General features: G+C 59.6%; 3 protein-coding genes across 6 annotated transcripts; 1 reads left to right on the top strand and 2 right to left on the bottom strand.

The window, feature by feature from the left end:
* Nucleotides 1-1,957: 1,957 nt before the first annotated feature.
* THPO (thrombopoietin) lies at nucleotides 1,958-5,266 on the top strand. The gene is made up of 6 exons (XM_057367120.1): nucleotides 1,958-2,113; nucleotides 2,943-3,397; nucleotides 4,145-4,272; nucleotides 4,358-4,444; nucleotides 4,613-4,777; nucleotides 4,869-5,266. The coding sequence occupies exons 2-6, from the start codon at nucleotides 3,358-3,360 to the stop codon at nucleotides 5,049-5,051; spliced, it is 603 nt and encodes a 200-aa protein (XP_057223103.1). The 5' UTR covers nucleotides 1,958-2,113; nucleotides 2,943-3,357; the 3' UTR covers nucleotides 5,052-5,266.
* Nucleotides 5,267-5,622: 356 nt separating this feature from the next.
* POLR2H (RNA polymerase II, I and III subunit H) lies at nucleotides 5,623-8,019 on the bottom strand. 2 transcript variants are annotated; one of them, XM_057367122.1, is made up of 5 exons: nucleotides 7,866-8,016; nucleotides 7,447-7,530; nucleotides 6,694-6,787; nucleotides 6,249-6,332; nucleotides 5,623-6,131 (listed from the first exon to the last, which is right to left on the bottom strand). In XM_057367122.1, the coding sequence occupies exons 1-5, from the start codon at nucleotides 7,936-7,938 to the stop codon at nucleotides 6,014-6,016; spliced, it is 453 nt and encodes a 150-aa protein (XP_057223105.1). In that variant the 5' UTR covers nucleotides 7,939-8,016; the 3' UTR covers nucleotides 5,623-6,013. The 2 variants fall into 2 exon arrangements, with proteins under 2 accessions (XP_057223105.1, XP_057223106.1); XM_057367123.1 differs by lacking the exons at nucleotides 6,249-6,332; nucleotides 6,694-6,787 and having other exon boundaries at nucleotides 6,034-6,131; nucleotides 7,866-8,019.
* Nucleotides 8,020-28,018: 19,999 nt separating this feature from the next.
* EPHB3 (EPH receptor B3) lies at nucleotides 28,019-59,984 on the bottom strand. 3 transcript variants are annotated; one of them, XM_057367104.1, is made up of 16 exons: nucleotides 59,918-59,984; nucleotides 43,021-43,085; nucleotides 41,978-42,650; nucleotides 34,771-34,926; nucleotides 34,284-34,619; nucleotides 33,379-33,503; nucleotides 33,062-33,230; nucleotides 32,867-32,972; nucleotides 32,399-32,496; nucleotides 32,112-32,234; nucleotides 31,766-32,013; nucleotides 31,320-31,535; nucleotides 31,080-31,229; nucleotides 30,792-30,985; nucleotides 30,467-30,622; nucleotides 28,019-30,165 (listed from the first exon to the last, which is right to left on the bottom strand). In XM_057367104.1, exons 1-16 carry the CDS (start codon nucleotides 59,967-59,969, stop codon nucleotides 30,057-30,059), a joined length of 2,976 nt encoding a protein of 991 aa, XP_057223087.1. In that variant the 5' UTR covers nucleotides 59,970-59,984; the 3' UTR covers nucleotides 28,019-30,056. The 3 variants fall into 3 exon arrangements, with proteins under 3 accessions (XP_057223087.1, XP_057223086.1, XP_057223088.1); XM_057367103.1 differs by lacking the exon at nucleotides 59,918-59,984 and adding an exon at nucleotides 56,264-56,382; XM_057367105.1 differs by lacking the exon at nucleotides 59,918-59,984 and adding an exon at nucleotides 56,264-56,382 and having other exon boundaries at nucleotides 32,399-32,451.
* Nucleotides 59,985-68,189: the final 8,205 nt, after the last annotated feature.

Raw genomic sequence — 68,189 nt, 5'->3', positions numbered from 1 at the left:
AACTGTCTCACCTGCCATGCCAAGCAGATGCCAGCAGTGTCTCTGAACAAGATGCCTGCTCCTAGTGCATTGTCAACACCAAAGAGCTCCCTGCTCATMGGAGCACCCAAAGGTGCTGGTGTTGCCCTGACCCCAAATGTCCCCTCCTCAAAGGCTTTGCGGGGTGACCCCAGCAGGAGGAAGGTGGAGGCCATGTGGGGCATGTGGGGGCCTTGTTTGGCATGGGATTAGCAAGCTCCCAGAAGCGATGGTGGTCTCCCCCCTCCCCACCGGACATGCAGGCAAATATTTGTGCCCAGACTTCGCAGGACAGCGAGAAGGAATTTCATTCTTGCGCCCACCTGCGGCTCGGCTGCCTGGCATTAACCCCTTCGCCTCTCCATGGGATGGAGGCAGAGGGACGAGGTGCCCTCCCAGCACACTCCGGAGTGGGGAGCTTGGCTGAGAAGCGGGATGGGAGAGAAGGCACGGTGGAATCGCCCCAGATGCCAGCAGAACCATTGGCACACGGTGCCCTTGCCCAAAGCAAGGAGGGTTTGCCCGCGGGCATCCTCTGGGCAGCAYGGAGGGCTTTGTGCTGGGGTGCTGGGCAGCATGTGGCTTGCTGGGAAGTGGGAAAGGTAAAACCCTGCCATCCTTCACSCCCAGACTGCGGCACCCTGAACAAGGTGCCCCTTGCAGGTCCCTTTACCCGGCAGCGTGGGTGTTCTCCCGGGACGGCTGTCTGGGAACAGTGCAAGGACCAGGTCACGCGGGGAGTAGGATTTGCCCACGGATGTTTATTGGCAATTTGCATATGTAGAAAAAAAGCCCGGAGGATCTGCCCGTGCCCCGGCTCTGCTCCYGGGGACTGTCCGTGCTCGGGGAGGGGTATCCCGGGTAGAGGGTCCCCCGCTGCCTGGCACCCGTAGAGCCCCGCTGTGCTCCTTTCCCTGGCCCCGGAGCCAGCTGTGCCCTGAGCAAACGGGGCTGTTTGCTCACGCCGGGATTAGCCGCTCTCTTTGTTCCTTTGACTTTCTCTTTCCTTTATGCCGGACCCTTTTATGGGGGCTTCAAAGGGGGCTGGGACCCCCCTCCCTGTCCCTGGAAGGCCAGGTTTGCTTCCCATGCTTGCGCTGACATCCTGGGGGTGCCCACCGAGCACATCTGGGTGGCCTGCGGGGACAGCAGCTGTGTCACCGGTCCACAATATCCCCCCCACCCAGGCGTCTTCCTCCTCGGCCCCCCCCTTCCCTGACTCCTGGCACCTCCCGCTGTCTTCAGCACCTTGGCAAAGTGGGTGCGAACGGCTGTCCCTGCAGCGGGATTCCCAGCACTTTGCACCCCGTAAGAAGAGGTGGGAAACTTGGCACCGGGATCCGGCCAGCTGYGCAGCCCCGTGGCCCCCACCTGGCTTCCTGTCCCCTGCCAGCGCCGTGGTTGCCTGGTCCGAGCCCCCGTGTCCCTCTGGGGTCCCTGTGCCTCACTCACTGCCCCCACGCTCTCCCTCTACAGCACACAACATCCGTGGGATCTGGCTGGGGCCAGCAGCAGGGGCTCTCCCCCGCATCCTCCTGGCATTGCCCTTTCCAGSAGAGGAATACCAGGCTGCCCACGGGCACAGGCTCATGCTGCCTATCAGCTTCTGGCATTGTTGAAAAGGAATATTTGGAGTAAAGGGACTATTGTGGGTACCTTAGGATGCCCATGGGGGTCCATTAGACCTGCAGTTTCCAGTCGCTGTCCCGTTTTCCCTGACGGGTTTGTTTGCCTAATCAAGAAGGAATGCAGGGCACCGCAGCTCTCCAGCCTGGCATTGCCAATGACTTTGCACCCAGGGAAGGACAGAGAATGGACATGGTGAGGGCACGGCAGGGACTGACATGGGGCCGGTGGCGGGCCCGAGGCCAGCGCTGGCAGAGGGGCTGAGGGTGCTGATGGGCGTGATCACGGGCGTGATTGCAGCTTGTCACGTCCGCAGACGGGCCGCGGCCGTGCTGGGGAAGCCTGGAGGTGTTTGACCCCGGTGCTCACGGGTCCCGTTGCTGCCAGCTGTGCCCAGGCGAGCCGGGCTGCCAGTCTCGCCCCTGGAGCCGCGGCACCCGCTGGAACCCCCAGCCAGGCACCCCGCAAGGTGGGCTATTGTGGGCTGAGCAGGGCACGGGGCAGGTGCAGCGGGGCCGGGGTGTTTACTTTAGCTGCTGTCACCCGGCCAGGCGCTGCCGGGAACTGCTGTCCACAGGGACGGGGGTGGGAACGTGCGAGAGTGTGCGAGAGCCGGGGTGTGAGAAGGAAATGCACGGAGTGCAGGGAGACCGGGAACAAGAGGATGTGGGCTGGGAGCGGGGTGTCCCCCAAAGGGAAGCGCGTGGGGACTGCTGGGGTGGGGCGTTATCTGAGCCAGGGAAGCGCACACGTAGGCTTTAGGGTGCACGTGGGGGGCGTGTACACGTGTGCAGTGTGGGGACACACACATGAACACATGGGGCACCCCCCGTCACGGTGCCCAGCAAGGGCTGACTTCGCTGGAGAATGTCACAGCCATGCCATGGTGCTGAACAGGCCCCTGGTGCTTCTCCTGCCCAGAGAGGCGGCAGCTGTGGGTGCCTCACCCACCCCATTCCCAACCAACACCCTGGTGAAATAGCCCTGGGACCATGCACCAGCCAGGCCCTGTCATCCATCACCTTCCCAGCTCAGAAGGATCCTGTGCATCTCAGGGATCTCCAGCTCCCCGAGTCACCTGTGGGTGATGGATGCAGGGGTCAGAGCACACCTGGGTGAGGGTCCCAGCGATGGGATCGGATCTAACCGATAAGGGTGACCAGGGATGAAGTCCACCTCTGGGAGAGGATTTTTGGTCACTTCATACCTGGCTGCCACAGCTGGGAGCTGGACCCCATTAGGGCTGTTGCTCCCTGGGGCTGTCCAGTGTAGGGTCACTGACACCACCCCTTCTGCAGGTTTCAGGGCCACCCTCTCCCCCGGCACAGCATAGCTGAGACGCTGACCACTGAGGCACTGGCTGCTGAGCACTCAGGCCAGGAGGCAGGTGAGCAGCCACGGAGGGCGCCCAGGGACGCCCTTCCCGCGCCCCGAGCCAAGGGAGGAAGCGGCCGGAGGCAGGAAGCCGTCCCCCGGGCCCGGGGCCCCTGCTGCGATTTTACTTGAAGGTCAGCGGCGACACAACAGGAAATCGTGCTGCCTCGGCTGGGCGGCCAGGCCGGAGGCSCAGAGCCGTGCCGTGCTGTCCTGGGGCCGTTCCCGGCCTCCGGCACTCCGTCCCGGCTGGGCGGCTCGCGGGGAGCCCSCGCCACCACTGCCCTCCATGGAAGGGGGACGGGAGCCACGCAGCAGCCGCTGGCCCCAGGGCGGAAGATGCAGGGCCGAAGCCCCCAGCTGAGCATGGAGCTGAACAGTGAGTGTGTGGCTAAAAGGGGGGACTGGGGTGCGCAGGAAGGGACAGTGGATAYGGTGGCCCCACAGCCAGAGTGTCCYCMRCATGATGAATCCCCAGATGGGCATCAAACCCCAAGGGTGGCTCTGGATTGGTTAGACCTGGCCGCTGTCAGCACACGAAGCCAATTGAGCATCTTTCCATGCCCACCCTAGGGAAATAGGCTGTGCTGAGGGCTTTTGGGGACAGGTGTAGTGCCAGGGCAGGCAGCGAGGCAGGAGGATGCRGAGGTGCCTTTGGAGAAGTTGGCAGGATGGGCAGCTGCTGGGCACAGCGGTGTGCCAGTGGCACTCGGGAAGGCGGCGCCRGCAGGGGAGCAGCCAGGAGCAGATGTTCCCTGAGGGACACTGCAGGCTGGGATTCCCCGAAGTGCACATGACGCCTGGAGCTGCTCTTGGCAGGGATCCGGAGGGCTGGCCCTGGTCTGCACAGGGAGTACAGTCCTGCTTCCTTGCCTGGAGCGGGGCTGAAAAACCTGGCAGAGACACGGCCGTGTGGCCCCTTGGCATGGAAACACTGAATCCTCCCCCTGAGCACTGGGCACCCCTCGCTGGCTGACTGGAGAGCAGCACCAGCCCTTGTCAGCCCCTCAGACCTCCCCCCCACCATCAAGGGTTAGGGAGAGGACTTGCCCTTGCAGGTGTGGTTCTGGGCTGGCACTGCCCATGGGAGGTGGCACAGTGCACAAGGCAACCCCGTCTCCTCCAGGACTGCTCCTCCTCACATCCTTCCTCCTGCACGTGAAGGAGAATCGTGCCAGCCCAACACGGCTCGTCTGTGACAACAGGCTCATCCACAAGTACATCATGGAGGCCAAGGACATGGAAAAGAGAGTGGTGAGGGTACAGTCCCCCACAAAACCCAAGGCCAGGGAGACATGCACGGCTCCTGGCACCTCACCTTGACTTCTCTCCTCACCAGAGCCAGTGCCAGGCCCTGCCGGCACTCAGCTGCCCTGCAGTGCTGCCCTTGGTGGACTTCACTTTCCAGCAGTGGAAATCTAAATCGGTGAGAGGGGCCGGGAGGAGAAACCTGGGATTGGTGTAAGCACCAGAAATGCTGAACAAGATGCTTGTCAGCATAGCTGGTAGCACAGGGAGGGTAGAGGGCCCCCTTCAGACCTCAGGKGGGCACAGGAAAGAACGAGGCCCTGGGGGTGACTGTCTGCTCCCCCAGAACGAGACCAAGCGGCGGGAGATCCTGTGTGACCTGGCCCTACTGGTGGGTGCTGCGGCGGGGGCCCGGGGCCAGGTGAGCCAGGAGTGCGGGGCCAGGCAGCTGAGCCAGCTTTACCGAAAAGCCAACTCCTTCTTCCTGCTGCTGCAGACCTTCAGCTGGGAGGTGAGACCAGCCAGACCACCCTGGCACAAGTKCCTACTGGGCTGGCTTGGGTGCAACTGTGTGACCCTTCTGTCCCACTCTCACCCCTCAGGCAGGACATTGGGAGCCCAGCTGCTCTCCACACTCCGTGGAGCAGACCCACGTTACCAGCATCTTCCTCACCTACCGGCAGCTGGTACAGGGCAAGCTGCGCTTCTTCTTCCACGACCTGGCCAAGGTCTTGTGTGAGCAAGGACAGGGGGACAGCAGAGACCCTCCATGTGGGGCCCGCTGAGGATGCACACAGGGTTCACCCCCAAGGTGACATCGCAGCAATCCTGCTGGACACTCTGGGTGCCCAAGATGTGCACAGGGAAAGGGTTGGCACCTGTTCCTCAAGTCTGTGTCGACAGTACAGCCCATGGAGGCAAACACTGACACTCATGTGCCAGCAGGCACAGGCCCTGCTCCCACCCAAGCAGGAACCTCTACTGTGAATGCTTTTCGATTAAAGAGCTATTTTTCTAAAGGGTTGTGCATGTCCTTGTGCCCAGGCCCGGGGCAGGAGCCGGCTCCTCAGGGAGATGCTCCCAGCTCTGCCCTGAGCCTGCTCCCTCCGGCGGCAGCCGCCAGTGCTGCAGGATCCCCTGGCATGGMCCCACGCAGGGGGGAGCTGCCTCTCCTCTCTGCACCCACCTGCCTCTCCCAGCCCCAGCATGCTCCGTGCCCGGAGCGAGAGCAGGTGGAGAAGAGCCCGGGGCAGATTTGGACTCCCCATCCTTTGGGAAGTGGCAGGGGCTCCCTTTTCCCCCTGGGCAGGCATATCCACTCCCTGCCAGCCTCGTCTCTCAGCAAGCAGAGCCAGGTGTAGAAAACATACCAGTTTAATGAAAACCAAGGCAGCCTGCCTCAGGATGGCTCCTGAGGGAATGGTCCCCAGTCCCGAGGCAGGCAGGCAGCTGTCCCAGTCCGGCTGCTCCTGGCCAGAGCCAAGGCTGTTGAGCACAGGCAGGTGGAGGTGAGGAGATGCCATCAGGCAAGACTAGAGCTCCCAGCATGGTGTCCACTCACATGTCAGGCACCTCTCTCCTTGCAAACRGAGCTGCGGATCCCAGCAGGAGTCAGAAGACACTGGGATGAGGAGGGGGACTGCTTCCTCCTCCCCAGCTCTGAAAAGGCCAGGCAGGATGGACGCTGGGGCAGAATGTGGGGTCTCAGGGCTCCAGCAGGATGCCTGTGGTGCAGCCCAGAGGTGTGTTAGAAGGCCAGCTTCTTCATCAGCAGGTAAACGCGAGAGTCCACCTCAAAGCCGTGCAGGTTGTTTGCATCTCCCTGCAGCCGCATGAGAAGCCCCCCGTAGGACACATAGGCAGAGCTGGGGTCAGAGGAGAAGAGCAGTGAGAGCAGGGAATCCATGGGAGACCTGATCTGAGATCCCAGAGCCCCCCAGACCACCCTGGGRCACTGTCCCACCCCCGCCAAAGGCACTCACAGGCGCGTGGCCGCCTCCGTGGAGGTCTCRTCGCCCTCGATCCGGTACACCTTGCCGTACATTACGTACTCAAACTGGTCTGCCCTGCAACAGCACAGAGTGACATCAGTGAGGAATCAAACCTGGCTGTTCCCTCAGCTCAGTGTCCTCTAGAAGGTACCTCACAGTCACAGAGTCAGATTAGAAAAGAYCTCTGAGATCATCRAGCCCAACTCGTGACTGAACATCACCTTGTCTAGTTGACAWAGCACAAGTGCCACATCCAGTCTTTSCTTAAACACTTCCAGGGATAGTGACTCCACCACCTCCCTGGGCAGCCCATTCCAAAGTTTAATCACCCCTTCTCAGAAGAAATYCCTCTTAAAGTCTAACCTGAAACATTTAACCTCAGCAGTTTGCCTTTTCTCTTGTCCACACCCATGTGGGTCCCAGCAGGACCCCATACCTGGATGGCCGATCGTCTGTGGGGTTGTACTCGCCATCGTCCAGGGTGCCATCCTCATACAAGGTGCTGGCGATGACCAGGCGGAATTTGTCCCCTACAAGGAGGCCAGAGGAGCAGTGAGAAGGTGAGGGCACAACCAGAGCAGCAGCAGACACAGCCAGAACTCAGGGTGGTAAAGAGCCACCCTGGCAGGGGGTGCTAAACAAGCCCTGTCCCTGCTGTGAGTCCTCCAACAGGATTGTGGGGAACATGTGAAAGGTCCCACTGGTTCCTGTGTATCCTTGTTGCTCGCATCACAGAGGAAACCAGAGCTGCAAGGACACCACTGCTGATGTTTTTATAGGACATAACAAGGTATTGACTGGGTGAGCTCCAGAGGGCAAGTACATGAGCCCCTGCAGCATCAGTTCCAGCCCTTCTGTGCTTCACCGAGGGTAATATTCTGTTTTCCACACATTTGGCATATTTAACTGCAGAAGTTAATTTCAATTTTAAAGCTTGATTACCACAAGCTGAGGCAGCTTCCCCAGACAGCATGTGTGGGGAAAGGGACAGAGCTGAGCCCAAACTCACACAGGAAGGTGAGCCAGAACCCAGCTCAGCCCCAGCACACTGAGAGCRCCCAGAACCTCCTGTGACCTGGGACAGCACAGGGGCCAAGGAAGCCTGAGGCAGCTTATTCCTTGATCAGAGGAATTCCTGGCTCCATCCTCTGTAACCCTGCCCACCCCAGCTGACAGCACCCTGTCTTACCGAGGTCCACCGGGTAGATCTGGATGTTCACGTCCAGGATGAGATCCATCTTGAAGGACTCGCTCTCGCAGTGCAGGCGCGACACTGGGGAGAGCAGCAGAGTCAGAGAGCAGGACAGAGCAAATCCCCGACGGCTGGGTGGGAACAGGGCCCCCGGGATGGCACCCGAGCCGTGTCCGGATGGGTTTGGGGATGGATGGCAGAGCCCGGGCGCTGACGGGTGTGCAGAGGCACGGAGAGGAATACAGGGGAATGCGAGGCACCGGGCCCGCGGGGGTGTGGCGGGCACAGCGGCCGGGCTGGGGAAGCCCTGAGGCGGCAACACGCGGAGGGACCGGGAAAGGGATGAAGCACAGGGGCCAGCGCCGGCGGGACGGGCGGACTGGGGACCGGGAGAGGCAAACCGGGGCCCAGCTCACCGCGGTCGAACTTCTTGCCCTCTGGGTCGATGTCCTTCACGTCGAAGATGTCCTCGAAAAGGATCCCGGCCATGGCGGCGGCTCCGGGCCCCGCTCCCGCTGCCGGCGCCGCTCCCGCTCAGCGCACACCGATGACGCAACCGCGGCGCCGCGACGGGGCGGAAACGGCTTCAGGGTGGGCGCGGCCATTCCCGTACCGGGAGCGGCGGGAGCGGCGGGAGCGCGCGCCGTGCCCGTGCCCCGCCCCCTCCGCTCCCGCGCGCGGCCGCGAGGGGGCGCCGCGAGGCTGCGGATGGAGCGCGCGACATGGCCCCGCCCCCAGCACCGAGCGCGCGACATGGCCCCGCCCCCCCGGTACCGAGCGGGCACGGCAGCGCCCCCGCGCGGCGGACATGGCGTGTACCGGGAGGGCTCCGGGATGTTCCGAGAGCGCTCCGAGTCTCGGGAGGGCTCCGGGGTGTCCTCCGGGGTGTCCCCGGGGTCCGGGATGTTCCGCGGGGCTTTCGCAGTCCGCGTCCCACCCCCGCCGCATGGGACAGAAGGGCTTCACCCGCGCCCCGCGATCGCGGCTGGACATCGGTGCGATGAGCTGCGCGGACTCAGCGAGCGATGGTCTCGGGGCTGCAGCCCCAGCCGGTTTCTCCCTCCTCCCCCGCCAGCCATGGCGGGAAGGGATGTGTGACTCCGTCCCCCGTGTCCTGCCGATGAACCGTGAGGGGAGCAGGGGGGCCTGGCACGGAGGCGGGCGGCTCGCACGTTGGGCTCCACGGGGTGCTCCATGCCTGGCATCTGGTCGGGAGCTGCCGCTGCGGGTTGAAGAGTTCAGCCCTGTTCCTCCAGTTCCCCGAAAGCCACCACCAGCCTGCCTGAACCAATTTTTCCCTGGCTCAGGAGAGACGTGGCCGTGGGGACCGTGCACCTCGTTTGGGCGGTGTGTGCCCTGCCAGATGTGGCACAGGAGCGGGCAGGTGTCCCAGTGTCATGGGGACTGGGGAGGGCGGGTGGCACGGTGCCCTGTGTGCGTCGCTTGCCACCATCTCCCTAGGGACCACGAGATCTTGAGCGGGGACATCTATGTGATGTGGCACCCCGTGCGTGGTCCTTATGTCTGCAATGAGGTGGCTTCATGGGGACATATTCCATGCTGTCCCCGGGAGCCAGAGATCTCCGGGTCGTGGTCGGGGGTGCTCCCCAGAGCCGAGGTGCCCCAGCATCYGCATCGGGCGGCCTGTCACAAGATGCCCGTGGTACCCAGACCCACACAGGTGTGACCTCTCCATGGCATGTCCTCTCGGTGACACGGTGCCAGCGCATCCTCACGCATGCCTGAGGCGCAGGCAGCGGAACGGGSCAGTGTGGTGACACGCAGCGGGGACACTGGCGTGAAGGGGGGTGCTGGTGCGAGGGGCTGGTGGCCCGTCGGGGGGGCCCGCGCGGTTCACGGCGGGGTCACCCCGCGGCGGTGGCACTCAGCGGGGACAGTCTTAATGCGCTGGGACGGAACCTCGGCTCCCTCTCATCATCTCCCGGGCGGGCGACGCCCCCAAACCCCGCAGCCCCCTCCCCACTCTGCCCATCCTGGCTCCTCCCTGTCAGTCTCTGGGRCCCATGGACAGCGTGATGCGGGGTGGGGACCCTTTCCCAGAGTCCCTGTGTCCTCCTGCCATCCTGCATTGTGGGTGCTCCTGCCCGCCTGTCTGGGGTGCGGGACTGGGCTGTTGGGGACCTGGACCGGCGTGAGGGGCTGTGGGGGACATCCCGGGCTGTGCAGGGTGCCAGCGGGTGGCAGCAACACACCGAGCATGGCAGGACAGCCCCAGGGTGTGCCGGAACGGAGGGAGTCCTACCACAGCCGGGCTCACCAGCATCGCCAGCGGCCCTTTCCAGAATGCKCAGGGTGCCGTCCTGGAGGGATGTGACCCGCCTGGCGGGGATCAGCCGGCCGGGCCAGGGTGTTCTGAGTGCCAGGACTGTTTTTCGAGGAAGGGTCCATGTGCCAGCCCCTTCTGTGTTCAGGGGTACTCCCTGCGATCCTGATGTGATTCAGGCTGGAGGGCCACGGCACAGCTGTGCCCCCTGCTTGTATGCTTTCGGGGCCACTGCAGGGTGACACAAAGGGCTAATCCCACCTGGCTGKCCCTGTGTGCCCCTGCTGGGACCTGGCACACTCGGTGCAGGCCAGCAGGCAGCTGGGACTGTGCTCACCAGCCGGCGAGGCGGCCCCCGGGGGTGCTGCTTGCCCACCGACCCTGCCAGCCGGCACTGCCGTCTGTCTCCCTGCCCTGGTGGGACAGGGCACACCCGAACCCCGACCCTGGCCAGGGTCATGGGCACGCAGCCACCTGCAGGGACAGATGGGGAAGGGGGGGACAGATTTCCAGATGCCCCCCAGATGTCACAGGAACAGGGTGGCAGCAGGAGACTGGCACAGCCCTGAGCCTCCAGGGCACTGGCTGTGTAGCAGAACCACGGTGCCAAGACCTGTCCTTGTCCCCAAGCCCTCTGCTTGGCCCCATGCCCATGCAGCCCTTGGGGCAGGATTGGCCGGGGGGGTTGCTGGCCCTGGTGTAAATCTGGCCAGGGCTGGCAGAGGATGGGGCACCCCGCTTTTCCCGTCACTCYATGCCCATCTGCCCTGGCTGTGCCGTGTGCCGGCTGCTACGCTGCCCCCGTTCCATGTGCCATGCCATGCCGTGCTGTGCCACGGGAGCGTGGGTGGCCAGAGAGACTCCTGTGCCCGGCTAACGCCAGCACAGTGCAGCCGGGCTGAACAGACGGTCGTGGCGTGGGTGCTGCTGGGGGCTGGGGGGTCGGCTCTGCCTTCGCTGCCGTTGCCCAGGGAGCGCCCGTTTGCACCAGGTGCCTGGCGTCGCCTCCTTATCTGGGATTAAACAAACTCTGCTYAGATCCGGCGCCAGGTGCTGCCCCTGTGCCCGTGGGATCAGCCATTCCCTACCCCGTGCCCCTCTGTGCCTGCTGTCCTTCCCCCGTGCTGGGAAGTCCACGTGTCCCTGGGGTGAAGGGCCCCTCAAATACGGCACCCAGGCTCCCCGGGCTCGGGTCACACAGGAGCCCTCGGGGTCTTTGTGCCAAGGCAGGCAGCAGTTTCAAAGCAGGGCACAGAGTGGGAGCATCGCTGCCCCTGCCTCGGGGTGTCCACAAAACAAAACGGGACCTCCACCTCGACCAGGGAGGCGTCTGTGCCCCCAGTGTGATGGATCCTGGCAGCCCCAGTGCCCGCCGTGCCAGGCTCCCCAGAGCAGGGGTACAGCCCCCCTCCTTCGTTAGCCGCTTGTCTGTTATCTCCTGCCGATAAATTATACAACACAAGCGCCTTTGAAAGGCGGCCAGGGCTCCATCCGGTGGGGCGGCCTTTGGGGGCCCCACATCAGCCATCATGGGCTGCTGCCAGCTGCTTTGGCTGGGGAGGGGGACAGGGACAGGCTTTGGGGCACTGCCCTGGTGATGGGGTGGTAGGGGCTGCAATGTGTACCCGAAGCAAAGCAGAGGAGAAGTGGGGGTGGAAAACCTGCCTTCACCCCGTGCCCGTATCTGCTGCTTGCAAGCCTGCCTGCACCCCTTGCTCRTATCCCACATCCTGCTGCCCAGTTTGGGCTGTGGGGCTGCTGGTGGCCGGTACTTCAGAGGCAGCGGCGATCCCTGTCATCCACCGGCACAAAGGAGCCGMAAGTCCGCCACCGTTATGGGAGTAAACAAGGGCAGGGTGAGGCCGGCAAGGTGAGCAACAGCCAGCACCTGCTGGTACCTGCCATGGTGGCATCCCTGCCCATCCCAGTGGGGCAAGGAGCAGGGTGGCACTGTCCCCATGCCAGGGCTGTGCTGCCAGCCCCTTTTGTGCACTCCTGTCCTTTCCCACCGGGTGCCCCCAAGGCTGCAGCAATGTTGTCCCCGGCTGCCCATCCCTGCACCCTGCTGGGTCGGTCCCCACCTGGGCTGGGGGTCGGGCAGGAAGAGATGAAGCCGAAATTAAGCTGTTAATGAGCCCGTCTGTCACCAGGCCACCAATTACCCGGGCTGGGAACGAGGAGATGATGGAGCGTGACTGGGGGAGGGGAGCAGGATGTCGGGGTCTCCAGCATGGAGGCAACTGGGGGGTGTCACCATCTCTYGGCAGCTTCCTCATCACCACCAGGCACATCCTGTGGGGTGGGGGACAGGACCACAGCCGTACCAGAAACCCAAGGGGTCTGAGAAGGGACTAGAACCTTCTTTCCCCTCACTGAGGTCCTGAGTGAGAAAAAAGGCTTCTGAAGGAATTCAACCCCAGCCACTGTCCCTGAGTGGCACAGGGGATGTCACCRGTGTTATGAGCTGGCTGTTGTCTGCAGTCAGAGCAGGAAGGGGGATATTCCTGTGGGGAGCAGGGTCAGTGATTACATCGGGGATGCTCACAGATCCTCTGGCTGCTCCTGGGCCYCGGGAAGGGGTACAGCAACGAGGTRGSCTTACAGCACACCCCCTCCTACTYCACCCTGCTCAAGTCCGCTGTGGTGCATGGCAGAGGCCCCTGTCTCCGTCCCTGTCCCCAGCTGGGATGGGCCAGGGAGGCCGAATTCCTCAGGGCTGATGCTGATGTCAGTTTTTCCGCAGCACCTCTCGGAGAGGGGCCGGGTGTCTGTCCGGGCTGGCAGAGGGACAGGCCATCTCCCCAGCTGTCATCACACCAGCCTGTCCCCATGATGGCCCTTAGCGGCACCCGGCCCCGGGAGGGACCTGGGGGCTGCTGGAGCCTGGGCTGGGAGCCTGCAGGAGCGATTCCTGCTCCTTCACGATGGAAGGAACTCTGTGCCGGGCACTGGCAACGTCTGGCAGCTGCCTGCCGTGCCCCTGCCAGGCCCACCGAGCTGGAGGGTGGGCTGGGATGAAAGCTGTGGGATTTTGCTGGGYTTGGAATTAACTTAACGGCTTTGGAAGACAAACAGATTAGGGAGCTGCAGGGATCGGGGCGAGGATCAGCTAAATTGGAAACAGAAGCGGGCGGCAGCGTCCTGCCCAAGCCCCACCGCCCCTGCCCAAACCCCCACCCCATCCCCACCCCTGCAGCACCCCAGCCCAGGCTGCCTCCACGGGCACAGCCCCCTCCCGTGACCAAGCTGATGGCAGGAATGGTCGGGGCTGGCTCTTTCTTCCAGTCTGAGTCCTGGCCACATGTCAGCAGCCTCTGGGCTGCCTTCCCCTTCCCACTCTCTGTGCCCCCTCTCCCTTTCATCAGCACCCCACATCCTCACTGCATCCCAGCCATGTCCCCTCACACCTCTCCTCGCATGCCATGAAGCCACAGTTCCGAAATAAGTGGTCCCAAAATAAGCTTCCTGCTCGGACTCCATAAATCTCAGCGAAGCACTGAGTCCTGGGGTCATTCCTGCAGCCCTCTTTGCTGGCAGGGTGCCCTGCCCCATCCCCACGTGTCCCCTCGGCACCCCAGGAGGGTGTGGGGTTGTGTTGCTACCCCGATAGTATCGGGTCCTGCGGGCAGCCCCACTCACTGGAGATCAGATCGCCAGTAATGAACAACATCTGGGCATGGGGGCTGGGGACAGAGGGAACAGAGGGGACAGCCCTGTCCCCCTCCAGCAGCCAGGCACCTCTCTGGTGACACTGGGCACCTCAGACCAAAAGGCTTCACCGCCCATGTTAGAGTGATGACCCCATGGCAGGACCCCCAGCGCGATTCATGCCCCAAACCTGGCAGCTCTCAGCCAGATTTTGGTGGCGCAGTGGGGWGGGAGTGCCTGGCCTGGGGGTGCCCGAGGAGGAGGGGGCCGTGCTGAGGAAGGCTGGGTGCAGGGACAGCCTCCTGCTGCCGTGGCCCCCCCGGCGCCCCCGTCCCCCTCCCGCCCCCGCTTCCTGCGCAGGCGGCCCGGGGACGCGATGAAAGCAGCCCCAGCAGATGTTCCTGGCTTGTTTTCATCTCATTAACTGTTTCCTCTTTTATTATGGGATAAATTATTAATTGTTCAGTGCGAGGAAGAAAGGAAAGAGAAATCCTGACGGAGAACCCGCAGGCTCTGGGGAGGGTAGCGGGCAGGAGTTGGCACAGCCTGGAGCAAGGGGAAGGCAGGGGGGATTTGGGATCTCTGGGGTGGAGGCAGCCCCTTGCAGTGCCACCAACCCCCAGTGTCCTCCCGAAAAAGGGGGGGGCAGTGTGGGATGCAGGAGGTGCTCCGGGAGTGGGGCAGGGGTTGGCTGCTGGCACCTGGCCTCTGTCAGCAGCAGGGGACGTAACCCAGACAGGCAGGGCAGCGGGACAGACTGCCCATGTGGCACCCAGACATCTGGGCACCAGACTGCAAGCCCCCTGCCCAGAGACCCCCCACCCCTACTGCCCGCCCTCTCTGTCCCCTGTGAGCTGAGAACGGACACACTCACTGCACTCCTGGCCAAGACACGGGGCYCAGGCTCAGCCCTGACACCCCAACCCCAACCCCGACCCCTCCGGCTCCCCAGCCCCTGCCCCCCTGAAATATTCATGGCCTGCAATGACGAGCTAATTTAATTGCCCTGATGAGAAGCTGAATAATTTACATTCGTTTCAAGCAGGGTCAGGAGACATCATTAGCAGCTGATCTGGGAGCAGGGAGGGGAAGCTCCGGAGCCCCGACCCTGCTGCTTGGGGACACCAGGTGGGYAATGGGGACCCAAAAGATTTCCTAYCCTRGAACCCCCATGGCTGGGCAATATGTGTAGAGAGATCTGAAGTACCAAACGTCCCTGATCATTCTATAAACCCCCAGCCATGTGTAGTGGGAAGGTGACCCCAGCCCGGAGTGTTTTATGGCTTCCATGGTTCTGGGGTCCTGGTGGGCCCTGAGACACAGCCTCCCTCCATTCTGTGGCCTTGGCCATGTTGAAGGCACTGGTGATCTTTAAGTCTCTTRCACATCCCCATCATTGCTGCTTTGGTTTGCAGCCAGCAGCGATGGCTGGGATGAAATATGGCTGGGAGAAGGGCCTGGCGCGCTCCGGATTCCTGAGATAAGGGGGACAGGCGGGACAGAGACCTTTATTTACATTTTTTCCTGGAAATTTCAGCCTCTCTCTGGTGAGACCCCATCCGGCTGCCATGAAGATAAGAGGGGCTTGCAGAGGGGCTGGTGGGGGCCTTTCAGGGGGTTTATTCCCCCCCCCAGGCCTGATTCTCACCCCAGTCCGTGTACTCTGTGTGAGTGGGCAGCACAGCTGAGCACCAAGGTGGGGCTCAGGACTGGCTCCTTCCCTGCCAAAATCCGTTTTTCTTCCTCTCCAGTGAAATGACAGRGATCTGGGGGGCCTGATCCACCATATCCCCTCACCCCCAGGTGTCAAGGGGAAACTTGGCTGGGCCCCACCTTGGAGGGGAAGGCACAGCCCGGGATAACACTGTTGTGATGGCCAYGCCAGGAAATTTGAGGCCAGAGGCYACGGCAAGGGCTRSAGCCGGCTGCCCGATAACGCCTGGATTTCCTCCCGGCGCTGCCCAGCGTCCGGCTGGTGAGGAGGGATGTGGTGTGGGGGCTGCCCAGCAGCACCTTGTATTTGGCAGGAACAGCCCCAGCTGGCCCCGGGGGACACAGCAGAGGGGTCTGGCAGTGCTGGGGGTCCCAGGCTGCACCCCTTGGGAGCACAGGGAGGGGTGGGCGAGGGAGAGGAGCTGCTGTGACCCGCAGGTGCCTCCTGCACCTGAAGCCCCGAGGGCTCTGTCCCTGCTAACCCCACGGGGTCAGCCGGGGAGTGACCCTGGGAGGTGTGGCATGGCTGGGGTGGGCACAGGAGTGTCCCCACAGCGAGGTGTGCAGCCACAGGCGTGTCTTTGCACACACAGACACACACACAGACATGCAGACACACATGTACACACACACACACACACACACAGACACACGTACACACACGTACACACACGTACACACACACTCAGTGCTGATGTCTCACGCAGGGACACACAGAAGCACCTCCCCCTTCCCCACGTCCCCAGACACGCACAGACACTGACAGGCATGCACAGACCCCCGTGTTTGCACACACATGCACGCACACCGATGCACACCAACCCATCCAGATGTGCACATCGGCAGATGCACACACACACCCAAATCTACACATGCACACACACACCCAAATCCACACATGCACACACACCCCCAAATCCACACATGCTCTACACACACACACCCGTGTACACATACAGGCGGTCCCTGTGCACACACACCCCCATAAATGCACACACACACTCACACACTCACACAGCTGCCCCCTTCTGCCCGCACATGTTCTCCCTGCCCGGGGTGCCGGCCGGTGCTCCCCACGCAGCCGCTGCCCGCCGGCCGCTCGCCGGAGTTGGAGATCCAGGAGGAATTTTAAATGTATTGACCCCTGACCCGTCCCTGCCTGCGAGGGGAAGCCAGACCCCGAGCTGCCCCCAGCCGGATGGGGATGGGGGGCCGCAGGGATGGTTAGCCCTCAAAGCCAATGGAGGGCAAGGGGAACACCCTGCCTTATTCCCCCTTTTTCTGCACCCCATGTGCCCCCCACTTTGGGGAGCACCAAGAAGGATCACCCCAAAACCTCGCAGCACGTATGGCCCAAAACCTCGCAGCACTTATGGCTTGGGGATGCCAAGTGTGGCAGCTGTGTGCTCCAYACCAGGAGGGCTCTGTGGGAGCGGGATGCCCCTGCCATGCCCTCTGCAAAGGGTCCTGGGCCCCCTACCCTGCTCCTGCCTGGCTTCCGGCATCCCTGCATCCCGCCGAGGGGTTGCGGTGACGGCAGTGTAATTAAAAACGCAATTAAGTGCTGCCACTTAGCAGAAAAGTCATACAGTTTGGGGATAATTATCTGACAATATAACAAGTTGCCCAACATTAATCAGGCGMTGATCTGCTCCGGCAGCTGTGCTCCCAGCTCCGGCCGCTGTCTTAATGGCATCCTTCAGGAGACAGCAATAAATCAGGCCCTTACGGGGGTCTGGGGGCAGCAYGATGTCCCCTGCCTGAATTTGGGGSKTTTGGGGGTGCCAAAGCWGCACCCTTCCCACCCAGCCCMAGGGTATTTCTTTCCTGCCTGAAGGTGCTGAGAGACCACCCAAGGCAGTGGGGCAGGTGCCATGGGATCAGCCCTCACCCTAAGTGGAAGGGATGGTGGGGCACCCCTGGAAGGGCACCTCCCACACTGGGCGTTGCCCATTCTTTCCAGGGGCAGCCAGAACTCCCTGCCCTCTCCAGAGATGGCAAAGGGACCCCGGAGAGCTGAGGGGTCACTGGCTGCCAATCCCATCCGTGATGTGGGGTTTTTATGAGTATTTATGGCTCGTGTTTGTCAGTGTTAATGAAGCCTTTGCGCTGTAACAATATTAACTCTGGAACAGAGGCAGGTCCTCCCACTGCGGGACCCCAGCACGGCCCGGGGGCTGCCTTCATTGCCCCATCCTCGCTGCTCTCCCGCCGCTGTTCCCTGTCCTCGATRCTGAGAGGTCCCACGCCACAGGGACCCCTCGATGCCACATCTCCCTGACCCGGAGATCAGTCCTTTTGTCCCCGTTGCCCGAATTCACCCCCACAGCCAATGTGTGGGCACAACTGGCTCGCAGCGCGTTCCTCCCACGCTCCTTTGCCGCAGCCCCGCGCTCTGCCGGTCCGTGCCCCCATCTCTGTCCTGCCTGTTTCGGAGGGGAAAGCACAGCCCTGTACAGCTCTGACTTCTAAGGACCCGAGATAAAAGCAGAGCTCGTCGCCTTTGTTCGAGCTCTGGCCGGCGTGGGTTGGGGAGGGGGAGCCCGCCAGAAAGAAACCAGCAGCTTAACACATTCACTTCGCCCCTAATTTGCCGGTTCTGCCACAAAATCCCATTACAAAGGGCTTAGCGCTGCGCCCAGGAAGAGGTCACCGCCGGGGGCCCCCGAGGAGATTTTCCAGTCACAAAAAAGCACGAGAAAAGAGCAACCCCATCTCCCTCGGGCACTCCCCGGCACGGTGAGGGATGGGCACCGTGTCCCCGGGTCCCCTGTCCCTGCCCTTCTCTTCCACCCTGCACCTGGCAGCAGGGGACAACAGTTGCAGAGGCGCAGCTGGGTCAATTCACCTTTACGACTCCAAAACCAAATAAAATGCGGATTGGCATTGATCCGCAGGTGTTGAGCAGGGCCATAAAACACCGCTTCCAGCAAACGGGCACTGCCGGAGAGGCAGCGGGCTGGGTCCCTGGGGTCTGCTGGGGGATGTGGCTGTGGTGGTAATGGGGTGAGAACACAACCGTCCAGGGAGGATGCTGGGGGCTGTGGGGAGCCCGGAGCTGCTCGCGATTTGCCTGTGCTGGGCTGGACGGAGCCGCCTGCCAGCCCCGGGCACCCTGCTCAGCTGGGGTGGGGCGATTTGGGGACACTGAAGGCAGGGGAAGTGAAAAGGGCACAGTGGGTACACGTAGCTGGAGCTGGCCACAGGAGGATGGGCAGGTGCGCACCAGCGGGTGCAGATGTGCGTGTGGGAAGCACACACCTCTCCCTCYGATCGTGGCAGCCCTTGCACGAGTGGACACACCCCCGTGTAAGGGTGCACAGACCCTCGTGGAACAAGGACGGAACGGCTCAACATCTACCCCATGGGGTAGTGGCACACACAGCAGCTCACTCAGCGCACCGGGAYGGGGCACGGACCCCCGGCATGGGGGCACGGACCCCCGGCATGGGGACAGGGCCGGGGCCGGGGCACAGCTGTGTGCTTGGCACTGCCGCTGTAGGCTTGGGCACGCTGGCGGAGCGGGGAGCGAGCCCCGTCGGCATTGAAAGGAGCGAGGCGAGCGCCCGGGCGGGATGGAAATGAGCCCCCGGGGGTCCGCACCGCACAAAAGCGCCCGCTGGGGTGGGCCGAGACCTTCCCAGCCCCTCGCCACAATGTTTGCAAATACCAAAGGCCACTTATGGCGGGGCCGCCAGCGGGGAGAGCGAGGGGGGCTCCCGGCATTCCGCTCTGGCTGGGGGCTCCTCAGGCTCCGCAGAGCCCCACGGATACCCCATGGCACCCCAGATGGTGGGGCGAGGTGGGCAKGGGCTGCCCATTGCCTTTGTCGGTGTCTCGGTGCTGGAGCCAGGGGAGCGGGGGGCGCCRGGGAGGAATGTCCCCGCTCAATGCCCACCATGCTGGGGCTGACAGCCCTGAAATCGGGTTGTCACATCCCGTCTGGGCAGCCCTTCACCTCCATTTGTGGGGGCTTGTTCAGCTCCCTCCTCATTCAGCCAACACAAACAGCACTTAACCCTCTGGCTCCCGCCGGCCCCAAGCCGAGCATTGCTGCCCTCCTGCCGCAGCATCTGAGGGGATGATGTGAGATACCCCATGGAGCCAGGCTCTTCGGAAGGCAAATTTAGGGTACTCAGAACCCCTCACCTTTACCTCAGAGCCCCCAACAGACAGCCTGAACCGGGTCTTGCTGCCTTCTCCAGGACCAGGCTCACACCAGCCCCTCTGACACCCTACACCCTTCYGCTGCTGCCTCCCTCCAGCCCCCACGACCACCCTGAGACCCCTTCCCACCCCCCCGCGGGGACACCCACCCCGCAGCAGCCCTGGCTGCCAATGAAAGCGGGAGCAGGAGCCTTTCCTTTGACACAATTAAGCAGCCCGGGGTCCCAGYGCCTCGACTCGCCGCAGTGTGTTAAATTAATGTAGCAGAAAAAATCATTATGCGGGGACACAGATGGAAGTGACCAAGCAGAAAATGCGATGTGCAGCGGCAGAGGACCCCTCTTACCCGTGTAAACACCACGGGAAGAACAGGTTTCCCAGCTCCCGGGCGAGGAGGTGACCGCAGCCTGCCCGAGGGGTTCACCCCGACATTGCCACTGGGGCAAGTCCGGGACAGAGCCAAACACGGGGGTCCCACGGGCAGGTGAGGGGGCAGATGGTGGGACCCCCCGGGCAGCAGCTAGCCCGGGTTTGGGAGGGCTGGCCAGCGAGCTGGGCAGTGCGTGTGGCCGGGGCTYCGCTCACAATTACCATGTCATTATGTGCCGGCACAGCCGTGGCTAACGGAGCAGAAAAGCGGCCCCTGCTCAGCACCCGTGGGGAGCGGGGTGAGGGGAGCACCCAGATACACGTGTACAGTGCCCAGCACACCGCCCCGCGGCTGGGGGCTCCTTCCCTGAGTGCCACCACCTAGGACACCTCTCCCTGGGCGCAGACYCCAGCCTCACCTGCCTCTGTGGCCCCAAGGGATCTGCACTCACCCTGGGAACCCTCTCAGTCCCCAAGGGATCTGCCCTGGAATGGGCTTCTGCTCCCCAGGGTGGAAAACCCAGGGCACACATGGTCCTGGGGCTCACCTCAGCAAACACTGAGGGCTGCAGGGCTACTCCCAGGGTCCCTGCACATCAGTAACCCCAAACACTGGGCAGAGGGTCCCCACACCCTTTGTGGGTGCACCAAGCACGGGGCACAGCAGCACAGCAGGATGCATGGAGGGGTTTTGGGCACATGGGAAGCGTAAGGCCAGATGGCACCAAGGCAAACTGCTGTCCTCCTCTCTCACGGCTCCTACCTGCTGCTTGGGCAGGAGCTGCAGCCTCCCAGTTTGGATCCACAAGTGTTTTAGKGGGCTGGGCCTKTCCCTGTGTGTGTGTGYGAGGSTCCCACCACCCCTGGGRGTTCCCAGACAGCCTAGCTCCCCTCCTGACTGACCCTATACCCCACAACCTCCTCCAGGATCCCCAGCAGGCCAACCCGAGGCAAACAAGGACTAGTTTACACACTTGCCCTTGTTTGCCAGGAACTCTCAGGTGCCAGCGTTTGGCCCTTCCCATGCCACATCCCTCCAGGGTTTGGGATTGTGGGACATGAGGATGAGTGGGGGATCAAGGGGGTGGCTGGACGCTGGCGCGGGGTTATCGTGCTGGCGTGGCATGGGATGATAACCAGAGCTCCTTCCTGTCAGCACTGTGGGGTGTGAAAGTAGCATGGGGACATGGAGAGTCCTCAAGCCTCTGTCCCCCACCTCGGGGATGCCTTGGGATGGCGGGTGCCTGCTCCCCGCTGCCTCCCTGCCTGGCTTTGTTTCCACTGGGCTGTGTTCCCACACGCCCAATATTCATGYGGGCCCCTTCCCTCCCCGGGGGGCTGCTAATCCCCCCCGAAATGGGCCAGGGATTGTTGACCGAGCTGCCATATCCCTTGAACAAGCAAGCCCGGGCCCCGCAGCTGCCGCCGGATTAAGAGTCACTCTTTCGCTTCCACAGCCCCCRCGCCAAAGGCCCTGTCCCCCCAGTGTGCTCAGCCATGAGCGGGGGCAGCCCAGGGGACACCGAGGAGGTGTTTATTTGGGGAGCTCCTGCAGTCAAAGCTGACAGGTTTCGTGTGGCTCTGCCAGCACCCGAAATGCCTGATCTGCTGGGTCTGGCTTGTGTTGGCAGTGCCTGTGGAGTGGGGGCCAGGAGCGTGCCAATGTGCAGGAAGGGGCCCCRGGAGGGTGTCGGCAGCGTGGCACTGGCGCTGGCATCGGTGGCTGCCCGGTGGTCCCTTTCCTGCTGCCACCAGCCTTGGCAGGGGCACAGCTGTGCRCGGCAATGGCTCCGGGTGAGGAGCAGCTCTCACGCTCCAGCATTGTGGGTCATCGGAATTACATTAATTAGCGTGTGCTAATGGTATCTAATTAACACCCGGCTGTGCTGATGCAGAGCTTGCTAAGCCAAGCACCTGACCCCTGCCCTGCTGCCTCAGTTTACCCACCTGCAGCAGGGTGAGCCTGGCACCTGGCGCTCCGTGAAGCCAAGAGACATCAAACCAACAGGGCAATGGTGCAGCTGCTGGTCTGTTATCGGGGCCAGCCCTGCCAAGTGCCCCATCCGGGGCAGCCTCTGCCTCTCTCGCTATCTCAAGAGCTTGCTCTGGGTCGGGGTGGACGTGTCCACACGCCAAGAGGGTGTTGCTGGATGCCCAAGGGTACCCAGGGATGTCTCAGGGGGTGAATAAATAGGGTGGGAAGGGCAGAGTTCCATGGTTCTGTCTGTTCCTGCTGCTGAGAGGACCAGTGGGGGCTGCCCTTTGTAGGGGGACTCAGGCACCCATGGGTGGTGTTCATACCTGGAGAGATTAAARAACACCTCTTGGCCCCACTGACAAGCTCCCAGAGCCCTGCAGCAGCTTTCATCCCGCTTAAGTGCACAGAGCAGATAAAGGCTCCTCAAGRGTCCCCAAGGAGCTGGCTGAGATGCTTGCTGTCCTCAGTGTGCATTTTTGGTGGCAAGCACGCCACYCCTCCCTCACAAGGACCCCCTGAKCCCTGCAGCGGCCTCAGCAGTGGTSCTGGGCACCTCCTGTCATGGGGTGTAAAGAGGAAAAGCCCTTTACTCACACTGTGCCCATCCTCTGCCTCCGGGTGAYGTGTGACACCAGCCCGAGGAGGAGCCCTCCTCACAAAGGTGGGCGTGACCCCCACAGTGCTCTGGGGGTATCTGGGGCACACAGAGTGTTCCCCAACATCAGCATTCAGGGGCCACCCCCATCTGGCAAGGGGTTGGTGCAGGGGGAAAGGCTACTTCAGAAATTGCAAACCCCGGCACAAGCTGTCCTGCCTTCAATGCAAGCAGCGAGTGTGAAGTTAAGAGATAAAGAGGGAATTAGGAGATAAAGTCTGCGTAATCCCAGTTGCTCTATGCAATTAAAATGAGCTTCACCCTGCTGTAATTGGATGGAAGCTGCCTGCCAGCGTCAGTGCGACCGGGAGCGTTGGGCGAGCAGGCGCGGAGGATTCACCGCACCGAGCACGGAGAGTTATCTCCCCGCCAGAAAAACCGAGAGGGCAGCGGCACAGAGAGCGGGAGTTAATGAGATGAAAATGGAAAGCCTGGCACAAAGGATTAGCTCCCGGCCGGCTCTGCTGCTGAAATCCCAAGGTTCCCTGGAAAGGCTTTCCTTGCTTCATGGATGCATCCTGCCTGGGCCTGCTTTGCACAGGAGGCATGTGCATGGGAGCAGCAAAATTTGGCTCCTCTCCACCATTCTGACCCCTCAGTTGGAACTGGGCTGTCCCAGCCACCAGCCCCCCCTGCTCCMTCACATCCGTGCCCCAGCGCCCAGTTTCCCCCTGAGGGTCCCTGCACAAGATGATCCCTAACAGCATTTACAGCTGCTGGTATTAAGCAGAAATAAAAAAAAAAAAACCCCAAGTGCAGATTAAAAGGACACTGATGGAATGCCAGGAGAAGAATTACAGCCCTAATAAACTGCTGCCTTCTGCTTGGGGTGGGTGACAAGGGGGTTTACGAGGCCATTTAAACTTCACTGTCAGAAAGGTGTATTAAAGCTATAAAGGTCTCGTTGCCTCTCCTGTCCCCTGGATGCCGGAGCATGGCTGTGGTCATAAATCCACCTGCTCRCAGCCCGGGGCGAGGGGCCCAAAGCCCCTTGTCCCTGGGAAAAGCCAGGAAGAGCAGTGAGGCCTCCTTGGCTGGGGTCTTGGAGGGTGACGTCAGCCCTGGCGCGAGATAAATGCCGAGCGCGGGCCGGCAGGGACGGGATTATCTCGGCGCAGAGGCCGGGACGTGCCTCGTCCATCACCCGCTGCCCACCCGCCGGGAGCGTGTGAACGGCAGCCCCCATTATGGTGCCAGCACACCCTGTCCCCTGCCTGCCCTGGGCCCAAGGGGCAGCAGGACAATGTTTGGGAYGGCAGCATGGCTGTCAGGGTGGCTCCTGCCTCATGGCAGCCMCCAGATGTGCTGTACCGCGGTGCCTCGTCCCCATCAGCCCCGGTGTCATGGGACAGGCCCTCCCCACCCCTCTGCCCGGCTCTGCCCTGTCCTCACATGGTCCTGCGGGTTTGTTTGCCCAGGTCTGATGACGCTGGCTCGCACACCTCGGTGCTCCTGCCCCAGTGCTCCTGCCCCAGCCTTGGCTTATCCTCCTGCTCTGTTTCCTGCGAGGCTGGGCTGTGGACAGAAACATCCACCACCTCTGTGGAGCCTTTAACCTCCTCCTTCCTGTCATGGGGTTCTTCTGTGCCACTGTGGGATGGGGATGGGGTCAGGCACARGGACAGAAGGAGGGATAGGGAYAGGGACAGGAATGGGGATGGTCTGGAAGGTGCTTTCCAGCAGAAGTCACCTGGCACAGCCTGAGTCACCGCCCTGGGGATGGGTCATGGTTTCAGCTTCATCCTCCCGGGCGCAGTCCTGTTTCCCCGCCTGGGTGACGATGGGGACAGTGGGATGGGGGAAACTACACCAGGGAGGTGGCAGAAATTGAGCCACTCTCTAGGGTGGTGGCATGAGACACCCTTCKTTCCAGGCACCAGTGTGGGGCTGCTGGGGTGGCAGGGATGTGCTGGGGAGTCCTGAGAGCAGGCAGGACTCACTGTAGCGAGTTAAGGGTGGATGATGGTTGCCTCTCCCCCCAATAAGCTCTGCTAGGAGCCACTCGCTCCCTCCACTGCCCCAGTTTGGAGGCCCTGGGTCCCTGCTGCTTCCCACGCAGGCTCATTAGCGAGTTCAGAGCGAGAAAACCCGTTAATGGCACGAAATAACTTCAGGCTGCGATATGGGGAGCGGGGATCCAAGCCCAAACCCTCACATACAGCGGGAACTGCTGCTTTTCCTCTTCCCTTTGAACTTCCCCAGCTGCCCCGAGCTGTGGTTCCCCCGAGCACGGACCAGGGCAGCTGGGACGATGTGGCACAGCAGGGTGTGGCAGCCGAGCCCCCCGCCCGCTGCGGCACCGACCCCTCTGCAGGCTCAGCCCATCCACCCTGGTTTCTGTGTGGAGCGCTTGGCTCTCAGGATGGGTCACGGGAGTTTTGGTTTTGCCAGGCTCCCGGTTATGCCATCCGCAGGGGAAGGAGCACCGTGCCGGTGGCCAGCCCAGCGTGCGGGAGGTGGCCCGGGCCCCCCGTGACTCAGCCTGCCGTGGCGGAGACAGAGGTGGGGTAGCGATACCGGAGCTAAAAAAAAACCTGGCCGAGCGCCGGGGAGAGGAAATTTCTCATTAGGCAGAAATGTGTGGCTGAACCAGTCTGACACCCGGGGCAGCCCCCGGCCCCGGCGGCGATCCCGACCCCGGATCCGAGGGAGATCAAAGCGGTAGAGGGGCAACGAGGGGGCTCAGCAGCAGCTGGGCTGTGGCTGTTCGGGAAGTGGGGCAGGGTGAAGGGGTTTCCTCATCTGGAGATGCCARATTTAGGTGGCAGGAAGGGCTGTGGGTGATGCTGCCATGTGGGGAGCAGGCATCAACACCCGCRATACTCCAGGACTGGGCAGGGGTGATGGTCAGCGAAACACGGGCAAGGCAAGCTGGCAGGGACCAGGGCATCTCTGCCTCTTTTTCCCAGCCACGCAGCAGCCCTGGGCTCCCCTGGTTGCCAAAGGAGCCGTTTCCAGCCAGGGCACACTCGATGGAAGTGATGCAGCCCCTGGCACCAGCCCCAGCCCCACCAGCAAGGCCACCATTCCTTTCCATCTGATTGCCCCCCGAAGATCCAGCCTTTCCCACACTGCACTGGGTCGAGGCACTGCCCTGGTCTTGTTTAATAACCCAAAGCTGCTTTTTGCCTCCTGGTCCAGTGTTGGGTCGGATTCTGCTCCCCAAACACGGCAGACAGGCGCGGGGTGATTGATGCAGGCGCATTTGCTCGCCGGCTGTGCTGCCAAAGACGATGTCAGCTCCCAGGCATCTGTAAGAGTGCTGCCTGCTGCTCCCCAGCCAGCCCCCCAGCCCTCAGATCCCCTTTTCCAGAGCATCCCAGGCTGGCTGGCAGCTTCTTGTTCCCATGGCCCCCCTGTGGGGACACTCAGGCCTGATGAGGGGATGAGGCTGCARCCCCAGCAGCAGTGGGCAGGGAGGATGGGCTGCGGTGGCGGCAGACAAGGACAGATGCTGCAGCATTTGAAAGTCCTCTGCTAGCAACCAAAGGAGACTGGAAGGAAGGAATGGAAAGAAAATGATTAAAACAATTCCTTTTTTTTTTTTTTTTTTTTTTAAAAATAAAAAAAAAAAGCCCTGGGAAAAAGCCGTGTAGGGTCCTGGCACGTGAACAGAGTCTGTAAGTGGTCTTAAAAATTACCAATAAATAATCTTAACGGGAAACAGAAGGAGCAGAGCTGGGGTGTTCGTGGGTGTTTCGTGGCTTCTTGTGAGCATGGGAAAATTCTCTGGGTCCTGTCCCTCGTGCTGTGGGGACGGCCCTTTCTCGGGCCGTGGTGTGTCCTTGGCTCCAGCCATGAGGCAATGACCCGCCTGGCCGGCGTCCGGCCCGTCCTTGGCTGAGGGGGTGCAGGATGTGGCCCCAGCACGGCTGTGCTTGGCCATTCCCTTGGGTATGGGGTGGCAGCGGGGACAAGGCGTGATGGAAGTTGARGAGGAAGCCTGTGCCCTCGCTGCCCCGTGCCTCGTGCTGTCCTGCCGGGTCACAGTGAGCCGTGCCAAGCCGTGCCGAGCCATGCCGAGCCGTGATCCCTTCCAGCTGTGCCGGCCCCAGGCGGCTGACGGGGCTGCGGGATCCTGTCCCTGCCAAGTTGTTGAGGTGTCAGCCAAGAGTTAGCAGGGAAAACGCCAAGCAGCCGGCGAGCCGGCCAACCCATCATCCTYAGCCTTCCTCCTCCTCTGCTGCAGAGAGCCTCCCACCCTCCCGCTGGAGCCCTGAGCCCCCGGGCCACCCCAGCAACATCCCCCCATAGCACCCAGAGTGCTTTACCCCAGCTGTGCCCCCGGGACCCCCCACCGCCACTCCTGGCCCCTCCACCTGGGCCACATGTCCCCCTCCTCTGGGTCTGTCTGGAAAGGGACGATCCCCCCTCCCCGAACTTTCCAGCTCTCTGCAGAGTGGGAACAATCGTAGCCTTTGTCTTCCCTTAATCTCCTGGTTAGGAATTAAAAGGGGGGAAAAAACCCAGCAGCACAAAAGGCTCTTTTGCACGGGCTGGGAGGGGGGAAGCGCAGGCCAGAGGCAGAGCACAGGCAGGGGTGCAGGCTGGGTTTGCCTCCCCTCCYGGCCCAGCCTGGCCACCATGCTCCCCAAGGGCCACCCCATGCTGCTCCCATCCCCATGGTTCCCGCAGTGGCACCCGAGGACCGGTGGCCCTGGGAGCATCATCTGCTCCCCTCAGCCCCTCAAAAGGTCCTCCCCCACTGGCTGTTTCACGAGAAGGCAGGGAGCATCTTTTGGGGGGTTTTGGGCTGGGCTTGCACCCACGTGGAGTCAAGCACCTCCTGCTCACTGCCATGGACCCGCTTTTACCCACAAAACGCCTAAACACAACCTCACCTGCCCWGCACAGGGCTCCCTGCCACCCAGAGCCCCCAAGAACCACGCAGGCACCACAGACCTCCATAAAATTCCTTAAATAATTTAATTGAAAAAAAGTCTTTCCGTTAAAAAATATTTTTACAAACGCACGCTCGCATTGATTTCCCTGGCTGCTGTTTTTCGCTGTTGCTTTTCTTTCACCATGGAACACAGCTTTCCCCCAGATCTATATGGAAAGGGAGGAGGCAGGTACARGATGTGGAGAGCTGCTGGGTGCACCCCTGAGGCTGGGGGGAGACCCGGGACTGGCTGCAGGGATGCTGTGTCCTGCCCCATGGGAGCAGGGTGTGCATAGAGAAGTGTGGGAGAAGGGGTTCATTGTTTAAAATGAGAAGAACTTCTCCTCAAATCAAAGCCTGGCCAGGATGGAGGGCTGAGATGGGGATGTTTGAGATGCACCAGGGGTGGTGGGACCCCCAACCTTGCAGTAGCAGGGGCTGGGGGGCAAGGGAGGGAGGGGCAGCCCCTAGGCCCCTTTGTGCTTCTGCATGAGGGGTTGTGGGGGGTGAGCAAGCCCCAAATAGGCTCTGACATCACTTTAAACACTTGCTCTTAAAAACCTCCCAGTGTTAGGTTCCTCCTCCTGATCTGGGAGAGGGGTTAGGTCTGCCCAGCACTGCAGTTTGGGGTCCCACTGTGGCAGGGCTGGGGAGCAGCCAGGGTGGGAAGCAAGATAGGATGGGAAACCCAGAAATACGGGGCTGTGGTGTACCTGTCAGCCAACATCCCAGATACATCCTGCAGAGATGGTGGGATGTGGGGAGACCGTTCCCTGCTGCAGGACCTGCTGCCACCTGACCTCCTGGACTTGTTYACTGTTCCTGYRGAGGAGGACGGGKTWAWWRRRAAMCCMARGGSMRGSCYKKTYCAAGAAAARGGGAAAAACTGCACCTGCCCTGTCAGCATAGGGAGGAGGGGATCGGGGCCTGGCACTGGGGAACATATGGGTGCTCCCCCTCATTTTGGGGAGATGCCTCCTGCCCCTCTGGACTGCCAGCAAAGCACCTCAAAAGCCAGTTAGCAAGGTGTACTGCAGTCAAGGGAGACCTGAGAAACYCAGGATGGGCAACTTGGCCACTGTGGACAAATCTGCCCTGGACTGAGAGCATGTGGCCCCCCAGATCCGCTCTCCTAGGGGGTGACCCTGCTACCTGCAGCCACTCCATCCACCTTGCTGTGCTCCCTCTGGCACAAGAGCCATGTGTAGAGAGAAGAGAGGCCAAGAAGAGGGGTGCCAAGAGCTGCAGCCACCCTCCTGCCGGGGGCCAGACTGCCCCAAGGAAGCAGAGAAGGAACAMTGGTCTAGGAAAAAGCCCTGGAGCTGTGGGGACCCTCTGGCACTGGGATGGGCAGTGAACACAGCTGCTCCTGGCTTGGCTTTCACACTCCCTCTTTGGTTCCCACAGTTCCAGCCTGACTTGAGGAGGGTACGGAGGGAAAACTGCTGAGTATCTCTAGTWCATTAGACAGAATTTCCTGACTGGCTCTGAGCTGGAACTCAGAGCTGTCACGCTACGTGCCCCATGGGGAGCGTGTTGGGTCTCCCAGCACCACAAGGTTGGTACAGTATCACTGCCTGGTCCCTGTGGGACAACCTGAAAACGTGACAGCAAGAAAAGGGGGGAGCAGAAAGGRGCACACAGCCAGCTTGGGGTTGGCCAGGAGGAGAAGGATGACCCTGGTGGGCAGCGAAGCTGCAGGCAGCCGGGCCCATCCAATGAGAGCGCGATCGAGCAAAGGAAACTCGGGTAAAATTCTTATTGCCTTTATTCTGCCCATTGCCTCCCACAGTCCTGCGGCCAGCACACACCCACGCACGCATGCACACACTCACGCACACTCAGGCACGCTGGGAGTCTCTCCCTCGGCTCGGAGGAACCGGGCTGCAGTGAATCCTCAGGGAAAGGTGAGTGAGTCTTTTGGCAGCAATCACAGCGTGTGTCAGGAGCGGGCAGCCGCGCCGGCGGCACCTGCTCCTTCTGCATAAAAGAGGAGGCTGGGGGAGCCGCGGCCCCCGGCGCAGCCCCCGGCGCAGCCCCGCTCTCCGGCCCCTCGGGGGGAGCGCGGCTGCTGTCGGTCCGGGGGCGGAGGGTCCCTGTGCAAACGTGCTGACGGCCTCGCTCTGCAGTCCAGAGCTGGCCAGGAGAACCAAGAGGGTAAGAGATGYGGAGCCAGGCACCTGGTCCCCCTCCCTCCCCTTTCTGCTCCCTCTTATCTTTTTTTTAATATATCTCTTTTTTTTTCTTTTTTCTCTTTTTTTTTTTTTGCCTAACTCCCTGCATAGTAAATCGGGTTCGGGTTCTGGCGTGCAAAGCCAAGAAAGGGAGTGAAGCCTTCCCTTTGGACACGTTCCAGTGCAGACCCTTGGGTGGAGGGCTTGCCAGGGCTGGAGGAGAGGAGTGATTGTCTGGGGCTGGTGGCCCCAGCCCCGTCGCCGGCTGGGCCTCCCCCGGCTGCTTCCGTGTGGAGAACACAATTAGGGAAGGCTTCGGACGTGTCTGACGGACTCAGCGGACGGGTCAACAGTCTGTGGCCTCGGGGAGGTGAGGGAAGTGAGGACTGGGGGGAAAACAGGGTGAAAAGAAATCCAAGAAGCAGAACAACTCTTCAAACCGATGAGCACCGAGACAGGGCGGGAAGTGGGATGTGCCATCTCTGTCCCATAATCCATCTTCAATATGAAGACGTGTTGCTGCCTCGCCGTTCCAGGACACGGGACGAAAAGCTGGGCTCCCTCTCAGCGTGAGTGCCTTCGATCCAGGGAAGGGTGTCCCGTCCCATCCCCTCCCAGGCGACCGTCCGAGGCAGAGGAGCGCCATGTGGAGGGGCAAACAGGAAGCTGGGCTGCACCACAAACTGAACCTGGTTGGCAGGTTCCCTTGGTCCGTTCCAATGCAGAGTCCCCTGCGGTCAAACCTGCACTGGGAGCGTCTGGTTCATCTGCAGCCTCATGTCCTGAATGCTGCTCAGGATCTTCTTCTGGTGCCCTGCTAGCGTCACCCCTATCCTCAGCAGGTCCCTGCAAGGARAAGGAGAAGACTCAGCCCCCAGTCACCAGGAACATCAAAATGTGGCCCTGCTCCATAGGGGCAAGGGACCCTGTTCATTGTTACAGCCCTCTGCCAAGCGCCAGTGCTCCCTCTAACACCACAGGGGACTGGATGCTGAATTCTACACCTGAACTCCCTGCTGAATCTCAGTCCCCAATTCAGCCCACCACCCGTCCAGGAGGGAGGAAGTGGCTGTCAGATAGGCAAATGACAGTGTGCAGCAGCCCCAGCCCCAGTCTTCTCCCTCCTCCCYTCCAAGCATGGACTTACTCTGCAGTCATCTGTGCCACCAGGTCAAAGGAGGCAAATCCAGCATTGACAAAGTTCTCCTTGTACCGTCCCATTTTGATGGCATCCAGCCAGTCTCCCACGGTGGTGAAGGTGGTGTAATCTGGGACAGTGCGGTCCAGGAGTGGTTGGGAGATGCTAAAGGGCAAGAGAGCCACAAGTCACCGGGAAGCAAGGGATAGAGATGTGTAACTGGAAGCAGTGGAGATTTTTTTTATCCCTGCCCTCCCACAGCTCTATTCCCAACCAATCCAGTGTTCCCTGGAACTAGGGTTAAGTCCTGGCTAAAAACAGGGATGTCACTAACCCAGACTGGACACTGGCGATGACTTTCAGGCTGGCAGCATTGCGGATGAGCTTGTCCAGCGTGTTGACGATCTGTGCAAATTTGGGCCTCAGGTTGCGGTCCCGCACCCAGCAGTCCAGCATCAGCTGGTGCAGTGCTGTGGGGCAGTCCATGGGGGGTGGCAGGCGGTAATCTTGCTCCACAGCATTGATCACCTGCAGAGAGATGTGCAGAGGCAGGYTGTGAGCCACCTGGGCTCCCACAGGCAGCCTACAGCTCCCAGTTCCCTACTCCCYAGAGARCACTTACATCYTGGTTGGACATGTCCCAGTAGGGTCGCTCCCCATAGGACATCACTTCCCACATGACGATGCCGTAGCTCCACACGTCGCTGGCTGAAGTGAATTTGCGGTAGGCRATGGCCTCAGGAGCCGTCCATCTGATTGGGATCTTGCCCCCCTGCACGGATACACAGCTCCATGATTTAGTGCATACCTGAGGTGTCTCCCCCCACCCCGGATGGGTGGATTCCTCATGAGTATCCCATACCAGGGAGCTGGTGTAGGTGGGGTCAGCCGGGTCATCCTCCAGAAAGCGAGATAGCCCAAAGTCAGACACTTTGCAGACCAAATTGCTGTTGACCAGGATGTTGCGGGCAGCCAGATCCCGATGCACGTAGTTCATCTCCGAAAGGTACTTCATGCCAGCGGCGATGCCTCGCATCATTCCCACCAGCTGGATGACTGTGAACTGCCCATCATTCAACTGCCAGAGGAGAGATCAGAGGGGTTTGCAACACTCTGAACAGATTGAGGATGCATCCCAATGTGCTACCATCACCTTCCTCCTCCCTCTTCTCCCACTCCATGATGTCTGTCAAGAGCTTAACCCAGGGKACACCAGCATGACAATGTAGAGAGATGGAAAAGGCTCAAAGCTGCTGCACCCCCTGCACTGCAGCCCCCAGCCCAGGGCAGGAGGGSACTGATGCTCACCCGGAGGAAGGAGTCAAGCGCGCAGTTCTCCATGAATTCTGTGATGATCATGACRGGGCGGCTCTTGGTCACCACGCCCTCCAGGTGGATGATRTTGGGGTGGTCAAACTGGCCCATGATGCTGGCCTCRCTCAGGAAGTCGCGYCGCTGCCKCTCYGTGTAGCCCACTTTCAGCGTCTTGATGGCCACGAAGATCTCGCGGCGGCCAGGCAGCTTCAGGCGCCCGCGACACACCTCACCGAACTCCCCTGGGGTGGGAAGGAGAGAGGAGGGCAGCATGGTGAGCCACAGGACAGGGTGAGAGGCAGCAGTCTCAGCACCAGCTGTGCCCAGCCCCARGACTTGCCTGCTCCAATGACCTCCTCGATTTTCACACAGGAGATGTCGATCTCTTTGGCGAATTCCCGGACAGCTTCATTGGGATCTTCATAGGTGAAGGGGTCAATGTAGACCTTCATCCCAGGGGTAACTGCAAGGGCAGAAGTCATCACCAGGAGGACACAGCATGGGTGACAGATGCCAAGCCACTTGGCTGTCTGTCAATCCACTCCTTGTTGTCAAAGGCTGCCCCTTTGCACAGGCAGGAGTTGGGAGAGGGCAGGCAGAGTCCATTTGCTGGGCTCTCACACTCACCATATTGCTGCAGCTTCTCCGTGTACTCRGGGTCGGTATTGTTGCGTTGCTTCCTGCCCAAAGGAGACGAGAGGAGGTGTTCAGTAACCATCCCTTTCCTGATGGGGCAAAGACATTCACTGCCAACTTCCAAATCCYAGCACAGACAGCCTATGCCAGAGAGCCTTCCCTCTGGCAGCCTGTGTGCAGAGCCATCATCCCTCCACCCGAGGTGCGATGGGAGGAGATGGCCTAGTTGTGCTGAGCGCATGGCAGGAGCCTGGACAGAGCCCAGCTTGTGCTGGGGAAGCAGCAGCACAGTCCTCCCACAGGACCCCTGCTCTGGGACCCACATGTGGCTGGTCCAGTCCTTTATTCTGTGACTGGAGCTGCCAGGGCTCTGCCCACAGGTGAGGGGAAAAGCTCTGTGGCAGACATGAACAACCCCCAAATCCAGCTCTGAAACCCTCTTCCCTGAAAAGCCAGTACCTGAAGCAGACGATGGCAATCACCACCACCACAATGACGAACACCAGCCCTGCAGTGGCTGAACCCACGATCAGAGGCAGCTCCTGGAAAGTCTTGCTGGTGGAACCTGGATGGAGGGACAGGCAGGAATCAAAGTCAAGCTGGGAAAGGAGCACACAGGGGAGGGCTGGGCAATGGAGGTGATGGAGTACCTACCACCCTCTGCAGTTGTCTGAAACTCCGTGGGGAGGCTGTAGCGGCCGTATCCCGCCACGGTGCGTGCCCGGACCTGCACCATGTACCGGGCATTGGCCTTCAGCCCGTCCAGCCGCACCGAGTTCTTCTGGCTGGTGACTGTGTTGGCRATGCCATCGCTCTGGCCTTGCTGTAGGGAGACATGTGTGTGTCACCTCTGTGAAGCCACCCTGCCATGTGCTGGGTCCCAGACACCGTGTCTGCAGGGACCCCCTTTGCCATGGTGCCGGTGGCCAGCTAGAAGGGTTGGAGGAGGGAAAAGGATGCTCCTGCTTTACCTTCTCTGAGTACTTGATCTCRTAGTCAAGAATGATGCCGTTGGGTCTCTCTGGGGGAGTCCATGACAGTGTCATGCTGTTCCCGGTGCTGCTGTGCAGGTGCATTGTCGGCACGGCAGATGGGGCTGGGAAGGACAGGGGAGGAATGAGCCACCTGTGCCAGGTTCCCCCCTCCACCAACCCACATCAGTGTAGGGGATGCTCTGCCTGCGACCTGCTTGGATAATCTTGGTGGAAAGGTATGGAAAGGCTTTGAGATTGGCCTTCCCCAATTCTCTGTAAGGAGGTGTGATCTCAACACCAAGGGGAGTCTCAGAAATAACACTGAGGTATTGCTTCACCCCATGCCTTGCTGCAAACTGGTCTGGGAAAGGGTCCTGCCAGCCCGAACTGGGGCTCTCTCCCCTCCTCCACTTGCCAGGAGCTATGTGCTCCACCCCAGCAGCAAGACCCGTGAAATCAGATCAGAGCRCAGTGGCTGGAGATTACCAGCACGCTGGAGAGGGGCCAGAGTGGGAGGAAGGAGGGAATGGCAGAGCACTTGGCCGCCTGCGAAGGTTTGGGCTGGTGCTGAGCCTTTCCAGGGACACAGGAGAGAAATCTCATTTCCTTCCTCCTCCCTTCGCAGCAGGCACAGCATCTCTGGGGTAGGTCTAGGAGATCCAGAGCTCTCTGGAGCATCTGCCAGCCCTATTCTTCACTCGCATGTATTCTGATCTCATCTCCTCTGGGGACATGCTTTAAACAGAGAGGACAATTTACCCAGGGGATTAGATACGGGCCCAGAGAGCCAGTTAGGCAGCACCACAAAGGACTGCAGCCTCCCAGGCTGTCAGAAAGCAATCTCTGTTCCACTCTGCTGTGCGGTGCAGATCCAGCCCCYGCTCCCTGACGGCTCCACTGACCTGCCTGGTTGGTGGTGATGTTGACAGAGGCGAAATGGGGAGGGAAGGGACTCTTGTTGGAGATGCCRTTCACGGCCTGGATCTCGAAGGTGTACTGGGTGTGGGCCATCAGGTTGCTGATGTAGATGCGTCGCTCGGTGAGGCCGAGCTGGCGCGGCACGAACTCCACGTTGTCGTCGCAGCGGGTGCACAGGCGCCGCTCCACGCTGCACTTCTTGCAGATGACGTTGTAGAGCAGGTCATCCCGCCCGCCCGTGTCCTGCGGCTCRCTCCACTCCAGCACCAGCGACGTCTCGTTCACGTTGGAGATGACATTGCGGGGGGCTGAGGGGACGCCTGCAGGGGAAATGTGAGGGTCAGGGATGGTGTGTCCTCATGTCCAGCTCGCCCCTGGCGTGGGCACAGCACACACCCTCACCCCAGACACGGACCCCCATCATCTCCACAGCTTCCCTTGCCTCCCCTCCTTGCCCAGGGCAGGACTCACTGGTGCAGGCACTGTCTGCAGAGTCTGTGTCTGCCCGGAAAAAGCCATTTCGACAAGTGCAGACCATTGCTGCTCCAGAGGTGGTCCGGCTGTTGGGAGGGCAGGGAGAGCAGGGACCTTCCCCCTGCTTAGACTTGAAGGTTCCTGGGCCGCATGCTGGAGGAAAAAAAAAACAGACCTGAGTTATACAGTGAACCTGGAAAACATTCATCACTCCCACCATGGCTGGGCAGACCCTTCCTCCCTGCCCTGCCACATCTTTGATCAGTGGTTTGAAGACCTCAGGCCTCCTATAAGCCTTTCCACCACCATCAGCCATGCCCAGGGATGCAGTGCTCCTGGCTGGGCAGCATGTGAAGAGTGGGCTCCTGGAAGCACCGGCCAGCCCAGGCACAGCTCTGCCAGGAAATGTTGTGCTACAGCAGCAGGCCTGAGGTAATTGAAGGTGGGAAGAGTTGGTCACCACCAGCAGTACTGGGGGTAGGGCAGGTCAATCCAGGAGGTCCATTAGTCAGGTTTGTTCCTTTGCTGCCCTTCCCAAGGGTTTTATCATGCTCTCTTCCACAGAAGAAGGCCATGTTATGTTGTTTTCCAGGCCTGGCAATCTTCATAGTGGTCCATCCTCTGGGKAAATAAGGCTGGGAAGAAAAGAATTCCTCAGCCTTGCCTGCGGCAGCCCTGCAAGAGGCCTCCACCACCCAAAATCAGCCACTCAGCCCCAAACCTTCCGCCTCAGGCTCTTCAGCCACTTKTGAGTCCCGGGGCGGTGGCACCTCACGAGGTCGGCTCAAGTGGAGTGCTGAGCGAGATGAAAACATTCCTGCAGGTCCTTGGCTAAAGAGCTGCTTCAGCATCACTGCCACCTCCCTCCTCCGCTTCCGATCAGGGTCCTTCAAGGAGCCGCAAGTCCTGGGATATGGCCCGATCGGCACCACAAGGTGTTTATTTGTAATGAGGGGCACGTGAAAGGATTAACAGCACTTGAGCTGAGGAGCAGAGCGGTCTCAGGAACCTGACACACACATCAAAATAGCTCAATTTATCACGGTGCTGCCCAAGGAAGCGGATTCTGTGCTCTGTGTTTGCAACCAGATGAGGTGAGAGAGCCACTGGCGCCAGCTCTGCTTCAGCATCACCCTGTTTGCTGCAGTTGGGGCAGCATCAGCACCGATGGCCCCGAAGGAGGGCACGTCCTCCTCGTTCTGCCAGGTTAGGGAAGCTCCYAGGGCACATAACCCTCCCACCTCCCACGCCTGTCACACATCATCCTGAAAACAGGGGGAGGCTTCCTGGTGCTTCACCAAGCTGTGGCAAGTGGAAGTTTCCTGCTATGAGGCATCTCCCGACACCCTGTGTGGAAGTTTTCCKGCTGGTTGCAGCCCCACATGGGGCGTGGAGCTTGTGAGTCACACGCTGCCGGGCCAGCCCCGCAGGGACCCGCACACAGCTCCTGTGCTGTCCTGGGCCCCTGTTTGTCCAGGCACCGGGCAGCAGCAACCCAAGGGAGAAGCCCTGCTCCAGCACTGTGCTGCTGGCCAGGGGAATGTGAGAGCAGCCCTTGCATGCTCTCCAGCCCCACTGCCCAGATGGGTGTCAGGAGCTGCTTCCTGCTCCCACGGTGTGAGCCTTCTGGCGAGGAGACTCTTCTTTGGTCAAAACAGGACCGACTGCATGGCTTGGCTGACTCCAGTTCCTTGACCYGAGTTCACCCAGCCTCTGGGCCTTCCCTTTGGAAATGAAAGCTTAGCCTGTCCGGACTGTGCAGGCTGGAGGGCAAAGGAGTGTGAAAATCTGCTCCTTGGTGAGCAATGGGAGGCCAGCAGGTCCAGGGCTTCTGTCTCCCCATCCTAGGACCTCTAGGCCACCAGAAAATGTGTCTTTATGTGCACAGCAGAGGCCCAGAGGTCGCAGAACAGCCTCGGCACAGGCAGACCCACCCCAGCTGGAGTTCCGGGCGGTTCAAACTGGGTGGATGCAGATTCACACATAAGGAACCAGATTGTTGAGGAATGAGAGATGACTGAAACCTCTTGGACAGGAATGCTCTGGGCTCAGAAAGCTGCCAAACATGCTTTGGTTATGGAGAGGAGCCCAGATCCATCAGGGACAAAACCCCCTGAACAGGCTTGTTGGGGGGAGAGTGGAGCCAGAGCAACCAGAGCTTGTATGAAGCTGACAGCCCAAGCATGGCATGGCAGACAAAGACAGCCAGGAGCTTGCAAAGGATGCAGGAGGGATGAGAACACCAAGTGCCAGCCAGTGCCCAGTGGGTTATGGGCACAGAGGTGATAGTGGCCTCCCAGACACAGAAGGGACAGGCAGAGCTGTCCTTTGGCAGCTGCCTGCCACCGCTGAGCAGTGCCCAGTGCAGGCACAAGGGATGAAGGCCATTTCTTTTCCACCCTGGTAGGAGGGCAGACAAGCCATGAACCAGCCCTGTTAAAGAAGGGGAAGAGAAGCAGAGGGACCGAGGCCCAGATGCACTCCAGTGTTYAAGTTTCCAACTCTGCTTAATAAATCAGAGCATAAAGACCTCGGTGGCAGCRTGACAGCTCTCAGCCGCCACATTTGAAGGCTGTAACCAAGCTGAAAGCTGATCCCAGGTCCCTGGTGGAWAAGCCGCTGTGTCATCTCTTCTCTGCAAGAAACTGCCTGTACAACAACCACTGTCTTGGCCGGCACGCTGCGGAACGAGCCTGGGAGCTCTGGAGTGGGAACGTGACTCCATCCAGCCRGAGCTGGGAAGCTAGGCTCCCCTCTCCCTACCGAGAGCTTTGCATAAGCACTTTTCCTGCTGAAGTGTCCTCAAATAAAATAACAACTCTGAACCTCTGCACACAGATCACATCTCCTGGTGCTGTGTTGCGGTCACCTCTGGGGAGAACATGACAGTCAGTGACAGCCACAGGATAACAGGTCAGGGAACCGAAGCGGAGCTCCCCGGTCTGAAGAGGAGCCGCTGGTTTGATGGGAGGGAGAGGCAGTCTGGCCTGACAGCGGGATCAGCCACAGAGGGGATTTGTGTGGGGTGTGGGAGGGAGGGAGAGAGGGAGGAGGACAGTGACAGAGCCCTGCTGTAAAGCTGCCCCTGCACACCCTATGGGACGTAGCACACCYGGCATGGCAAACCCGGCCATCCGGCTGCTTCTGGCAGCCCCTCCAGGATTTTCATCAGCCGCCCACCTCCAGGGACTGATACTGTCTCAAAGAGCTGCAGCACAGAGCTGGGGGAAGAGGAGGGTACTATTCCCAAATACAATCCCCACCCTGATGAATAAAGTTCAAGGAAGGGAGCTGAAAAAAACACCGAAATAAAACCCTTCTGGCAGCAGCAGAGAGCAGTGACTCATCCCGTAGGCAGCCTCCATTATTGCATGGGATGCAGGCAAGCAGCAATGAACCACGCATGCATCTCCAAAACTTTGGGGTCCCCTCCCTTGGGAAAGGCAGGGATAGCTGTGACACATTGGGAAATACCTGCCTTAAACTACCATGTTTCATGTTTTGACTGCTTTCCCATTCGCACTACACTATTCCAGCATCCTTCCAGCTATTTCTCTCCCTGTAGGACTGAAGCAGAAYGCCTCGCCTGAGCCTAGATAAATTAAACTGATCATATCCCTTTGCCCATCAACCCTGTAATTTCTTTAGAGGCAGCAGTTGGGTTTGCTCGGGAYGATCTGTGCTTTATGAACCTGCACAGCTCGCTCCCTTCCCGCTGTCGTAAGTGGCTACAGATGGAGCAGAGCTGTGGAAGCAACAGCCTGGCTATAGCCGAGGCGGTAACTCTGTTTTTAAGTCTCTCTTAAAAGGCAGTGTTTAAAAAAAAAAGTAAAATAATCACCCTTTGGGTGAAAATATTTCACACTAGCGCAGTCCAAAAGTGAATGGAGTAAATCTGAAGGGAGAGAAGGGAAAGAGCCCTTGGGGGTTTGAAGTGGCATCCAAGGAACAGGCAGGAAAACAATTTTTTTTTTTTTTTAAGAAAAGGGAAAAAAAATTCAATAAGCAAAGCTGCCTCTTGAGCCACAGTGGGTCAGAGGCAGGACAGCARGGGCAGATTTCCTCGACTGTGTTACAAGTAACCCATTGTGGAGCTGCCTAGCTGTAAACCGGCAGCTCTCCCTGCCTTCCCTGCTGCTGCCTTTGATCTGGAAGCCCGGGCAATTAATCCCAGGCAGTTTCACTTCCTGGGTTTCATGCAGCAAGCCCATGTTGCAATGCAAAGCTGCAAACAGTTGGCAAGTGCAATGCTTGCTTGGCAATTTTTTTTTTCTTTAATTCAYGGTGATGTTTTCATTAGTCACCGATTGCAAGGGAAATTTATTTTTGCAAAAATTCTGATTCTGATTCTGATTCTGGCCCCGGGCTGACCTGCACTCACCTATCGATTGAGCCCAAATGTTCAGTGCCTGGTGCCATGAGAAAAGGAACTGCACCACACATAGCCAGCCCCTCTCCCAAGTGGGATGCAGACTCTGGGGGCACTGTGGACCTCCTCCAGGGCTCCCCCATGAGCAGGGGAACATGCAACAAGGGGGCTCACTGCTCACCCCAGCACAGCAGCTTTTCTGTCTTTATGTGAAGCCAGCAGCACGAGGGGTGCAAATCCCAACAAATCCATCATGGAGCACCCAGAAGCATTTTTGGGGAGCCCCTTGATCAGCACCAAATGTCCTGAACAGTTCGGGTGCCTCCTAACCAAATGGAGAAGGGATGGGGTTGGGGGCAAGGCTSAACCACAGGGGCTGGGGGTTTGGGGTGTGAATACAATGCACTCCAGCCTGTGGAGGCATGTGGGAGCCTCTGYCCCCCTCCCTGGCCAGCAGCTCCTCCTTGTCCTCCAAGAGCTGCCTCTGCAGCTCTGCGTGGCAGGGAGTGTGTGGGAAGCGGCACAACCCCCAGAAGGGCCATGTGCTAATTAAATAAAGATAATGAGGCTGAGAATGAGATGCCAAATCAATGCTGTGGCAACTCAGCAGTAGAGCGCCAGGTACCAGCCTGGCGTATCGCCTTACAAAGCATGCCAAAGAAACTGTCTTCAGTCGGGCAGGATGAGCCCTCTGCTCCCAAGGGACCAGGATACAAGCTGCATTGTAACAGGTCTGAATGCGAGCTCTAATCTTGCCTCTGGATGGAGATAAAGAGGAGGAGGAGGAGGAGATCTTCAAAGGCCACTGAAAGTCTKGGGAAAGGGGGAGATTTACAACAGGGCTTATCCCATCTAAAGCAGTAACTGGGTATTGTTATTTATTAAAATGCCATCTGGCACTCTGGAGCGCTGCTCGCCCCTGTGGTGAAGCCTCGGTGGGCTCCCTGGGGCGGCAGAGACGAAACCCCAGCTCTGGGGGGCTGCATCCACACTGGATCCATGACACAGGGGCTGGGAGACTTATCGGTGGTGCTGGACTGCTGAAATGGGGTAAGGGAACATCCAGCCAAGAGGAGAAAAGGAGCTACAGCTCCGGCTTCTCCCAGCCCTTCTTCAGCTGTTTCCACTTAAAACACACGATCATATGGCGGAAAATCTGATCCTACARGCACAGCGCAACTTTCCCAGAGAAACGTGAGGACACCGCCGCTTCTGCCCAGTGAGAAGGCAGGCTGCCGGATGGAGACGTGCCCATGGCCCAGCATGGCTTCCCTGCCTGCTGCAGCAGAAGCTGGGGCTTGGTGGGAAATCAAAGGTGCTGGGAAAGCCGCCCCATGGGGGTCTGTCCAGCTTGGGGGATGTGGAGATGGGGCCTTGCCCCAGGCTCCAGCAATGCCTTGAGCCTAATTTGAGGAGCTCCCAGTCCTGCCTTGGGATGCCCCCACTTAGCACAACCCAGATGCCCGGCTGGAAACGGCATCACCTTGTGCCCAAACCCCACTCTCCGTGGGGAAAGAGCCAACAACATTGTGTATGGTCCGAGATCTCCCAGTCTGAGCAAGAAGGAAAGCAGCTCCCCAGGAGCACGGACCCCAGTGAACAGTTTTAAGTGTGGATGGATGCCTGGCACTGGTGTGTCCATCTGCCCCAAGTGGAGCCAGACTGGCTGCTCACAAGACTGATGCAGGGGGCTGTGGCACTGAAGTTAGGGCTGTGCTGGCAGCTCTGGATCCCCAGCAGAGACTCAGCTCTCCCTAAGCAGCCACAGCAGCATGGCTGTCAGCTATGCTGCTCCCAAGGCCAAYGGAGAGGCCAGCCTGGCCTGAGCCCCACGTCACAGGCCATCCCAAATCACATGGCCCCTGCCAAGAGCAAGGGGCCGGCGCCAAACATCCCGTCATCRGCGAGCACAAGGCATTCAGTGCTGGGGGCCCAGCCAGCATCCCACTCCCTGTGCAATGCCTCCAGCCAAGGGGAACGGCAACTTTCCTGCCCTAAACCCCAGCCACCCCAGGGCAGGGTCCTGCCTGCCAGAGACAGCTCCCAAGAAAAAAACCACCCCAAGGGAGTGCAACATCCATCCAGAMAGATTTTTCCTTATCAACACACCCGAACTGGGGTTAAACAGCAACACCAAAGCTATCGTGGGAGAGCATGGCAGCTGCAGGACCCACGCAGAACTATGTCTCAGCTAGGTTGGCTCTCCATCCCCAGTATCTCCATGTGCAGGATATGCTTCTTTCCCTYCCAGCAACAACAGGGAGCTTCAGATCCCCTGCCTTCCTGCTGCTCCCTACAACCCCTGCTGCAAGCTTTCAGCACTGGCAGGGGGAACATGCATCGGCATGGCTTCTCCCCCAGCAGAGCCCTGCTCACCACCAGGGCTTCCAAGTGCCTCCACACAAGCAGCATGAAGTCACACTTGCCAAGAACAATCACTCGCCCCAGCCACGAGCACTGCAGGAGGGAGAGAGGGAAGATGCTGGATACAGCAGCAGGGGTGAGAGAGATTCTGGTAATGCTCAAGGGCTGAAATGTGCTGGATCCCTGCTGAGGCCCATGCATTGAGCCGCAGCTCTGTGCAAGGAGATGCATCCCACAAAGGGTAGCACTGGTGGTTGCTCACCAGTGTGTCCCAGCAGACATCACACRAGTCCAGACCACAAAAGCTTTAAGGCTTCTGAGTCAAACCGCAGACCAGACCTCTGAGACACCACCCTGCTCCCTCCTCAGGGAAAAGCCTCCAAAACCAGACCGAGCTCAACACAAAACCACCTCCTTCACATCAACGCATCCACGGGGACAAAAGTGATGATCACTCTGCCATGCACTTACCTTGGCACTGTGTATCCTTCATGGTGGGCTCATATCCAGCAGCACACGTGCACGCTCCCACAGGTACCATCCACTCGCCGTCACCATTGCAGTACAGCTTTAGGGGCACAGACACCTCCACGGCGTTGGGGATGCAGGTGCCTGGTGCGATGACCAGGGAAGTGGGCTCAGCCCCCGTTAAAGTCTCCGGGAAGACAGCAAAGCCAGCAATAGTGTTGGAGCATTTCTTGTAGAAAGCCCGGACAGAGATGAGCGACATGCAGGCTCCCAGGTCTTGGAAGGCGAGGTAAAAACCATTCTTGGAGAGAGGGCCAAAGCTGCGCACCTTGGTGTTCACACGGCCAGACTCCAGCTTGGAGAAGCTCTCATCTGGGGCAATTGTATCCACTTTGATATAGGGGTTCTCCATCCAGAAAGGGCTGTTTGCAGAGGCAGAATCCGTATCTGACTCATAATAGAAGAGGTTGAAGGTCTCTTTGCAGGAGCCAGGGATGTTGGGGATGCTGTTGCAGTCCCTCACAGTGAACTTCAGCTCCACATAGACGCGCTGGACATCYTGGCGCTGGATGAATTTGGTACGAAGCCAGTTGTTCTGGTTGGCCTCCCGTACGTTGCAGACCTGGTACGTGCGGATAGGATTCATGGCCTCGTCGTAACCGCTGACTTCTTCCCACTGTGAGCGAGAGGGAAAGGGTTACATCCCCAGCCAGGGACATCAGTGCCACGGAYACATTGCAAATGGTGCAGGGTGGGGGGGAACAGGCAACAGTCAACAGGGAAGAGCAGCAGCTGCACCTCCACCCGTCACAACCCTCCTGGTCATCAAGGTGACTAAGAGCAACCCAGGCCAGGGMCCATGGCACTCCCACTCTGCTGGCACCGAGTCAGGAGGAGATGGTTTCATGAGGCGAGGATAAGCTCAGGAGGGAAGGAGAAAGATGTAGCCAGCTTCACAAAGGCACTGGTGAGCAACCATGATTGCCATGGGGCCAGGGCCAACTTTGCCCTTTGGAGGTCAGGACCAGGGCTGGCTCCAAACTTACCCCTGTCTCCGGATGAGTTGTCCATGCCAATTCAGAGGTCACCCACTTCGTGTCCATCAGGGTCTCTGGAGAGAAAGGAAGGAGAGAAAGAAGTAATTGGAGATGAAGGCCAAGATTAGAGGGAAAAAAACCAGGAGGAGTGGGGGAGAGGAAAGCTGAGGCTGACATTTCTGAGGAAAACAGCAACTTGGGGGGTGAGACATGGTGGGAGGAGGGGGGAGCGGCGCAGACAGACTCCAGATTTCTCTTCTCCTGTCAAGAGAACAGGAAGAGCGAGGCGTCCCCGGAGAGCTGTGCCGGAGCAGGCAAGCGGCAGGACAAGGAACTGGCCAGGTGGCGAGGGGGAGAGGGGGACAGGCAGCCACCAGCACAGCCAAACGTGCCCCCCAGCCAGCGGAGGGGATGCCAAAGGAGGGAAACCGGGCGCCCCCGTCCGCACCCTCCCCCTCTGCTTTGGCAGGGCGCGTATTTACTGTGGCTGGGGTTGAAAGGGCCYGTTCCCATGACAGGGCGGTGCGGGCCAGGCAGGTTTATCCAGAGGAGGAGGGACTGGCAGGCTGCTCTCCCAGAGACGCCCCACATCACTCATTTTACAAGAGGGGAGAAGAATTTGACCGTCTGGCCAACATTCCTGGAGCAGACTACAAGACAAACCACCCCGGCAGCATTCCCCAAACAGCCCCAGCCCCAGCCTTGGGGGAGCGAGACGCTTGTCTGGGAAGAGCTGCAATTGCAGGCAGCTGTCGCTAATCCCGGGCAGAGCCGCGTGGCTCCGCGCGAGCACCATGTGCAAAAACCGGGAGTGAAACACAAGGATGAGAGAACAGGGACATGCTCAGGGGCCAGTGGCCCCTCTGAGAGCTGCTGGCCCAGTGAGCCACAMTCCAGAAATGGCCCTTAGGCTGTTTGGAGGAGAGCAGGCAGCCCAGGATCCCCTGGACCCTCTCCTAGGTCTATGGGGGTTCAGAAGAAGTGGGGGCTGCAAATGCCTGGAGACTCTGGTGTGCTCAAGGGGGCTTTGCTGCCTGCACTGAGCAGGACCCAGGACCAGCGCCAAAACACCTCCCAGGTGAGGGCATCCCCCTCCCCAGACACAGACATGGCCCCATCCCAAACTCCGTGAAGCTCCCCAAGGGCTGCCCATCCATCCGTCCCCTTCTCAGCCCACCCAGGCTTGAGATGAGGGGCAGGGATACATGGCTCTCCCAGAACCAGCAGCAGGCTGGGAACCGCTCACTCTCAACAGCTGAGGCACAAGGACATGCCAGGGCAGCTCAGCTGTGCCAGCACCACAGCTCAGCCCCACAGTAARAGGCAGTTTCAGCTTCTTTCCTTCCACCCCAGGAAAACTCCAGGCTGACCTGGCCAGGGAGGAAGTGTGGAGGAGGAAGGAAGCACTCACGCATTGCAGGGTTTCGGATGGAGCCTGACTGGAGGTAAACATCTTCCTCCCATGTGCCACCCTGGGGACACCCGCCAGCAGCTCCCAAGACAAGTTGGGTGGACAGGCTGTGGGTGCCACCACGGCACAGATAAACAAGCACATCTGGGGACACGTGGGCTCTCTGACCTGCCTCGTGGCTTGCCAGGTTCCCATCTGGGCCAGTGAGCCWGCTTCTCACCCAGGCTGTTTGCCTGGAGCAAACACATAGTCCCATTGTGGGCTGGTGGCACTAGCAGTGGACAYGGCACTGGGGACAGAGAGAGGAAAACCTCTCATGGTGCCAGTTCCCCAACAGGAGAGGTGCAGAGAGGCAGCATCTACAACAGGGCACAGATGGTTACTGGGCAGTGGTTATTTGCTGCTTCTCAAGAACACAAACTAGAGGTATCTGGGAAAAACAAAGGGAGAAGAGGAAGAAGCCCTCTGCCAAGCAGGTAATGCAGGAAGTTGGGACACAGGATTGGCAGAATGGGACTGGACATCCATAAAGCATCCTTTGCTCAGTCCCATGGCACTACCTGCTCAGGGGACACAACAAGCTGCCATCCCTCTTCATTCCCATTTCCCACGCCATCAATTATTGAACTCCAGCAGGAGCCCAAGTGTGGCTCTGCATGGCCACAAGACCACTGAGACGCTGCTGCGCTTCCCAGACCCCTGCATGGGGTGGCTGCCAGAGCGGGCGGGCAGGGCCAGATGATGGGGGAGYAGGTTCCAGAGGGGGGCTGCCCACACCTCTCTGAGGGACAGGCCCCGCAGTGGCTGCCCTAATAAGGGCACAGCGGTGCCGTGAGGGCCCAGACACGCCGTGCTGGCGGCGAGCAGAGCCAAGCGCGTGCTCGGTGTTCACAGTGCGGGGCTGCCAGCTCCCGGTGCGGACACTCTGTGCAGGTCCAGCCGGGGCAGGGCCCTGCTGCTGGTACAGCCAGCTGGGAGCTGTCTCTGCAGGAGGAACGGGGAAGGGATGTCCTGCATGCTCAGGGCTGGGGCTGCTGATGGATGAGCGGCTGTGGCGGTGAGTCAGGCTGTGGAGATGGGGATCTGGGTGGCAGGGTGTGCCCGCAAGCAGAGCGACACAAGGATGCTGTGGCAAGCCACAGCATAGCTTGGACTGACCAGACCATTGGTAGGTGTTTGCTTCCCAAACCTGTCCAGGGAATGCGGGAACTCTCCTGCACAGCAGCAGGCCCCATGTAGCAAGCCCTTGCCATGGCTGTCRTCCCCTCTGGCAGCGTCCTTCCCCTCAAGTGTTGGCCGTGGGTAGAACCTCAGCTTGGACAGGAGGCTCGCTGCCTGCATCCTAATTTGGCAGCATCTGCCATCTGACCAGCAGAGGAGAGAAAAAACTGACAGAGCCAAGCCGGCTGCTGGCGCGAGAGCCACGTAAACCACACTGAGAGAGCGGGGAGGGGAAATAATAAAAAAAAAAATCACTGAGCGATTCAGCTAAAGGAAACAGGCTAAGCACAGAGGGCAGAGGGGGCTTCCTGCAGCCACGGGAGTGACCCAGGTGGGGTCAGTGGAGCCTCCCAGACCCTTGCAGCCWGCCACTGTGAAGGTTGTGGGTAGCAGGCCCTGCGGGCTTCTGTGCTGCATGGTCCAGGGGCTGGTGGCACATGCTGAGCTGGGCCACAGAAACTACTCTCTGCCATTAAAGGTGCCACAGAACTCTCACAGTGGCCTGGCCCTGAGCCTGGTCCTCTCTCCCAAAAACACTGGAGTACACCAAACACTGACACCCCATGAAAATGCACATGCGAATGCCCAGGGCTGGAGAGCCCAAGCACTGGGTTTCAGTGGCTCAGGAGCAGCTCTAGCTGCTCTCCCCCTGCAGTGCATGGTGTCAGAGGTGGGATGAGAGGTGTCACCGGTGATTTCCCAGCGTGGTTCAGGTCTGCAGGTGCTGTGGAGGGACGTGAATGGCATCAGGGCTGGCTGAACACTGAGTCAAAGCCACYTCAATCCCGCACACCACAGCAAGAGCCTGGTCCCATTAGTCAACGGGAAATTGGCTCCCAATTTCGCCAGCTTGGGGAAGTCACCCTAAGGCTCGCTTTATCACTGTCTGCAGTGCTGGGAGTTGTCCTCTCCTTACCTTCAGCTGGGCAAAACCAAAAGCAAGGGATGGAGCAGGAGCCTTGCTATGCTCAGCACATACAGCTGGCTATGGCTGACTCCACAAGCAGGAATTCCATGGTAGAGTGGGATCACAGGACAGGGAAAGATTYTTACTCCTTGAACAAGGCTGTGAGCATCATTCTGGCTGCCTCCTGCCTGCCCTGCAAGCCTCCTCCCAAGCACACCCCGAGCTGCAAAGATGAGCGTGTACCAAACAGCCCTCCCATCACCTCCACAGAGTCCCCAGCAGTTCACTAGGTGTTTGAAGCCCTGGCAAGGACCCATCTGGAGCCGGGGACCTCTTTCTCCCGGTGCTGAGGCTCAGGAATGCAGCATGCATGGTCTGAGGCCAGCGAAAACGTTTGAACTCCCCCCTTAAGAGGCCCAGAGAGCCCGTCTCGCGCTGTTGAGCGGCAGACGCGCGCGGAGCGATGGCTGAGCCAGAAAAGGGGGGGAAGTATCAAAATTCTTTCAAGATGAAGCCACTGGGGAAGACTCAATCGTCTCCACCAATAAACTCCACTTTGAACGCTCTCTCCTTTGAATACGTGGACTATGGCTTTTATCAGGATACGCTGGCAATGTAGGATGCCAGCTCTTTGCCTCGATGAAGAGAAGGCAGCTCAYACAAGTCCAGAGCATCCTGGAAGAAGGCAAGGGAGAGAAGTCAGTAAAGACGCCCACACAGCCTTGCTGCAAACAGAGGAACCTGTTCTGCAACGCACCCATGCTCTCTGGGAGCTATGCACACTGTGGCACCATGTTTGCCTTATGTGGCCACTCACCCCACGTTKAGCTCCTGCAAATGCCATCAATGGCTGGGCCATTTGTCCCAGGAAATGGCTTGGCTTCCACCATGGTAGCTGCTAACGGAGGTGCCAGACATCTCTTCCCCTTACTGCCATGCTTTTCTCCTCTAGAAGGAAAGCTAGCTTGTTTAGAGATGTACTTGAAAYCTTGGAGACTGCCTGCTAGTCAAAAAGCCACCAAAAGGGGCATCTCTCTGCATATTTGAATTTCCTTCTCGGTTTTGAAGATAATTACGGCAGGAGTGAGTGGCCTTGCGTGCTCCCCATTCAAGCACCTATCGGTACAATTAATCCCAGCACTGTTCTGAGCAGCGGCACAAAGGGCCTTTGGTGTAAGGTCCTTTATCTGGGAACAAAGAGCTGCCTGTGGGAGAGAACCTGAGGTTGCACTTTTCCCGCTGACAAGCGTTCCGTACACAAAAGCTGAGCCACAGGAGCGCCCYGTGAGCGCGTCAGGTCTGGGAGACCCCGCAACACGTTTTCTTGAAGCATGTAGCTCACCCAGATCCCTCCTCCTCCCCCTCCAGGAGGGTTCTTCCCCCCTCTGACCCCAGCTAAACCCTGTAGCCACCCTCCTCCCAAGCAGGGGATGTCCCTGCTCCAGGGCTGCACTGAGGATGCTCTCCTGTCCCGCTYAGCCCATGTGCTCTGTGGATGGAGCACACCACAGACAGCAGCTTTGGAGTGCAGGAGGTGGMGTGCTGGGAGGTTTCGGCACTTGGCAGCCCCTTGTGCTGGAGCTGCACTGCAGGGAGGAAAGCTCTCACTGATGCAGTTAAGAGCCAGGAGAGCAGGGAGGAAAGCTGCAGTGAGGGTGGGAGGCAGCAGGCAGGGTGGCAGCAGGCACCCTCAGCGGGCAGGGGGTACACATGGTGGAGGTGCCAAGCATGGGGTTTGGGAGCCTGGGAAAGGTTCCCTCTGCCAGTTCCCTCTGCAGGGAAGGGGCTGGCAGCACTGCCAGCATGCTGCACAGCTCACATGCCCTCATCCTCCCACAGGAATCCCATCTCTCCTGTGGACCCCCTGCACACCGATCTGCCCAAGTGCCCAGCACAAGGCCAGGGGGCTGTGCTGGTCCCACCCTTGCCCTCCCCGACTGTCAGGCCGGGCAGGCCAGGCAGTGCGGTTCAGCCCAAGGGAAGGGCTGGAGCACTCCCTATCACCACCCACGCTGGGAACCTGTCCTTACGCCGAGCAGGGCGCCTRCTGCTCCCCAGTGCCGAGGGGGGAGACGCGAGGCTGCCGTGGGAGCTGGCCTCCTGTCCCACCCCTCTCCATGGGGGCACAGGGGCTCTGACCACCCATGCCCACCAAGATCCACTTGCCCCAGGTCCGGGGCAAGCCACAGACTTGTCAATGAACTGGGAACAAAGGGAAGACAGGAGGGAAGGAAGAAAAAAAAGGGGCCTGTATCACAGCTGTGGCCCTTCATGCCAAGGGCGTTTGGCCCATCATCAAAGGGGATTGGATTTGCTGAGGCAAATGATGACACATCCACTTCAAGCGGGGCAGGTTCTGCCTGCTGCTGGAGGCGAGCCACCGGAGTGAAGAAGTACTGTGGGCACTTAATAATAGACTCATTATTTCTGTATTATGGCAGGGCCCAGAGGCCCCAACTGAGATTAAGGCCCCTCTGTGCACACAGGGCGCATGCACACACCAARGCAGGCAGTCCCTGCCCGGAGAGCCCAGCCAGGGGTGGGCAGAACTGCCAGTCCTGGCATCATTCACCACTGCTGGTTCAAGCCCTGCCTGCACCATGGTAAGCTCACGGCAGGGCCCAAAACTCTGATTCCAAGGTTGCTCCAAGGATGCTCCAAGGATGCATCCTTCATTTCCCAATCCCACACCTACACTGGTGTATTAACCTCAAGCCAGGAGACGGTCTCATGGCTCTGACCCACTGGCCTACTGCATCTCTCTCGTAGCCCTCCCCACCTGACCCAAATATCTTCTGCAGTGGYCAGATTCAGCTCCCAGATGACTGGGAGCTGCCTGGCACGTGGGGTGGAGCGGGACAGGAATGCTCCCTCCATCCAGCCCTGCCCCATCACCGACCCACCATCCGCTAACTGGCTGAAGAGGGTTTTCCGGCCACGTGCTCCTCACCAGGAGCTGTTTCCTGACGGCTGCGAGACAGACTGAAGCATGTGAGAGAGGACAGGTGCCAGCTCTACAAAAGGCAGATCAAGTGGCAGCGGCTGCGATGTGGGGAGGGATGGGTGCTCCTTTCCGCCTGGTCACGCACTGGGTCAAGGCGGAAAGGGCTGATTGCTGCCATTTTACGAGCAGGGCCATGCCAAGCTGGGCTCCAGCACCTACCAGCATCATGCTGTGTGCACCCCTCTCCAAAGCACAGCACTGGGAGCCTGGGACCTTTGCAGGACAGCAGCTTCTGTCCTCCAGCTGCACGCCAAGGACACGTGCCGTCCGCTGCCCCCAAAGCCTGCCAGGTCCCGCTGCCAGGCCCCGCTCCTGCAGAAAGGCTGTACGGATGCTGGGAGAGGACAGGAGCCAGCTGCCCGAGCCCAGCCCTGCACTGCAATTACTGTTCTATTAATACCACGGGGATTTCGGATGTCAGAGCCCAGCGTGCTACGCCAGGGTCAGCATGGCCAAGGAAGAGCTGCCATCCCTGCCCACGTGGTGGATGCGGCCTGGTACTTGCTGCTTCAGCTTCTCCAGGAGGAAAAGATGCTTTTGCTGTGCCAGGCTGTGTGCAAAGAGGAATGGACAGATCCCACAGACAGCCTCTCATCCTTGCCTGCTGCCAGACTGTCCACTTGGGACATGAATGTCCCTGCCTGGCCCAGGGGAAGCGGCTGCCTGCTGCAGCTCCCTGCCATAGGGACAGTGTGACCAGACGTGCCAAGCGGGCGGCAGCTCTACAGCCAGCAGGCAGGACAGATTTATAGGTCGCCGTCCCCAGCAGGAATGGCCAAGCCGCTACCCTCTGCTGCCACAGAAATAACTCATCCGAGCAGGAGACACCAGACCTGTTCGAGCCACGAATGCCATTGACTAGGACACAGGCAGCAATTGGGCCTGCAAAKCCACCCTCCTTTCCAGGACATGTTATGATGGGGACACTCCTGCCACCTCCTTCTGTGACCCCAATGCCCTGTGGCCATGGTTTCATGGGGCAGATGTCCCCGTGGGGCCACCAAGCTTAGCTGGGCTGGTGCAGGTGGATGGAGAGCCCCAAAGTCCCCAGGCGAAGGAAGAAAAGTCGGTCGGTACTGCAGGCCTGCCTCCRCAGGGCAACTGTTTGCGTCAGGCTGAGATCCAAAAGGCCCCTCTCCCCCTCCAGCTCCATTTTTTTCCAGGTTGTACTTTTGGATAGTGCCCAGAGAAGGAGTAATGACATTTAAAAGAAAAAAAAAACCCACCCCTTCCCCAAAAAAGGTTACTCGGTGCATATCCAAAGGCTCGCCCCACAGACGGGTAGCTTGGCTGCCAAGCTCCATCCCATCCCGGCAGTGCAGAGTGGGAGTTTCTGCCAAGATCTCCCTCCTCTCTACTGCCTGGGGCAGTTACCCAAATCTCAGCGCTGCTCTCTGCTCGCTTCCTCGGCTCTCGGAGAGCACCAAGCCCATCTGGAACTGCTTAAACCCAAATATTGCCCCCCCTCCCTTCTCCACCTCCCCCACCCCCAAAGTCAGATTCTTCCAAAGTTAAAACAAGCACAGAGTCAGGAGGGGGTGCCGGGCCGGGCTGACTCGCTCCTTCATTTCGGTTTAATTTCTGGGGAACTAGAATAAATCTGTTCCTGGCGATCGTTCAAGCCCTGCACATTTTTCTCATTAATAAAAAAAGGCCTTGGATAGCACGCCGCGTGTGCGTGCCCCCCCCTCCCCGTGGGGTCCCCCCTGCGCCCCAGCCCTTGCTGGGCAGGCACTGAGCACCCGAGAGACGCAGCACTGGGCGGAGGGGACATGGGGACAGYACTGTCCCTTACCCAGGACRGGGATGATTTCGGCAGCCCTGCRCGACAGCCACATCTCACAGAGGAACAGCAAGGCTCAAATCCCCCCCTGCAGCTGCCGCTGGGCAGGAGAGTCCTGGGGGAGGGTTCCCCTGGGAGGGGACATCCCTGCTGCCCACCCTCCAGCCCCCGCAGGGCCCCCGGGGCATTCCTGGGGAGGGGGCCGGGAAACAGGTGTTTGTCAACAGCTCCTGCCACATGCATGAGAAACGCCAGGCCCGGCAGCGCAGCGGGGCTTAGCCATGGGCAAAAATAAAATAAAGAGAACCCCCCAGCAAAATCCTCCCCCCGGCTGTCCCAGCCCGGGACCCTTGGCCTGCACAGGCTGGCAATGCATGGAGAGCGGCCATGGGGCCGGCACTCGGCCCTGCTGCTGTGCTCCGGCCTCTTCCCAAGATGGCTCCCGCTCTCTTCAGCGGGGCGGCCATGCGAAGCCAGCTCTGGGCTCGCCACCTTCCCAGCGCCGGGAGCACAGGCTGGAGGGCTGGGCTGTGCCGGGGGGAAGCAGGAACCAGGGGACGGATGCAGCCACTCTGGGAGCGGTGGCACTGCGGGGAAAGGGATGCGGCCCTGCGGAAAGGGGATCTTGCTCCACTCCCAAGCTCGGTCCTGTGCTGAGAGTGGGTAATAATGGYCCCCAAGTGCAGGAGGATGAGGCTTCACCAACAGCACCGAGCCTGTCCCTCCACAGGCAGGACACCCACCCGTCCTCCCTACAAAATGGCCCCCACATGGGGCTCAGCTCTGAGAGGGAACGGCCCATGCCCCACTGCCAGCACCGCCCAGCCAGAGCACAGGGCTGGGTTTGGAGCAACAACAACAACAACAACAAAAATGCAATAAAAACCAAAACATGACTTCAAATGGGACGGTCCCRGTCGGGTGGGAGTGTCACTGCAACAGGCTGCCTGGCCTTCAAGATGGCACCCCATCCCCTGGGGCATGTGGCTCTGTCTGGCTCTGCAAGGAGATTCCTGGCCATGGGGGGGCATCCCCATCCCAACCATCCCCCAAACACTTCATGGGAACACGCCGGACCCAGAAACAACATCGACTCATTATGGCTTCAACCGCGGAGRAGCTTGCGGTAATGGCAACCACCAGCCCCGCCACAGCCCTTGGGTAGGGTCCCCCTTTGCCAGGGTTCTCCTCCGGGGGAGGCTGACACCCACCCTGCGGTCTGCCCCAGCTGGGAACGGGGATCCCGACCCCGGGGCCGCCCCAGCACCCTTCCCCCAGCGCGGCTCCCAGGCGGAGACGCTTAATCCCGACAAACCAGTTTGACTCAGCACAACAGGAACAGCTACAATTTTAAAAACATGCAAGTCTGTGATTCAGATTGCTGGGGCTGTTTTAATTAAACGCCAAGCTCCCCTGCTCCAGCGGCAGCAGCAAACGGCTCACGGAAAGAAAATGCAACAAACTGGTTTTCCCAAATATCTCTTGCAGTAAGTCATCATAACAAAACAAGGAGTTTCGGTTCATTYCTTAAAAACCAGAGGCCGCTATTCCCAATCGCAAGGGCTGGGCAGGCATGGCCAGGCAGCCACAGTCTCGCTGTATACTGAGGGAGAAACGTGGGGCTGCAAATGGACCCCGGTGCTCCAAGTTTYCCCTCTCCCCGGCTCTCCGCATGCTCCACTTGACACAAAGGAAAGCCCTTCTCCTCCCCTCCTCGGGAACACAGACAGGAAGGCTTCCTCGAGTGCAGCTTTTAGMGAGGAATGGGAGATTTAATGAATCCAGCGAGTGTTGTGGAGCCCCACGATCTGCTTTCCCTCACAGCCCTGCCCCAAGCATCCATAAAACAGCAGGGCCAACTTCCCCCATCGCCCCGCCAAGAAACATGCCATTTCTGTRAAAAGTAATTAAACAGAAAGCAAATCTCTGTGCCAAGAAAATACCTGGCAGTTCCAGAACAGGGGTCAATGAAGCACGGGTTTGTCGGTGCACAGAGGAGCATGGTCAGTCTGTGTAACACCCAGCTGGGRTCTGGAGGTGCCACTGGGCAGAGTCCAGATGAAGAAAATCCCCCCTAGAATTCTTGCTGCATTGAGGGGTTTGGCTATTTCACTAGAGCCCGAGTCTGCTTAGGACTACATGCAGCAAACTACCRTGCTTCTGCATGGGAGCTTGTGGGGAAACACGTGGGAAACCCCAAGTTTAAATGGAGTCCTGAATCCAAAAGGCTGCTCAGGGCAGGAAGGGGCTGGGAGAGTGGCTCCTAGGGAGAGCAGGTCCCTGTCCCAGTCCATCCGCACCCCCAGGATGACAGGCAGATCCAGTCTGTGGCTGTCCATGCTCCCTTGGGCCAGGGTGTTTTGAAGCCTGGGGTTTTACCCCTGGATGGTTGGCAAGAGCCTGGAACGCAGCACATTCCCCACGCTGTTCCACCGTGTCTGCTCCCCACAGGGCCTCTGCTCCCACAGCCCCACTGGGACAAACTCCTCAGCCCAAACCCCTGCGCTGGAGAAAGGATCCGCTGTTGCCCCCGGATAGAGCATTCCTTCTGCAGCCGGCCCGGGGACTGCTGAACCGGAGAAGAAAAACACATTGTAACTTCAAACAGACCCAGCGCACTTACAGGATCTGGAGAGAAACCATTTTCTCCTCGGCAGCACAAAGCCCTCACTGAGCTGCTGCCGAGCGCGGCTTTTCTCCTCCACCCCCGTGGGGCCTTGTAAAGAAACCCAACTCCCCGCCATCCCCTCGGGAATGGGGAGCGCCATCCAGCCCCAAAGCCCCCTGCCCTTCCAGCCCAGCACCAGCCGCAAGCCCAGTCCATTGCACCTCGGAGGGGAYGGTGAAGTGGCCGGGTCTGGGGACTGCTCGCTGCCGTTGTGTGCAGGACGTGCGTACAGATTTATGGCCACGCCAGATTTATGATCAGCACTAAAATATCCAAACAAACGTGCACATGAGATTTACAGTAACCGCTGGAACGCGCCGGTCCCCGTCAGGAAGCAGCGTTGAGCGCGGACAGAAATGTCCAACGCAGCAGAAGAGCGGGAGCTGACTCCGATGCGAGCAGCGGCTTTCCCAAGCTGGTCAAGGCAGATACCTCTCTGGGCCAACTGCAACTTTCCCTCCAGCTCAAACAAGAGCAAAGGCAAAGGAGAAAAAATAATCCCAGGGGAATCGGGGCCAGCTCAAAAACCGCTGGGCAGCTGCCAGCCAGCCCCAAAGTGGTCCCACCGGGCTGGCACCCAGCTGGGCCCTGACCTCTCAGACGGCATGTTCGGCCTGTGACCCCTCCACACATTCGGGAAGCTGAAAAAAAMCAGTGACTCCTCAGCAGGGGCTGTTTATTTTCTCTCCATCTGACTCTTCACACTGCTCCATCCCCGGGCGGCACTGGGGAGAGGCTGGAACTCCCTGCCTTCCCAGGGATTGAAGGTATCAGCCCCAGGTGATGCACAGCCCGCACGCCAGCTATCCCGATTCCCAAACCACTGATGGGAAGCAGGTTGCGAGGGGCTACCCGCAAGCGTGGGGCCCCGCCGGGCTCCCTGCCCACAACTTCATCCTCCGGCACCTCTCCAGAAGGCAGGGATCCCCGGGCGGGTGCTCGGGAGCCTCCATCCCAGGAGGGCTGAGTGCCGGCGGCTTCTCCCTTCCCCACCCTGCCGCGGGGTTCCCGCTCGCGTACAGATTTTGCGTCCGGGAGCTCACGGACCTGGCAGGCCCACAGCTCTGACTGCTACAGCGTACAAAGGACGAAGGGTTTTTATTTTCTTTTCCCTTTTAAAGAAAAAGAAACAGCACGGAGGGAAGATGAAAAGGAACGCAGACAAGCACGTCCCAAACTTTCTACAAAGCCCAAAGCCGGAGGAAAGATGTCCCCCAACCACCGCAGCGGGGGAGGGCTCCTGCCCACGGCCACCCCCGGCGCCGCGGCCCGAACCTCGCAACGCGGGGCGACGGCAGCGGGAGCCCGAGTACGACACCGCCTCCGAGCAACCCCGCCGCCCCCCGCCCGGGCGGGGGCACCCACAGCTCCGCTCCGACCGGAGGATCTCCCTTCCCTTCCGTTCCTCCCTCCCCAGCCCACTCCCGCCGCTCCGGCAGCRGGTTCGGTTACCGGACACCGGAACGCCGCGGCCCCTGGCACTCCGGCCGGAGCTCCGCACACTTTGTGCGGAGACAAAAACCCGTCCGGGCCCTCTTCTCCTCTGCAGTGCGACCCGCCTTGCCCGCCCGGGAACTCCCGGTACCCCAGCGGGGCCAAAAGCTTCCTTCCTCGCTCAAAACTGGGGGTGCAATGGCGCTGCCCCGTGGACCGGGCACTCTCCAAGAGGGAGACAATTACTCCCCGTTCTACTCCCAACTCCATCGGAGCTCGAGGGTGGGCGAGCCGCGGCGCGCAGACCCGATCGGGGTCGGCACGCGTGGCCACTCGCCACTCGCCCCGGAGGTCCCACGCTGGAGCCTCGGGGGTTAAGGTAGCAGCGCTGCGAGCCCTGCCGGGGAAGGGATGGAGCCGGACACGGCACACGGACACTCCTTCCGCGGCCCCACCAGTTCTGGCACGTCGCGAGCTTCCACTGAAAGAAATATTAATTTTCCAGCCCTCTCGGTCGTGGCGAAAAGCCTCGAAACGTGAACCGAGTATCCAAAGAGGCGCCGTTCCCTGCCAGCAGCCGCCGGCCGCGGATGCCGCGGCTCTGCCGCGCCGGGCTCGGTTCCACGGGGCGTTGACTCTGAAACCTACTGAGGGCGGCTGAGCGCTGAGAGCGGGGCTGCTGCGGCGAGCTCTCCGCGGGGACAACCGGGCATCCGCGCMGCGACGACAAGTCGAGCTGAGCCACGACGGGCCGGGGACACCCCAAAGGATGCGTGCAGCCCGGGCCCCGGTGCGGCGGACGGGCACGCCCGCCCGGTACTCACCCTCCAGAGCGCGGCGGCCGCCGGGGAGCAGCAGGAGCAGCAAGAGGGGGAGCAGCGGCGGCGGCGGCGGGGGGGCCCCCGGGCGGGCCGCGGCCATGGCGGGGGCGGTGCGGGCGGCCCCGCCGGGCAGTCCCGAGCTCGGCGCCACGCGCGGCTCCTCTCGCCGCCGCGCCACGCTCGCGCTCTGGCGGCGCCGCCGCCGCCGCCGCTGCTGAGCCGAGCGGGGCGGGGCCCGCCCGCCAATCACCCCGCCCCTGGCAACCCGGCGCCCCTGGCGACGGCGAGCGCGGCGCCGATTGGGCGGTGCCGGGGCGGGGGCGGAGCCTCAGCGGAAAGATGAATTGGAGGGGGCGGGCACTGGCCGGCGCGCCCCCCGTGGCCCCGCCCCCTGGCGCGGGAGGTGCAGGGCGGGGAGCGCGCCCCACCCAGCGGCCGCCCGCGGAACTGGGCCCTTAAAGGGGCCGCGCTCCCGGCCTGCCCCCAGACCCCCGGTACGCGCTGCGCTCTCCCCCGCCCCACCGGGTGCGCCTGAGTGCGTGAACCTGGTGGAGTGTGTGATGACGGGACTGTCTGGCAGCCTGATTTACCTGTACCATCCCATTCTCCACAGTCCCGTCCCATCTCTCATGCATCCCACCCTTTGCCAACCAATCTCACCCCATCCTCCCCCAGCCCAACCCATACATCCCATTCTATCTCACCTATCCCATCTCAATGTATCACAACCCTCCCCACTCATCCCATCCCCAATGCACCGTGATTCTCACCACAGTTATASGGAKGAATGCTGTGATGCTGGCCAAGTTYAAACTATTGACCMCTCCTAGGACTCCTACCCCCACCCACAATGTGTCTTCCCCATCACATTCTTTGTGGGAGAAGGTGCTGGTTATCGTACATGCAGCCAGTTTCCAAGCCTTGGATGCCTCAGTCTTCTTTCCCTCGATCCTGGCTTTGCCATTGGAAAGTTTTGGGACCCTGTGTGGGACAGGCTCTGGTTCCTTGGGATGATGTATTCACACACACTGTCCCAGTGGTTGGACATGGCACTTCCACGTCCTTCAGGACAGACACATACCCGCCATGACAGGTGTGGGACACAGGCTGCAACCTGTCCTGGCTCTCTGCACTGCATCTGCCCCWCAGATGCCTGGGGAGGCTTCTCTTGGGCTTAGCAAAATCCCCCAAATMGATGGTATTGGGGAATGCTGATGGCCCTGGTCCCTGGGGGTGGCTGAAACACCAGCAGATCCAGGGGCAGTGGGGTGCATGGCTGGTTGCATCACCCTGGGGAACCTTGTCCCCCTGGCAGAGCCATCTGGGCTGTCCCCACAGACACCTGTCATCTGCAAGTGGCACCTCCCCACAGCGCTCCTGCCCCAGAAACCTGCCCCAGAAACTCCCTTGCCATGCAGCCCCAGCCCTGGCCCTGCACTAGTGGTTGACCTCTCCTCTGTGAGGATATATACAGAGCGTATCTATATTCCCTCTGCCTTCTGCTACACACACCCATCAGRGCTGTGGATGGGCATTTTCCTTCCATCTCTTGGAAAAAATTGGCTTCTCAAGTCCTGGCGAAAGAGGTTGGCACAGACCTGAGCTCTGCCTGGGCAGCTGACAATTTGGAGATGAGAGATTCCTACTGCAAGAATGCTGGCATCCTCCAGGATCTGCAGGGAGTGTTGCCAGMATGCTGTACCCCAAGGACTGCCACAGGGCTCTAGCACCACTGGGCACAGTTCCCGAAGGAAAAGCCAAGCCCAAGAGAGCCAGTGTGCTAATTTAAGACAGGACATATGACACGTGACTGGGATAAATCTCTGTGAGGGACAGCAAGTGGAGCATTGCACTCTCCAGGTAAAAGAAAGTGGCTGGGGAGCAAAGCAGCAGTTAAGGGGATTGCTTTCGTGGAAAATACCAAAGTTTGAGCTAAGAAGCAGAAGTTGTTGGCTTGGACAAGCTGTCACTCMAGGAGATGAGCAGCAGAGAAGTGAGTGACGAAGCTGGCATTGTTAACACATGCACCGGGGTACAACGCAGCATCAGTGGGGAAGGAGAGGGCTGGGGGCTGATGGAGAGGCTGAGAATCTTAGCCAAGGTCTAGGCTCAGGGTGGGAAGATTTTTTGTCTCCCCGTGAAGTCACTCCCGGGAAATCCCCTCCCTGCCGGCTTAGCAAGATGCAGAAACCTCGTTTATTCTGCAATTCCAGAGGTCTGAGTTACCCAAGCACAAAATTTCTGAACGGAGCACATGGGGAAATTGCTTATTCACACTTGAATAACTCAAAAATGGCTGAACCAATTTTACTTAAACTTTCTCCAAGAATTCCCCTTGGAGCCAAGCCATGCCTGGCAAATTTCAGCCCGAAAGGAATTTATTTCAGAATAGGATGAGAAATTGGAGCAGGCAGCGGGGGTGCGCGGAATGGGGGAGGATGCTCTATACAATCGCGTCGCTCCCCACGTGCTGTAATTAAWGAGCCCCCACTCGCTCCCACTGGGCTGGTGCTGCTCGCCGGTCTCTCCCCGGGGCCTCATTCTCCCCGGTGCCGGCGGGCGCAGCGCCGCGGTCTCAGCCGGGGGGCTGAGGATTTCGGGGCAGCTCGCTGGCCAGGGAGCCCCGGTGGCCGCCTGTGTGYTGCAGCTGGTGGGCAGCCTGGGGAGCAGCGCTGGCAAGGCTCCGACGCCTGCACAATACCAAATAACTGTGGTAACTGCGTGGTGTTTGCTGGCAGGGGCTGGCTCTTCAGTGCCAACGCGCCTGCTTGGGCATGGGCTCGGTGCTGGGGATGGCGCTGCTGTGGCCCCCGAGGGACRGGGTGACGGCGTGGCTGGGGGACGTGCACGTCTGTATAAATACAGACAGCTCCCAGCCACACAATACACATTCATCCAGCCCTGATCCCCTCCTGGATCCATGGGGTGATGGCAGGAGCTGAATAAGGCTGCAACGGGCACTGTGTTGGCCAGATGTGGAYAGGGATGGGCTGAGAGATGAAACGTGGGGCTGTGGGATAGGCAGGGGAGSTTGTCTGCAGCACTGACCTGAGATAGTGATGCTCTGCCTTAGAACAGCCTCCAGCCTGCACAGCAAAGCTGCGGTGCCCACGGTGCCCCTGGGAGGCATTCCTGTGCAGACAGGGAGTGGCAGAGATGAAAAGAAAACCTCGAAAAGCAGCAACGGCCATGGAAGGTTCAGAGGACAAACAACCCAGCCCAACCCTCTCTCCATAAGAAATCTCTCATGCAGAGACTCCATCGCTGGAGAAAGCTTGACTTGCACTGGACATTTCCAAAGACGGCCCTGATGTGCTCTGGTGATGGGTCCATGTCAACCATGGGTGCACCCACACACCCTGCCCGCTGTGCCAGCCACCACCCCCCACCTCCTTTGCATGYGGCAACCTCAGCTGCAATTTCATAAGGAAAGGTGAATAGGGAACAATTATTCCTACTTTCTCAGAAGATCTAAGAGGCATCAAATGAAATTACCCAGCAAGAGTCTAAAAACAAACAGAAGGGAGTATACTCCTCACCGGGCAGCCAGTCCCAGGAGCACATGGCCACAAGGTAGGTACGGGGACATGTGTTTGAAGGGTGGAACTGCATGAATGCAAGAAAAAGCCCTGCAAGAGGCCTCCATTGTCTGCTCACCTGGAGCACAGCTGTGCTGCGGATGCAGAAAGCTGGGTGGGGATTCCCCCATGTTTCTGGGCTGGACACCATTGCAGTGGGGCCACCATGGCATCAAGTGACATCTCCAAGTCCTCTGTCCAGCGGGCTGCACTCAGAGGGACAACATCTGAGCAGGCACCTGGGTCAGCCGTGTGGCTGCTGGGGGGTCCCTGTGCCATCCTCAGTGCAAGGGGAGCCCTGTGGGGCCCCATTCCCAGGGCAGGGAGCACTGCCGGGAGCCAGCTYGCCCAGCCGGTGTGTTCCTCGCCAGACCAGTGCCGGCTCCAGCCTGTCTCCTTCCCAGGCTCCCTGGGTGCTTGCCCCTCCAGGAGCTCCTCCCTGTGCTGCCAGGAGTTTGGTGCTGCCAGCGGGTCGGGGCGGCCGGCAGCACCCGTGCCAGCCCGGCTGGGGCCCAGCAAGGAAGCCACCTCCTGCTGCTCATGGTCCCCACTTCAAAACCTTCTCCTGTCCCACCCACATCCACCACCCCTCACCTCTGGCAGCTTCAGGATGCAGTTAAACACTTCAGCACTTAAAATTTCAGGTGCTAATTGCTTAGTAATGAAAACTTTAATCACAGGGCAATTAAAACCTTAAGTAGCTGTGGGAGATCCATTCCACGTCAACACAAAAAGAGTGCCGTCACTACTCAGGCACTGCCCTGGCACAGCGAGGCACGGCAGGACCGGGAGAGCTCATCCTGCAGCCCCYACTGCCCCCTGCTATGGGGATTTGGGGAGCCCCCTCCTTTCCATGCCGAGCGGGAGGTGGCCGAGGAATGATCAGCTACTGCCATAAAACTTAAAACCCAGCTAATTTCGGATTAAGTGCCATATGAAAGGGTTTTGTTATTTTAAATCTCCTACTTTCCAAATTCCCAGGATTAAAATTCTCTGCATTTATTTTAACCACATAACATTTGCAGACAAATCACTTCTCCCAGTGCAAAGTTTGAAGCAGGCTTAGCAGATCTAAAGCCCAGCCACAAGCTCCAGGGTGGAATCGCTGGAAGCGGCTGCCAGCGGCCGCCAGCCCCTTTTGCTGGCGTGTGCTTGCAGCAGAGCTCAGCCACTATTTCTGCAGGGGGAAAGGACCTACCAGCTGCTGTAGCCCTGGGAGGCAGCATGAGAAGGAAGGGTGGCTGTAATCCTGGCTTCTGGGCTCATTCCTGCGCTGGGGATGTGCCCTTGGGAAAATCTGATGAGGCTTGTGTGTTTGGAGAGCAGGCCCTGTCCCTGCTGCAGGGTGCGTGTCGCAACCATGCTGATGCTATCCAGGTGACACTGTCCATTTCTGCATCAGGTGCTGACAAATGCCACACAAAAAATAAATAAAAATCAGGATTTGTGCCTTTTCCCCCCGCTCTGCAGTCCACTGGCRGGGCTGAAAGGGAAGGGAAGGCATCCAGCCTCGCGTGGCTCCAGCTCTGTGGGAGGCAAAGCCTCCAGGGCTGGGGGMTGAGGTTTGTCCCCCAGCTGCGGGGAGGTGTGGGAAACGTGGGTGCCTGTGGGCAGCAAACTGCCCCCTGCGCTTTATCAAAAGCAGCATCAGTGTCTGGCAAATGTCACTCTCTCGTGTGCTTCCCAGCTGGGAGGTCCATTTCCTSCTCCCATGGCCCCCTTCCCCTCGCTGCCTCCCAGCCCTGCGGCAGGATGGGGCCGGCAGGGTGGGAATGCACTGGTGAGCAGGAGCTGTGGGATTGTGGGGGCAAGGCAGGACCATCAGTTGGTGATGCAGTGCAGTGGGGTCCTCACCCAGCTCATTACTCTCTCAGACATGACACCTTTGCTGACCAGGCAATTAGCATCCTGGCCCCATTAGGGACATTTTAGGGGGTGCAGCTGAAATGCCAGTGCAGAGGCCCTTTGCATGCTCAACCCTGAKCTGGGGTCAGCTGAGTGCCCGCCTCAGTCACAGGGAGCAGATAATCTCCAAAACCAGAGATTTAGGGGCTGAAACAGCTTTGTGCCACAGCCTGACCCCATAGAGACATTCCCACTTGGGGAGTAGTGACCCCCAAATGGGGTGACAAGATGTTTGGGGTTCATGCTCATATTCAGAGATGCTGGCAGACCCTCCTGGCTGCAAAAAACCCAAGACCCTGCATGTCCTGCAGAGATGGTTGCTCCTCTGGACTGAGCAGTGAGCACAGTGGGGCTACAGCAGGGCCAAGCACAGAGCATGGACCCTGCTGGCCTCCATCTGGCCAGTCTCAACAGGCACTGTGGGCCAGGAGCAGCCCTCAGAGCCGGGCAGCTTTCCTGGACTCTAAGCTGAGGCTTTGGCGTTCCCCAGCCTCGGGGAACTTCCCTGGTCCTGCTTCCCATCCCACCTGGAGCATCCCTTGCCCAAAGCCAGCTCCGGATGCTGCGCCTCTCATTGCCATGGTAACCCCCATCCTTGCTGGGTTGCCATGGCTCCCCGGCCCCCAGCCGCAGCCACATCCTCAGCATCACGAGGACCCAGTGATTTGGGTCCTTGGGGGCTGTCACCATGGGAGATGCCCCATAGGGCCTGGGAATGGAGGGATGAGGGCTGATGGCTTGCTGGCATCTCCACATCACACAGGGGTTCAGACCTGGGACCACCTGGGACCTTAGAAAGCTGGTGGGGACAGGTCCCCAAGGAGCATCACTGATGTCATGGGGATGGCATCATTTTGCAGACCACCCTTGCACTTTCCAAACCTGCCTCCATCCAGCCCAGAGTTTCTCTGTTTGGTGCAGCTGCCACAGCCCCACAGGGTTGTGTTGGTGGGCAGGCACGTGGGTACTGGARCCCTTTGGTGTGGCTGCGTGCTGGCACCATCAACAGCGCCAAGCATGTGTGACCACCCTCTTGTCCCCATCCCACTGTCCCCTCAAAACACCATCCCACCCATTGCAAACAACCCACCAGGCCCTTGGGAGAAACCTCAGCGCAGGGTTGCTGTCGTGCCACTTGTTGTGCCCGGGTTATGGCTGTGCTCTGTGGCAGCACGAGCTCGGCGGACTCCAGGCTTGGCGTGCTAAATAAACACAGCCACCGTGAGAAAAAGGCAGCCAGGAATAAATAGTCAAATAAAATAATAAGTCGAAGGAATAAACAAAGGGGGACGTGCCCAGGCATGGCACAAGACTCCGATGTAGCACTTGCAAGCCGGGCTCTGGCCCAGCCCCGGTGCCTGCAGGTGGTGGAGCCCAGCCTGGAGCACCCCCACCCGTTTCCCCCTGGCTGCAGGAATCCCCTCTCCCCGTCACACCACATTCCTAGGGTGCCCGAGAATGAAGGTGCAAACACCCTGGGAGAGGTGCCAGGCAATTCCTGGCCTGCCCAGGATTTGCATCCGCTGCCCTGGCGCTTGGCTTGGGAGGGATAAGCCCAGGCTTAGCTGTTGCTTCCCCTGGGGCTGGCTGCCAGTTCCTAACCAGTTTTGCCGTAGCCCTTTCCCACACTAACTGGGGTCAAGGGAGCTGTGTGGCCTCCATCCCACCTCTTCCCTCCAGCGCTCAGGAGCTTTCATGCTTTAAACAATTTGCTGCAAAGCAGACGGTGCGAGGGTGGGAAAGGGGCAGTCCTGAGGGTGGGGGTCTGAAGTTGGAGGGGACTGTGAGCAGTCCAAAGGGGATGCCTGCTGATTGCAAAACCGAGGTGCAGACCCATGGCTTCCTCCTTGGAGCCTGGATGAGGTTTGGGTGGTAGCAGAGAACCTGCAAACTCAGTGCTTCCCTGGGAAATCCCACAACATGGGGCCCTGCTGGTAGCAAGGCAGAGAGCAGCTTGCAGGACTCGGGGTGTAATACACTGTCCCCATCACCACAAATCTCYTTTAAATCTCTCCACGGGGCCCTGACACTTCACCTCCCTTCCTCTCCAGCTGGCATCCAGCGGTGCTCAGCCAGGGAACAAAGGAGCATGGTTTAAAGTAGCCAGTTATTTTAAGAGCCTGCACTGGCAGTGACAAGCGGAAAATAGAAAGAAAACCAGAAAAAGCAACAAAAGAGCATTCCCCGATACATACTTTCTCAGCAGTGCTTCMATGCTTTTGGTGTAAAATCTATTGCAGGCAAAAAAAATTGGAATGAAAGGAAAATTKCCTCAAAGCCCATCTGCAAAACAGCACCTGGGTGTCCTGGAGGGTCAGGACAGCAGCGATGTGGCACTGYGAACAGCCAGGCAGTCAGCTGATGGGATTTTGCACATAAACTTCACATCTTCAGGTTTCCCTTGCCTTTCCAGCCTGAAAGGTTGAATACAAAACAAATTGCTGGCATGCCATGCTTTGCTCCACCAGCCAGGCAGATGGACCTGCTGGGGCCCCAGCACAGCCTGGCTCACCCTGGGAGCCTGCAATGGCAGAGCTGCAGCTTTGGCATGACCCGGACATCCTTTGTGTCCTCTGGCACAATTCTGCTGAGGTTTCCCAAGTGAGCCTTGTTTGATCTTTGCCTCCACATGTCTGGAGGAGCAGCCTGATTCTCCCTGTGCTCTCCGGATGTTTTCCCATGCTGCTCAGCAGTGAGGCTCCGAGGATTCAGCTAGCTGTAAAAAGATCAGTGACATAAGATTCATCGCCCTAAGAGTGCAAAATTCCTAAAAAGGGCCCGTCACAGCCCAGCCCGCTCCACAGCACACTGACCAGGATGCTGTACTGGCCATCCTGGCTCCCCTGACATGGGAAATGGCTCTCAAAGCCTGCAGCAGTCTGAGCTTTTCCTATGCACCATTACACCAAGGAAAACCCAGTGAGGAGGTGTAGAGGAATGTGAGATGTGTTGCTCCAGCAGCCCGTGGGTGACAGGGCTGGTTCAGCAGGCCTGTGGCTGGGTGACCTTGGCGTGCCCTTGCCCACCATCTCTGTGTGAGTCTGGTAGGGCAGGGAGGAGAAGGGTGGTGGGAGAGGACCTGCCCACACCATGGAGAAGTCAGGGAAAGCTGATGGGCAGAATGGTCACCTGGGGCTATGCTGAGTCCCCAAATGCCCCCAGGCTGAGAGCTGGTGGTCCTGGCACAGGAGGGTATCTGCTGTCCTTTGGCAGGGGCTCAGCTCTGGACTGCTTGGTCACGGTGCAGAGGGGGAGGTTGCCACAATTCAGATGGCCCAGAATTGGGAGCCAGGTGTGGTCCCCAAATGAGCTGCACCACATCAGAAAGCAGCAGTTCCTGACCCAGCCAGGCACAGCTTTGTCCCTGCAATGAATACCCACCATACTGTGGCACATCTCTGTAATCCAGTGCTTTTTTCCTTTTAACTGCTTATTAACCTGAGAACACCATGGAAAACCACCCCAATGAAGCTGTTAGGATGCCAGCTGGAACATCCCTGCTTGCTCTGTGCTGGAGTCCCAAACTGCCCCCACATTGTGCCCAGCATCATGTTCACCTGCAGCAGGTATAGCTGCACATGGGGTGGACAAATGGGGAGTGGGGACAGGGAGAGGACACTGAACTTCAACCCTCCCTTTTGGCACCCACACAGACCTCCAGATTGTGCCCTAAAGGCTGCTCAGACTGAGGGGTGCTGAGTGTAGCCCCAGGACAAGCAGATCCACTGGCCATGTTTGGGTCAGGGACCCYGGGGTGCCAGGCCCCCCTCATCCAGGGGCTGGGCAGGTGCAGCCATGGGTGCCCCACATCTCCCCAGGTTCCTGGCCTCCAGCAGAGCATTTGGGGGGAGGTCAAGCAGTTTCTTCGTTCTCTSCCCCCTCCCTTTGCAAGATGAAGAATTTAATTTTAGTTTTTACAGCTCCTCCTAGGTGGATAAATCCCTTCCTGGCGAGTCCAAGCCCTGGAAAATCTTGTGAATCTAACGCTGGCCCTTCTGGCAGTCACTGCAGCAATTCCTGTTTCTCTCCAGCCGCACTCTGTAAAGTTTTATAGTTTCCTGGTTGTAGCTGCAAGGCCCCAGCCGTGCCGAGGAGGGTGGCGGGGGGAGAGCCCAGCACTCAGGAACTCGAGGCCAGGGAGGCAAAGCAGGGAACTGTGGCCAGGTGGGATGTGCCAGGGAGCTCTTTGTGGGCTCATCCCGGCAGGAATGTTCTGTGCAGAGGGTGGCATGGTCCTGTTTGTGGGGATCCATCAGAGRTCTCATCCCATCCCAGCGTGGATCTGGGCCAGCCCTGCCTGTGTGCCATGAGGTGGTGGCAGGGAGATGCCACTGTCACCCAGCGTGGGGCATGTGCCTGGGGAGTGGGCAGARCTGCTGGCATCACAGCCCTGCTGGRTGYGAGCAGGGCCCCACCACAAAACCTGGTGCTCCTCCCTAATGAAAATCAGCTTCATATCTGCTTTGTATCAACACAGCACTGCTCCAGCCCTGGGGGGATGAAGAACCTGGAGAGCAAGCAGTGCCATGGTACAGCCCATCACCCTGTTCAACCCCACTGGCCACATGCATGCCCTCAGAGGGTAATGTAGTACCTTCACAGGCAGGAAAGCAATGCACAGAGGGGCTGTTTTGGCTGGGACCAGCTTCATCCTGGTCCTTCACTGACCAAATGACCATGGAGGCCTCTCTCCATGCTCCCTGTACCTTTGGCTTTGCAGTGACAGCAGTGGTCCCCAAGGTGATSCACTCCCTATGGTGATCCACTCCCCTGGGAGCCTTGGGCATCCAAGGATAAAGAATGGATAAAATCTCACATCACCAAATGTCTTGATTTKCTTTTTGCTCCTTACCTGTATTTGGCAACTTTTGATGGAAAATTTGAGCCCCAGAAAGGTCAGCGATGACAGGATGGGGTCTAGTGGCTGTGGGAGTCAGAGAGAAGTCCCTGCTAAATGCCCCATTGTGGTTAAACGTCCTGGCTGATGCTCAGCTTTGCTAGGGAAGCTGTGAGAGAGCGAGTGCCAGCACTGCAATGCCATCAGCTCTGTTCATACTTACGCTCTGCTTTTGAGCGCCAAAGTCACCATGCTCAGCTCCGGCTGCTCTGCTGCCAAAAGGATACACTAAAAACAGCCCAGAGAGAGGCAGGGAGCATGACCRGCAGGAAGGTGATTTCTGGGAAGAAAGAGAGAGAGGAAAGAGGAATGAAAGGGGTGTGACAATGTTACAAAACCCCCTGAACCAGCCCAGTGCCCTGCCACTGGGTCTCATGGGACTGCAAGGCTTTGCAGGAGCCAGGAGATTGAGACTGGGATGAGGATGGATGGCTGACCCTGCCTTGGGTCTTTCCCACATATTCCCCAGTCACCCAGCAGCCAGGAGGAGAATGCCTGTGCGTGCCAGGGCACCCTTGGGTGCTGGGCTGGGTTGTAGCACAAGTGGGGTCTAGGGGACAGGGATGCTCTTGAATGAGTGCCACATGGGCAAATCTCTTCCTGCCTTCCTCCTCCTCCCAGCCAGGGGACGTCCCCATCCCCTCTGCCAGCGCCACGTTGCTGGAGGACATCACGGGTCACCGAGCAGCAGAGAGACCTGTCTAACCCTTCACACCCTTCCCAGAAACAAGGGGYCAGGGGGAGGCGGGGAGGGGGGCTGTAAACTCTGCATTACCACTAATTAAGCACTTGGCTGTCACCGAGGCTTCCCTACACGCCTCTTTCCCTGACACTTTTACTGTTTGGGGAAATGGTGTCTCGGGCCTTTGATGAACTCACTATGAAGTTGAAAGGAGCTCGTGGCGCAGTGCCAGGGCCCATCGCAATTGTCTCTTGGGCTGGGGATGGGAAATGACCCATTTATAAAAAGTGAGGTGATAAATTAGACCTGGGAAATGGGAGCCACCGACTGGAAAAAAGGCAGGATGGGCCGGACTGGCCGTCAGGCGCCCCAGCCTGTCCCCAACCCYGGTGTAGGTACAGCCAGGCTGGAGTGAGCCCAAGGGATGACAAACCTGTTCTGCTGCTGATGCCAACCTGGACTGTGGTCCTGCAGTGGTGGGAGAGAGAATGAGCCAGTGGAAAAGGGAATTGGCACTGAGTAGGACACTGTACAGAGGAGGATCCTGGGTGGTTATTTCTAATAGGGTATTTTTGGGTGAAGCAAATTCAAATCTGGAAATCCAGACAGCTGGAAATCCAAGGAGGAAAACACCCAGYTCTCAGGCTGTCAGGAGGAGCAAATGCAATCTGTGGAAGCCAGCTCATGGCTGAGAGTGAGGCAWGGTCCCACACGCTTAGCCTGGGGAATATGCAGTTGAGGGGGCTATGGAGTCCCCAGTGCATTGCTCCAAGTGCCACCAGGACACAGGGCCTGGCTGGGGTGCAGGTGACAGCGAGTGTGTGGCCATGCATCCCTGCTGTCCCCACACATCCTTCCAGCCTAGAC

This window comes from Malurus melanocephalus, unplaced genomic scaffold (genome assembly GCF_030028575.1).
Source record: "Malurus melanocephalus ecotype Western Australia unplaced genomic scaffold, MMel_1.1 scaffold_75, whole genome shotgun sequence".
Lineage (NCBI taxonomy): Eukaryota > Metazoa > Chordata > Aves > Passeriformes > Maluridae > Malurus > Malurus melanocephalus.
This window is presented reverse-complemented; position numbering and strand designations above follow the sequence as displayed.

Excerpts from the sequence above, each read along its gene's own strand:
- THPO (XM_057367120.1), top strand. The coding sequence starts at position 3,358 with ATGCAGGGCCGAAGCCCCCAGCTGAGCATGGAGCTGAACA. Across the intron at positions 3,398-4,144 it reads GCTGAGCATGGAGCTGAACA|GACTGCTCCTCCTCACATCC; the intron begins GTGAGTGTGTGG and ends CGTCTCCTCCAG. Across the intron at positions 4,445-4,612 it reads AGCAGTGGAAATCTAAATCG|AACGAGACCAAGCGGCGGGA; the intron begins GTGAGAGGGGCC and ends CTGCTCCCCCAG.